This window comes from Acanthochromis polyacanthus, chromosome 14 (genome assembly GCF_021347895.1).
Source record: "Acanthochromis polyacanthus isolate Apoly-LR-REF ecotype Palm Island chromosome 14, KAUST_Apoly_ChrSc, whole genome shotgun sequence".
NCBI lineage: Eukaryota > Metazoa > Chordata > Actinopteri > Pomacentridae > Acanthochromis > Acanthochromis polyacanthus.
In genome coordinates this window covers 33864986-33934655 of record NC_067126.1, presented here as the reverse complement: position 1 = coordinate 33934655, position 69670 = coordinate 33864986, and the positions used below count along the sequence as shown (strand labels likewise).

The 69670-nt window shown below is 39.6% G+C and overlaps 4 protein-coding genes across 4 annotated transcripts in view; 1 reads left to right on the top strand and 3 right to left on the bottom strand.

The window, feature by feature from the left end:
* Positions 1-296: 296 nt before the first annotated feature.
* chaf1b (chromatin assembly factor 1, subunit B) lies at positions 297-11945 on the bottom strand. The gene is made up of 14 exons (XM_022201940.2): positions 11873-11945; positions 11355-11514; positions 9667-9799; positions 9442-9562; positions 8852-8955; positions 8660-8756; positions 8436-8520; positions 6706-6799; positions 6514-6583; positions 6342-6433; positions 6095-6254; positions 3993-4568; positions 2394-2482; positions 297-988 (listed from the first exon to the last, which is right to left on the bottom strand). The coding sequence occupies exons 2-14, from the start codon at positions 11478-11480 to the stop codon at positions 891-893; spliced, it is 1845 nt and encodes a 614-aa protein (XP_022057632.1). The 5' UTR covers positions 11481-11514; positions 11873-11945; the 3' UTR covers positions 297-890.
* A 1156-nt stretch (positions 11946-13101) lies between these two features.
* morc3a (MORC family CW-type zinc finger 3a) lies at positions 13102-26187 on the bottom strand. Its single transcript, XM_022201941.2, has 19 exons — positions 26126-26187; positions 23907-23979; positions 22160-22292; positions 21731-21957; positions 21266-21422; positions 20685-20832; positions 19566-19694; positions 19341-19460; positions 19152-19249; positions 18916-19023; positions 18713-18841; positions 17806-17880; positions 17614-17656; positions 17393-17467; positions 17114-17222; positions 16963-17032; positions 15762-16857; positions 14872-15059; positions 13102-14746 (listed from the first exon to the last, which is right to left on the bottom strand). Exons 1-19 carry the CDS (start codon positions 26162-26164, stop codon positions 14572-14574), a joined length of 3192 nt encoding a protein of 1063 aa, XP_022057633.1. The 5' UTR covers positions 26165-26187; the 3' UTR covers positions 13102-14571.
* Positions 26188-33761: 7574 nt separating this feature from the next.
* Positions 33762-58931, bottom strand: dop1b (DOP1 leucine zipper like protein B). Its single transcript, XM_022201942.2, has 38 exons — positions 58688-58931; positions 53300-53477; positions 52088-52269; positions 51825-51995; positions 50317-50506; positions 50132-50230; positions 49453-49576; positions 49231-49340; positions 48123-48234; positions 47907-48027; positions 47662-47781; positions 47383-47491; positions 46879-47115; positions 46482-46789; positions 46005-46399; positions 45644-45915; positions 45395-45547; positions 45151-45251; positions 43769-43959; positions 42089-43682; positions 41796-41895; positions 41516-41707; positions 41232-41354; positions 41000-41134; positions 40857-40912; positions 40663-40767; positions 40350-40416; positions 40078-40237; positions 39245-39327; positions 39034-39143; positions 38793-38942; positions 37562-37623; positions 37118-37246; positions 36897-37033; positions 36748-36803; positions 36511-36654; positions 36255-36387; positions 33762-34899 (listed from the first exon to the last, which is right to left on the bottom strand). Exons 2-38 carry the CDS (start codon positions 53435-53437, stop codon positions 34642-34644), a joined length of 6927 nt encoding a protein of 2308 aa, XP_022057634.2. The 5' UTR covers positions 53438-53477; positions 58688-58931; the 3' UTR covers positions 33762-34641.
* A 10640-nt stretch (positions 58932-69571) lies between these two features.
* The window catches only part of slc5a3b (solute carrier family 5 member 3b), an 8667-nt gene continuing 8568 nt past the window's right edge, over positions 69572-69670 (top strand). Inside the window, exon 1 of the mRNA XM_022201943.2 lies at positions 69572-69670. This exon is cut by the window's right edge and continues 375 nt beyond it. The gene's annotated coding sequence lies outside the window, so the exon portion shown is untranslated.

The window sequence follows — 69670 nt, the reverse complement described above, 5'->3', positions numbered from 1 at the left end:
CAATGATTCCAGTATTTTTGAGCATGTTTGACTACTTTTGGATCAGTCGAATAAATGGAGAATTCATCGTTTCTAAAGTAGCTTATTTGCAGTTGTGCTTATAATGCACAATTCAGACCTTTAGAATTTAGAACCTAACAGTTGACTGTATAATTAAACATGACATCTTTCACTTTTTGGGCCAAAAGAAGAACTCTGATGTCAGTATTTAGAAGATTGAGGAAAAAGATTCACACAAAAACATGCACAGCTGCTCAGGGAAACTTGCAGCATTAGTTTGACTTCAGAGACACCTGTAAATCAGTTTGGTTTTAATATAAAGAGTTAATTTTCCTAACTTTTTACATAAGTATCACCTGCTTGTCATTAAAACAGATGTGACAAACCACTTGTACTCTACATGACACAGACTTTTTAATTTTATAACAAAATGACTCCAAAAGTTTGACTTTTAAACAAGCTGCTGGCGTAGTCTTCAGCAATTAAGACCCAACTTATAGTCAAAGCTAACACAAGGAACAAACCCTTGAAGTGCTTCTATTTTGTCTTCTTCACACACTGATAGGAAGTCAGACCATTTTCCTCTTTACAACTGCACTTTTAAATGTCACACAATTCAAATATAATATAATTGCCTCATTGCCTGTTACTGTAGGATGTAAAACACGCACAACTATAAAAAACAAAAGAGACTTCAAAAACACTGTTCTATAACCGAGCACATTAAGTGAAGATCAGACTGAATACCAGAGCAAACATGATGCTACTGCACTATGATGTTTCATCCATGGGGAGATTCAGCGGCTTTATTCTGAAGCTTCTTGACCCTCCGTTCTCTGCTGCGTGCACTCAAGTCCGATATCGCAGCACCACACTGTTCCCAGTAAACACTAATCCTGGGTGGCACTGCTCTTTGCTGGGGGGTCACTGGTTTTGGTCCGTTTGGACTCTGGAGGCTGGCACACGGGATCAGTGGGAGAAGGACGCTCTGGTGGAAAACAAATGAGATCAGAGGCAGAAGGGAACACTTCATTCTCTCTCTGTAATATTCTGCTGAGATTAAAGAGCATGTGGACTCTGTGTGACATGAAGACGTCTAAGATTTATGCAGCAGAACAAAAAAGAAATGTGAACAGTGAAATAAATAGGTCAGTATGTAATTGTGGGACTTTTGTATCATCGTTGACATTTTTGCTGTTTTCAGGCCTAAAATCAACATGGCCGCCTATAACCAAACACCACATGGTATTTTTACAGCAAGAATCTTCTAAATATTAGATATACAACTGAGTAAAATTGAAAGTTATTTATAAAGATACTGTAGGAAACTTGTTGATATGCCATAAATCCACACAGGACTCACACACTACTTTATATTAAATAACTCAGAAAGCCTTGGAGTCTTGCCAGTCTTTCCTTCAGGAGGAAATGACATCATGTGGAGCAGGTCATGTGATCTGGAATTAACACACTTCCTGGAGAGGTGTTTTTGTAACGGGGAACTTAGTGGAAAGTGATACAATTTAATATTTTCCATCAAAAATGTGATATATTGCCAAAAAACAAATATCTGTCATGATTATCTCAACTTAATAAAAAACACAATCAAAATAGTTCTTGAATAAGCTCATTTTATTATTGTTTAGCTAATTAGAAGGTGGTTGTTATTAAATTCAGACAGTTATTTAGTTGACATTTTAGTGATATCCAGTCATTTTTTATTAATAAGTGATTGTTTCCATAATAAATAATGATGGAATTTGTAAAGACATGATCATAACACTAAAATAATAATGAACATACAAACAGTTTTTGTTTTACTTTCAACAAAAATGTATGCAAGATATATCCCATGGACTTCAAAAGTCCTTCAATTATATATTGACCGAACCTTCTCCATCAGGACCTCGACTTTGGAACGATGTGCACTTCTTAAAACCCACTTTTACAGACTTGCTTTTATGTGAGGTTTACTTTTAGCTCTACTTAGTTTTATTGTTCTATTTGGTATTATGTCCTGTTTATTTTAGATATGTTCTCTTGTTTTATTTTACTTTTAGCTGCCTGGTTCTTTTGTTTGTTATGACTGCTAATCTAGCTAATTATTCATTTAATTTATTATCATTTTTACTATTTATTTTAATTGACTGTTCTGACTTGCCTTCTATAGCTTGTTTGATTGTCTGTGTTTGCATATTTTAGCTGTCAAAGCACTTTGTTGTTCTTAAGGGTGCTATATAAATAAAGTTATTATAATTTTAAAAAATGCATTGCTGTTTGTGACACAAACCAGGTTGTTATTCAGGCTGAGAAAGAATCACATTCTCAATCATAAAAGTTGCTTATTGTGATATCTGCAGAACAAAAGGACAGCAGTCAGAGCTCTCACTAACCGCGTTTGGCCTTCTCGGTGGAAGAGGGAGTGCCAAAAAGTGAACTAACAGCAGGGGATCGGGATGCAACGGGAGTCAGAGACACTCTCCTGTAAACAAACAGAAGAAGTAAAGAGGCTTTAAGCAAGAGATCAACTTAACACAGAAGCAGAAAACATGAAAATCAAACACTCCTGAGGACAGAGTTAATTACATTTCCACCGTATTTATCGTTCGTTAATGCGGTTTAGGTAAAATGAGTCACACATTCCAAGTTAAAGATGCAAAAAAAGGAACTTAAACAAAAGCATGTGCAGGCTGCCATTGTCTCAGAGCAGTCTGTCAGAGTGATTATTATTTTATAGTCAGTGGGGGGTCCAACGAATCCTTCATACCAGACAGGGCTTTGTTCGCACTGCCAGCGCTGAGGACATGCAAGCCGACTAAAACATCACAACCCCAGTCAGGCTGTTTATATTTCTCCAACATTTTTTTTTAAAGAATATTCAAAAGTATAGTAAAAGAAAAAGGGACATTTTGCTTTGTTGCTCTCTGTAAACTGCATCAGCTTAGCTCCTTTAAGCATTACAGGGGAAGGGGAGGTGGATGCATGTAAAACCCGTCAGTTTGGCTCCAGTCAAAAACACATTTGAATAGTTCCAGTATTTCCATAAATTACCATATGTGGTCTTGCAATAGGGAACACTGGTCTCTTCTCACTACCTACAGTACACTGGATCTAATAGTTAAATGGTAAACTTATAGGCTGGTTTTTGCTGACAGAAATAAAAGTTGCCATATTTCTACAGTACATGATTAATAAGTTAAACATGACCAACACTTTTGAACTGGTGTCACCAACTTTCAGTCTGACTGCTTTTTCTTGTAGGCATCACACAATTTGCCTTCTCCATGGATCAGTGGGTGTTCTGCCCAAAGTGTAAGTCTTGTGGTGTCTAAGCTTTTTCTGTCCTGCTCCTAGATTATGGAGCAGTCTCCCGCAGGGGTCAAATCAGAAAACTGACTGTTTTGATTCTCATCACAAAATCTTTTTGGTCTCAAAGGGCTTTCAGTGATGCTTCTTGTTCTTTTACAATTCCTTTTCTGTTTCCGCATGTTTTCGATTTAAAAAATTATTCCCAAGCCTTTTACTGTCTTTTTATGTAAGTGTGAAGCGTACTGGAAGCCTGGTTTTGAAAAAAAAAAAAAAGCTACATGAATGTAATTTACTTACTTAAAAACATCCACATAACTCCACAAAATCAATGAAAAAAAAGATCACAAAAAAGAAGGCATGCATACTTTTTTAACCTCTAGTATGTAACGCTTATCACTACATTAATGTCAACTTTTCTCTGATTTTTTTTCTTTACATAATTCATTTAATCTCTGAAATAAATATCTTGGGTTTTGAAAAAGAAAAACTGAACTTTTAGCCTTGATAGATACTTTCTTACCCTCACATTCCTAGAAGAACCAAAAAGCAGTGAATTAATATTTCACTCAGCACTGGAATACTTTGATTTTTTAAGTACACCAGTGCCCAGTAAAATATTAATTCCCTGTTTTACTTTCTGTGACCCTGACAGGCTCACACTAGACAGCTCTGCTTGTATTTACCTCGGGGTGGGAGGCTTCGGGGTGGTCTTATCTTTAGGGGTGGTGGACCCAGCAGCACTGTTGACGACTTTTGGTGTGGAGGCAGTGAGAGGAGTGATGCGACGCTGGGTGGTGGAGGAGCTGGTGGGGGTTAAAGGAGCGATGCGTGGTTGGGGAGTCGATGGTGCACTCCTGCTCCCAGATGCTGGGGTCAGAGGAGCTGAAGGAGCTGTGGCTTTAGGGGTAGTGGGCTTCCCCCAACCCTCCAAGGTGTTGAGAGTGATCCTGCGGGGCTGAAGTTTAGCTTTGGGAGTAGGGGTGCTCTTCTTCTCCTGTGTGGGGGTGACAGAGGCGGCGTCTTTGCCATGAGCCGCTTGGTTCATGGGAGTCGAGGCTGAGCTGGCTGGCTGGGACATGGGGGGAGAATTCTTGGCCGCCGATGCCTTCTTGCCCTTTTTATCGACGCCACTGTTTGGGACAAAGACCTCCAGGGCGGGCGGCTCCTTCAGTGGAGTTCCCAGCTCCCCAGGAGAGAAGGACAGGAAGGAGCAGTAGCCGTCTGTGGAGGACACGGCCAGGAAGGAACCATCCCGAGACCTAAACAGGACACGGTAAAATTATGGCAGTGGATGGGTACATGTATGACACATTCAGTTTACATTACGTACAAAAAGGACATCTATCGCTGGCTCTGTTAATTAGTTTTTTCCATGTAGGGCTGCTTCCTGGTGTCATTTAACCCTCGTGTCATCCTGTGGGTCAAACTGACCTGTTTTAAAGTTTCAAAATGTGGGAAAAAATATATTTTCACAGTGAAACTTCTGATGTCCACATTGTCAACATTTTTGGGAAATTCTTCAACATTTTTTGGTGGAAAAAAAGAAATGTTAAAACAAGAGAACATTCACAAAAAAAAATTCAACAAAAAATCCAGCGAATTTCACTGGATTTTGGTTGATGTCTTTGAGAATGTTCTTAAAGATCTTACAAGTTTTACTGATGTACATGTAATCACTTTACATATTTTTAGGATTTTTTGGGAAGATTTTTACTCATTTTTTAGAAATATTTACAAGATTTTTTTGCCAAATTTGGAGGATTTTTTTTAAAAATAAAACTTCAAAGGAAAACTTTTAAGGAATTATTGGAATTTTATTCCTGAAGATTTTGCAAATTTTCAGAAATTTGGAGGGACTTTTTTTCACACAAGGAAACAATATTTTCTGGTGTCCGTAAATGAAGACAACAGGAGGGTTAAAAGAGCGTCAAAATCTAAAGTCCTCAGTCTACCTGAAGCTCAAATGAAGATTCCGCAGTGCTGGTTACTCAAAATAAAGAGGTATCGTCCAAAGGTACATTTTATGGAAGCAACAAAATCAAACTGTTCTCCTGTGTGCTGAGGTCTTATTATGACTTCCATGAGACAGAAGCGTTACCTTCCTCGACATGACACAAACAGAATAATGAGAGGTTTTATGTGGATCGATGCTGGCTGCTCAAAGCAAATGTGATACGGCCTGTAGCAGCGAATGTGATACAGAGGTACCTGGTTTCTGTTTTGTCTTTAACTGCTTTCTGTGATGGTTTATGATGACATGACACCAGCTCTGGGTGCGTAATGAATTTCCGTGTTTATTCTTTGCTATGGATTCTACTTGTACCATTACCATGCTTCCTGATTTGGTAATCAGTGCTTTCTGGATTCTTGTATTTTCTCTTTTTTCATTTTCATCAATTCCTGGTAAAAACACACACATTTGTTGACAACCATCTTTCATTGTTTGCAAGAAACTTAAATACATCACAGCTTTAATCAGTGAAATGACAGAAATTGACCTACATCTTTCATCAAAATGCGAAACATGATCCAAACCTTCCATGTCAACTGAAAAAGACGTCTCCTTGATTATAAATTATTGTATTTCATTTAAAATATTACTGTCTTTTTCTTTTTTATAGATGCAATTACTGCTGAGTAAAACACTTTATAGCTCGTTCTTTTGTACAAATAAACTTATCACTTTTAATGTCAACACAGTGGACACTCAGCACATTTTAGTCCCACAGAAAGGTGCAAGTTTACTCTTAAATAGCTTCAAAAGATGAAGAAAGTGTTGGTTTACCATGTGAGATCACTGAGTGTGTGATAGTGGATGTTGGACACGAGGCCAAACGGAAGGGTCTGCTGCGTATCGTAGAGGAAGATGGAGTCCTCAGAGGCCACTGCAAACACCATACGGTACGGCAGCTGGAATACATTAGGAAGAGGCTGGACGGAACCATCTGTAGGGGACAAAGAGTGTAAAATTAAGAGAAAATAGAAGAGCGACAAACAAATCAGAAAGAATGACGTTCATAATATGTCCCTGCCTTCTCCCTTTTTGGTCCTCAGTTCAAAGTAAACAGGGCAGCAGCGCACAGCCAGAGTAGCTTTAGTTGGACACGGCAAATGGGCGATTGGCCTAAAAGATGCAGAGATATAAACCTCACTTAAAAGTGTTGAGAAGATGAAGTAAATGCAATAACATGCCACAAAAGCTACCTCTTCAGACCCTTCCTGGAAAAGATGTAGGTGGTATTTATGATGTTTTCTCCAATCTCCACACATCCAGCTGAGGATAAAAAAAAAAAAAGATGACAGCAGAAGAAGAAATGCATAAACACGTTTGACTGGGTATTACAACACTAGATTTCAGCAGATAAAAGCCACATTTTGAGCATGTTTTGTGCATACCTGGGGCGAGAAGGAATGACCCATCAGGCGTAAATGAAAGACGGCGAAAGAACGACCTCATACTGTCGTCATGGAACATTCTGTACTGCTTGACCTGCAAAGTTACATATAATAGAAGCAATATGAGCATTTATGAGACATGTCTCTCTCACTGGACAGCTCAGTGGAGCATCTCAGCGTATTAGAAAGGTCTGCTTCATATTTTCAAGACCACATAGACGAAATTAAGCGTGCTTTATTGACCAAGTGGCGAGGGAGAAGCAAGCATGAGAATATACAGTGGTGGACATAAGGTTTATGGACACCCTATGCATTTGTGAAATACTGCATTAAAAAAAAAATCACTTTTAGGTCTTCAAGTGCAATTTCTTTTAGTGCAGTCACAGCCAAAATAATAAACTAATTCTAAAAAAAAGCCATTAAAAACTTAAAATTGATTAGTTTCATAAAAATACATCAGAAATTTTAAGTATTGGGTCATTTTGGTACCAGTGATCCACCAATGAAGGTCGTGCTTTTTGTGTTTCGTGTCTATATAAAGCAGCACATTTTGAGTTTTTCAGAGATAAAATTGGCTAAAACAAGGGACCTAACACAGGAAACATGCCTGAAAATACAGATTCTCAGCCAGGAAGGGTTTAGCTGCCACCAGGTAGTCAGGAAGTGCAGGTGCAGACCTTCCACAGTTGGATCCACTCTGCAGAAATACAGACAAACCAGCAGCTCGGAAGACAAACCAAGAGCTGGACGTCCAAAGGTGTCTTTAGCAAGAAATGACTGCATCCTGAACTGCATGTGCAGGAAAACGACCAAATGACATCACAGGAGCTTCAGCAGCAGTGGTCAATCCAAACTGCTGTCCAGTGTTCCACCAGCACTGAATGTGTCTGACTTTTAGATCATGGCTTAAGAAGTCAAGAAGCCTCTGATCAGTGAGAGAGAGGTTATCCTGGTGTCGTTGCGCCCAAGAACACAAGAACTGAACAGCCAGAAAGCGGAATAAGATTCTGTGGTCCGATGAGTTCAGTTCCTGCTTTATCTTCCTCCATGTGAGGGAACGCAGAAGGCCAGGAGAAGCATCATCTCCAGCAGTACCGACTATCAAGCATGGTGGAGGCAGTATCATGGTTTGGGGATGCATGAGTGCTGCTGGTGTTGGTCATCTCACATTGAACTCTGCTAAGTATTGTGCTATTCTCTAAACCCACATGCTCCCTTCTGCAGAGTTAAATATTAATTTGATGATGTGATGTTTACTTGTTTATTGTTCAGTTTTGAAAATGTTCTGTTATTTGTTGGCTTTTATATGACAATGTTGAGAACAGACATGTTGAAACTGTCCAGAATTTAGTATTTTTTGTTCACAATAAACAAAAAAAATATCATTTGTATTTGTTTCTGTCTGTCTAATGCAGCCACACCTTTTTAAACAGAAAAAAAGATGATTCCACAAATACTTCATGATATTTGAGATTGTGTCTTAAAACTTTTTTCCACCACTGCAGAGCCGGGTATAAGGACAAAACCATCAAAATGATCGATGTGAAGGGTAAAAATAAAGACAGTAGGGTTCAGTGTACTCAGCTGGCAAGGGGACTGCAGCTTTAGAATCTAAAAAATTCTGAAATTTACTCCAGAGAAAACCGGCAAACGCAGACAAACTTAATGATTTGGATTTTTATCACACCTAAAACAACAACAAGAGACTTTTTTGTCTTTAAACTACTGACCTCTCCTTCTGCATTTCCCCCAGAACTCATTTTACTGATACAGAAGGCCTTCTTCTTCGTGTGAGTGCTGTAAACACGCATCACCCTGAAGGACAGAAACATCTTCAGAATCAGGCTGCTGTAAACCCCACTGTCAGTGACTGTTTAACATCAAGTACAACCATTAAACAAACATTAGACCCAAAGATGGGTGATGCTGAAACTAAACATAGCTATTTTTTTACCTGTCACAGCTGAGAGTGGCAATGTACTGCCCCAGAGGATCCCAGGTCACCCCCTGTACGTAGCTTTTGTGGTCATTCAAAATACACAGTTTCTGTCCTAAACATAAAACAGTTGCAAGCAAAATAATGAACACAAAGACAACACATACATTCATGCAACAAACACACAAACATCTAAAACCACAAACAAACCTTTGTTGATGTCCCACATAATAGCAGTGTTGTCAACAGATCCAGACAGCATAAAGTTTCCATCTCGAGTCCAGCAGATGTCGTACACGTCCTCTATGTGCCCCCTGAAAAACAATCAAATGACAGCAGATCTCTTTGTGTAACTGCACTAAAGCGGCAAATTCAAATCAAACCCAGTAATGGCTTCATTTGACCTCTTTTTTACAAGTCAGGCATTTTAATGTTTGTACTAAGCGACACTGCAGAGATTAAGATTAATAAAATGACTTGTGGGCAGACATTTATGTAATAAGAACAACTAAATACCATTTTAAAATGCTGTAATGTCTCACTAGCCTGACTACAGTGAGTCGAAATAAGCAAAGATGACCAATGCAGACATCAGCGAGAAGACAAAATGAGATCCAAATAGCAGAGGCTGGGTTGTTGTGCAGTTGTTTATAAAATATATAAGGATACAGGATTTTATGACTTTTAGATTTTCCTGGTGGGAATCATTTCTGTCTCTGCAGTAGCAAGATGAGAAATAGAATTACACAACCCTCCTATATGTAACATAGGAGACGCGTGCATCTGCTGTTCCTGTTTACCTTAGTGTTTTGACCACAGACCAGCTCTCCTTGTTGAGCTGAAATTCATCATCCTCCTGGAACACAGGAGCCTGCTCAGGCTCCTTAGAGTCGTTGAGCTTCCACAGGAGAATGGCTGCATCTGTATCAAAATATAACAAAGAACAGCAGGATAGAAGGTATTTTAAATACGGATTTGTTTTAGGAACATGACACCAGAGCCTTTCTAACTAGCATTTGACATACCATCTCCTCCTGAAGCAAGCAGCTCTCCGTTGGGGCTGAAGCGTACTACGTTGACAGCCTTGGTATGCCGAGCCAGATTAGACAGAAACTCCACTACTGCCTTCCCATCTGGACCCATGTCCACTCGCCACAGCTGCATCAACATAGCAGGAGAAAAGGCAAATTAAACACACTCACGAAACAGGTCTGGCCACATAGGACACCTTACACCAGTTTGACTGTATGGGGGCTTCAGACATTTTCCATGCAGCAGTATTTCTACAGCACACAGAAAGGGACTTAAACTGGTAAAGAAGGCCAGCTCAGACTCAGTGGAACCAGTGGGAGACAGGAGGATGATGGCTCAGCTGTCGCACCCCCTGCAGGACGACAGTGCTGTTCAGCTCCTTCAGTAACGGGCTGCTTCACCAACAGCATGTGAAGAAGAGATACTGAACGTCCTTCCTTCCTTCCTTCCTGCTCTCAGTAAACTACACACTAAAAAACTGTCACATTTCATTACAAATCTGGATGTCATGAATATTCTATGCATAGAAAACTTTTCCATTTTTTTTACCAATCCATGCAAAATCAACATGTAGACCTATATATAGCCCTTTTCAAGAAAGCTTATCATCGGCCTGAGTTGTGCCGATTAAACGCTGTGTGCTGTTCTGGAGGAACATTAGTGTCAGACTATTTGTGATCATTATATATTTAAAATGCAACTCTGTCAAAGACGACATGTTTGGACATCTGAGAAAGGCCTCTGGTTTTTATTTTGGGTTATATGACTTCATGGCAAAACAAATAAGGGAGTAGAGAAAATGTGATTTAACATTAAAGGGCATCAGAGGGCTGCAGAAATAATGTTTTGTCAGCAGCTCACCTGTACTATAACCTACCTCTGATTTGCAGCAACAAAAAGTGCAAGACAAGATGTAATTCATAGCTCATTTATAGATTGACTCTTAAGGTTATATAATTTCCCAGAGGTTTCATGTTTTGTTGCATGTTTTTGTACTTGAAAATTCCTCTCTATTGCAAAGTTCACCAAATACTAAAGGACAAAGTACTGTAAAACAGTAAAATGTTCTGCCTGTAATTCATATCTTTGTTGGACCAAAAAAGATGATATTTTATTCATTATATACTTTTTAAATTAATTGGCTGATCGGCTAATCGGTTATGGGAATTTTTTTCTGCCGAATATGGGAATCAGCCTCAAAAAATCTATATTTTTCAGGCCCTGCTACTTATGCATGTTGCTTGTTTATTTTTCATTTTTAAACCGATTACCTGAAAAAAAATTGCATTAGCAACAGTGCTGTTGTAACACTGCAAGTTTCCCCACTGTGGGATTAATAAAGATTTATCTGAGAAGCTTAAGTAAGTTGCGTTTGTATGCAATAATGGTTTACAAAAAGATTTTTTTAAAAAAAGGTTTTAAGACTAATTAATACAGAAACAGTCCATTCAAACTTGCAGCAGTAAGAAACCATTATTGTTTCGATTCTTTTTTGTTTTGTTGATCATTTTTATAGTCATATTTTGGTCTAGTTGTTGTATACAGGTAAGGTAAGGTAGCATTTTTGCTTTGCCCTGTGTGTTACACGGTTTGCTACTTGACAAATGCACAGATTCCACAAGGTCATTAAAATGAAGTGCATTAGGAAAGCAGGTGTACTCATTAACTCCTCTCCACTCACTCTGACTGTGGTGTCCACTCCAGCTGTGGCCAGTCGATGGATACGTCCATCTGAATTGTGCTGAAAGTCCAAGCTGTAGACTGGCTCCTTGTTGTGCCATGCAATCTCACACGTTACCACCTTCATTTTTTTTAAAAAAAATTCTGTCCCAAACCAGCCTCTGGAGATAAGAAACACACACATTTTACATATATACTAGCTTTAAATGAACTGATATCAGCTCAGTGGTTATTACAAATTGCAAAAAACATGCTGTATTAAGACTTAATGATATGAACAATTCCATGAAACAGCTCATTTGGTCACACATCACTAGAACAGATTGCTACAGCTAGCTAACAGCGCTAGCAATGAACTTAGTCGGTTTGCTCGCATGCTTCGTGGCTAACGCTAAATCCCGAAACGCATGCATGGAAGTTACTATCAGCTAACAAGTGCTTTCGTTAACAAATACATAAGAGTTACGTCTGCTTTTTTGTCTAACTGAAGTAATGTGGAAGCAGGTTGTACTGTTTTACCTCCTCTGCTGTCCAGCTGGAAATGCCAAATTCCCGCGTACGACTCATTCAAAACTTCCGCTCGAGTTCGCTTCGGTGATTGGATGTAAACGCGAAAAAGGCGGAGACTAATGATGACGTCTCAGGATAATGTCACTATTTATTTCACAGGATAAATTCATGGGTTTGTATAAGCGCAAAACTGTCACTGTATAAAACTTATTATCATCATCATTATTATTATTATGGCAGTCAGTAGCTTCTTTTAAATCACTTCTAAAAACCCACTTTTATGTGAAGTTTACTTTTAGTTTTAATGATTTTTCTGCTTTATTTTGTATTACGTCCTGTTTATTTTATATATTCTCTATCATTTTATTTTAATTTTAGCCTCCTAGTTTCTTCTTCTGAAGTCATCTCTAATTCTTTAATTCTCAAATAGATGTAATTTTAAAATTTCTAATTGTTAACTCTCTGTCTGGTTCTTTAATTTTAATTTGCCTAGTTCCCTTGTTTGATATGTGTTCTAATCTAGCAAATTATTCATTTAACTTATTGTAATTTTTACAATTTATTTTGACTAAACTGTCATATCTCCTTATGTCTTGCTTGATTGTCTGTGTTGCATATTATAATTGTCTAAGCACCTTGTGAACTCCATTGTTAAGGGTGCAATATAGAAATAGCTATTATCATCAGAAAATAAATAATGCATATATTGTCAACATGTTTCAGTAAAATCCAGATTTTTCTCTCGGTTCAGCTGTGCCTTGTAACACGGATATATAGTAGTATACATAGTAGAATAACTCTAAAAAAAAAGTCCTGCATTTACCCTGATTTTAAATGAAACCACCTGAAGCAGAAGTATAAAATCACTTAAAAGTACAAAAAACAGCTTTTCCATTTCTGAAATGTATTGTTTTACTAAACTATAATTGTTGATTCATCCGGATGGAATTCATTTTGAAGCTGGTATTAACATCTGCACATCATAATGCATTTGATGATTATATTTTGCATCATTAATATGAATCTACATGGTAACTAAAGTACTAAATAACATATTGCAAAGGATCCCAAACCAATAGTTTTGCTCACTGGGTCACTATCTCCTGGTTTAATAAATAAAAATACATTGCACTGCAAACTGGTGAATATCTGCAGTAAAATAAAGAGAATAACATTCGCCTTTTAAAAAGAAAAGTACAAAGAAACAGGTAATGGAATTAGTCAAGCTGAGAAATGTATCGTATGAAACATTTTATTTGCAGCAAGCAATGGTTGCATTGTAGCAAACCACTTACTTTTCTTCAAGGAAAATATTCTATTCATATATTCCCAATGTAAAATAACAATTCTACTAATATAACATGTATATCAGCCTATGACATGTAAAACACGTTATGTAAAACTGAAAAATGCAAAAAAAAAATGTATTAATAAATAATCTGAACCTTTTGAGGTTACAGGAACTGTGTTTGAAAGTAAAAGGAATTTTGTTTAGAAATCGTCTGGACAAGAAAGTAGTTATTTTACAGAAAAATACAATGAAGCTGTTTGATTCAGTGACATTTTGAGATGCGTTTGTGCTGCTGACACTGTTGAAAGACACATTAAATCTGAAACAAACTGCCATGACCTGAGAGGAATTTAACTTCAGATACCTCAACCTTAGAAGCCCTAATTTCCATGTAATACATTTTTTAAATGAATGTTTAAATAAATGTCTACATATGTGGTGTGTGTCTGCTGTTGCCAAGTTGGAAAAAGAGACGTTAACAAAGCTTAACATATTATATACATTCAAAAAATCTCACAGCCAAATAACTTAAACAGCACAATTTAAAAACAGACAGAAATCTGCTACTGATCAGATACTGAAACTTGGCATTTAGGCATAGATCTTTCAGGAAGATCAATTTGCAGGAAGAATGTGCAGATTCAGTTACCTATTATTCAACGGGATCAAGCACAAACAGCTTTCGAGGAAATTTGTAGCAAGCTTTCCAGTTAAGATACAGTTTGCTTCACTTAAACTGTAAGGCTTGTCATTGAGCCCTACAGGAAATGTTCACCAGAACAAAGAACTGAATCACTGCACATGAACAGGAGGTATAAAAATATATCTATCAGAATGTGTACAAAACATGCTACACACAGATAGTAAAACAATCCGCTGATAATGTGAAACAATCACAATCAGATGCTGTTTGGTTGCTGCCAACAAATGCAGGGATGGGATCAGCAAGTTCTGATTCCAGCGGAAAGTCGTTGGGGGGGGGGGGGCTCGGTGGCGCAGCGACTTCCAATTGCTGGGCCGTTTACAATCGAACGACAGCTTGTTAACGTCGTTACCATCTCGCGGGAGTATCAGCGACAATAAAGTGTTCAAACTTGAAATGAAATCCGCGGAAAATTCCCATCCCTGCAAATGGATTACTTCCATGATTCTGCTTAAACTTCACTGGAAAAATGTACAACCTATAAAAAAAACTTATCATGCTGCAATTACATTGCTCATGGGGTTTTATTTCTGTATTTAAAGAAACAGCTCAAGGAAGCTAATAACCTTGAATTTTGCTGCAAATCTATATAAAAATTCTGTAAACATGAACACATCCTCAAATAAATAGAAATGAATGTATTTCCCCCATAAGAATACCCCTTCATTGCTATTTACAGGTGAAGTGCTACACCTACACCAGTGTAATGATTTTTTACTCATTTATTGCGTCGTCACTCAGCCCCTCACCTGTGACAGAATCCCTACTAGCGAGAACCTGTTCTAGGATTTCATCAATGACATTACACCTAAAATTCACTTGCTCCAGGTCCAGTGCAGGCACATAAGTGATGAGAAGACGGCCGACATTCTGCCGAAGCTCAAGCAAACTAAGAGAAAGAAAAAAACAGAGGAAAATTCAGATTTACATTACTGTTCTGAGGAACTGAGTTGCTGAATGGCTTTGTAAGAGTGATACATCAACATGAGGGAATCGATTTCACAGCAGCCAAACCTTCTGAATGCATCTGAGCTCGAATGTGCGTCAGAGTCGGTCAATTCTCCTGCTTCCTCTGGACGTGTCTGATCAGAAGAGTCGCTGTTTCTTGCTGGTGGTGCGTTTTCCCTCTCCTGCTGCAAACTCGACTTGAGCTCTTCACATTGGGCCGCCAGGTTTGCTTTTTCCTCCTCCAGCCTGTTCAACTGGTGCCAACAGTGAACCCCAGGAGAATAATTAATGGAAGGAGCGTAAGCATTTCAGCATGAATAATATTCAAAAATCCACATCAGCTTCTAACTAAATTACACACAAAACTGCTGATACATGAACACAGAAACTAATCTCCTCCCTGACAGATTCTTGTTTGAAAGGCTTGTTAATGTAAAGTCTAATGCGGTGTGGGATAAAAATTTGTTCACATTTAAACCTGACTTGGAAATGTGTCAGAAAGTAATCCCATTTCAAAAGTCTGTTTTGTTTTGTAGCTTTTCAGTGCTACTAAACTGCACTGCACAGAATTCAAATCTCTAAATTCCACATTTAAGTGACATGATAACATCTGAGCCACCTCCGTTTGTTGACGACAGCTGGAAGACGTGGCCAAAAAAATACACAAATTTGTTACACATGTTGTTTCTAAATGCCAAAAGGAAAGACCAGTTCAAGGGATTTCCCTCATTTTGACAGTTGAAGCTTCGTGTTGACATCGGCTGAATATCAGTAAACATTTTGTCATCACTCTCAATGAAATCACTTTGGGAAGAATATCTATGTAGTCAGTGAGGATTAGAGGAACAATTGCAGCCAGTATGAGTCCCTTTGAATGTGCATGCTAGCATGTATTACATCAAAATAGACTCTTACGTGTAATCACATTAAAGTCAAATCAAAGCTGGGACACTGACCTGTGAGCGCAGATCATTATTCTCCTTGTTGCTTTGATCCAGCCTTCGGATCAAAGAGTCAACTTGCAGAGCGATCTCATCAACGTCACCTTCTTCACCTTGGCCAGTGCTGTGATTGGGCTTTGTCTCTGTCGCTGCGATCAAAGCCTCTTTGTCCTTGATCAATTCATTGACTTTCTGTTTGGCCTTCTCAAATAGACTTTTGTAGTCCTTCTCCCGCTCTGTTACTTCTGTCTGACTGGCTTGGTGAGAACACTCCTTCTTAATATTGCTGTGAGATGCCTCCTGCAGTCTGCTCTGCACAGCTTCCAACTCGGAGGTAAGTCTCTGGACCTTCTCTTTCAAAGAGTCTCTCTCCTGAGCTGCATCCTGCATGAGCTCCATGAGTTGGTCCTGTTGCTTCTGCACCTCGGTAACACTGAGGCCGTTAGCTGGGAGGCTTCTCTTGTCATAGGCACTAACACAGGAAGGTCCAGCATCTTCATCACTGTGCAGGTGGTGGGTGTCACCATTCTGCTTTCTCTGAGAGTCTTCACTGCTCTCTTGCTTAAAAACTCTTTGCTCAACACTAGAAGCATCCAAATTTGAACTGTGTGCTTCACCACTCTTATTACAAACACTCTGTGTGGCTCCATTCTCCCCGTTAGTCTGACTTGGTGTCTCCACTTCCTGCTTTATGCTGGGTACATCTGTCTGGGTGGTAGCACTTGACACTAGTACAGGGGGCACAGAGGAAGAACTGGTTCCTGCAGCTGCAGACCCTGCAGGACCAGTTCCTGCAGCATTTGTCTCTGAGCCAACATCCATTGCTGCATCATTGCAAATCTCTAGCATGCTGACACTATCATTACTTTCGTCTTCCTCTTTCTTCACTTTACTAATATCCAAAACAGGCGGGTTTGGCTTTGGGGTGCTATCTTCCTCCAAGATAACGATGTCATCATCAGTCTCATCACCACTATCAACAGGCGCAGAGGGGGATCTCAAGGGGATCACATCTACTGACGAGAGTATATCTGAGGTGCTCCCATGGTTGAGATCTATTCTCCGCATTTTAGGCGTGCTTTGTGGAGTAACAGATCCTGGCCTTTTCCCCCTGCAGATTTCACAAAATCCAAGTTAATACACATCGTTACTAAAGTGATACATCATGTCATATATGAATGATATATCTAAGGTCACAAACAACACAAAATCCTACCCCAGGATCTGTGACAGTGAGCACACACTAGTAATAACAGGAAGACCACTGGTGCTGGAGGGGCTGCAGGCTACAGAGAAATAATACAAAATATGTTTAATTTTAATAAATTAAAAAAAAAAAATCACACACAAATAGCAATTGTCCCTACCAGCTTGTGAAATGGTGGAGGAGCTCAGCATGGAGGATTCAGCCCTTGCAGCGCCTCCTTGGAGCGTCCTACTCCTCGGGGTTGTGGGAGCAGAAGGGGAATGGACAGTCTGTCAACAAGAAAACAACAACAGAGAACACTTTTTAAATATAAATATTCCTAAACAATATCTACCTTGTATAATGTAATCATCATAACAATGATGAGAATGAAAAACACATTCATTATCTTAGGTCTAATCACTCACAGCCTCCTTATTTTTATTAACAAGAAACCTACTCTGGAATGTATCTGTCGCTGCTTGGCGAGGTTAGCTGCACGCTGCTCTTCCTGACGCCTTTGATCCTCCTCAGCCTTGAGAAAAACATACCCAAAAGCCCAAAAAGGTCAATATCATCAGTAGTTTAACAATGTATACAAAATCACAAGGTGTTACATGTACCTTGTTAAGACGTATCAATGACAGAAAGAAAAAAGGCACAGCACATGATGATTCGTACCTTTTGTCTCATAATTTCTTGTTTCCTTTTGTCCTCCCTCTCTCTGTAACAAATAAATCTCAGAGGTTAAGACTCAGACCTTCAAGCGGTCACTTTATTTATGCCCAGTTAAAGTGATTTTACGAAGCTTAATATCATTCATACTAAGTGCAAATGTTTAATTACACCTCCCAAGACTTTTTAATGACTCACTGTTGTTTATAGGTCTTGAAGTATGAAGGCTGGTCATCATCACTGTCCTCAGGCTCCTCCTCTACCAGGCAGCTCCTGTACACCCAAATTGGATTGTTTCAGTTCGACTAGTATTGATATCTATGATGTGCCTGTGCTTTGGGGGTGACTACTGGTGCGTTTACGATCAGTACACAACAAGACGACATGGTCATCAATATCCCCCGCCACATGTGATGTCTATGAGTCTATATCCAAAATAGTGATCAAGGGCCATAACTGTGTTAAATATTATCGCACAGGTCTCATTTTCGAACTTGATCAAGGTGTCCATGGTGTGAAGCTACACACTAAATTTCGTAATCCTAGCTGTAATAGTTTCCGAGAAAAGCTGTCTCCTTCATCTCGGACGGGCGGACGGACGGACGGAAGCACAGACGGACGGAAGCACGGACGGACGGACGGACGGAGGCCAAACCTATATCCCCCTTTCCACTTCATGGTGGCGGGGGATAATAAAATGTGACAAAGGTTGGGTGAGGACTCCTACTGGAGCCCAGTATTCATGGTGATCAGGTGTTTGAACTGATTTTTCAGCTCTGCAGCTCAAGTCCCCTGACAAGCAGCACCAATCTCTGACCCAGACGTAATTCATAATTAATCTTCCTTACAAGCCTTCTTTCACCCAAGCAATGAGCAGAAACCCAGCACCTTGAGTGGACCATATATCTAAAACATATCTGCTTAGAAAAAAACCACAGCAGCAGACCAAACTGGCCTAATGCGCAGCTTCATCTGAATGCCAAGGTCAGGTTATCAAATTCCACTCAACCCCTCTCGGAATATGAGTACCTTTATCCACATATATTTGGTATCTTCTCTCTGATTGTGATTATGGCATCAGGTCTATTGATAAAGGTCTCCTTACCTGAACTGAGGATCAGGATTCATACGGCAGAACCATTTTGGTGGCAGCTTGGTGCAGTCAATTCCATCAGGGAGTTTCCGCCAGCGCAAACAATCATCACACTGGACCCAGTTCTGATCTGGTCGCTTCCTGTGAAGGAGACAGCATGGTTAAACAGGTATACATGTAGAATACAGAATGTCTGGTGCTACTATTGTACTAACTTGGTATCCTCCACTGGTATGGTGGTGTTTGGATTTTCTTTGCTCCTGCGGAAGCGCATTTCTTTCCAGTACTCCTCCAGTTTGATCCCCAAATTGTTTATAGTTTTCCTGTACAAAGTAATCAGCATGTCAGACTTCTGTGACTCTGAACATGAATGAGACTATAAAAATATTTTTGTGTATCAAAGATGAGAACAGCTCATTAAATCTTTACGATCACAACTAAAGTACATTACCTGTATTTATCTGTTTCATTAAAGCTCTGTTTGTTGTGGGTAGGATCCAGAAAGTTACATTCTATGACCCCAATGACTCCGACTCCTTTGTTGTCAGCCTGCAGAACGCAAAGAATCACCAGATAATGACATTCAAAAACCACAAAAAAACATGGAATAAACAAATTCACCTTAACGGCAGAGACTCACCTTAAGCTGGCATCCCACACGTTCGTAGGCTTTGATGAGCCGATTCTTGTGATACATCATTATACCATACTGGTCCTTACTTTTGGTGTTGTACCCAAAAGTTATAGTGATGCGTTTGTTCTAATATAACGTATAAGGAAAATTCAAAAGCAACAATACAAACATAAAGAAACTGAAAAGGTTTGTCAAAGCTGCACATCAGGAGAACCTGTGACGAAAGGATACCAGAAAGTTGGGCTTGTAGTGGTCCTTGCGTATTAAGGCCAAACTCTTAGCGATGAGCTGAGTTTGCACCTTTTGACTGCGTACCACGACCTGCATCCGAGGCTTCAAGTACAGAATACTGCAGTACGCCTAAAAACATTAAAAACACAGATATTCATCCATATATACAATCAAGAGGAATGTAATAAAGACTCACAGGTTATGAGAGTCAATATATCTACACAGTTTGGACTTAGACCCATAGAAACAGAAAAAAAACAACACTACAAAACTGAAAGAAGTCTCTTATTACTGACCTCATCCAGACATGTAACCGTATGTGATGTTCTCACTCACTGCTATAATACATGAATATGCAATAGCTCACTTTCAAAAGCTTAAACAACAATAAAAACAAAAAAAATACAGTTGTCTAAGTTGCAGCCAAGTCAGTTACAATGTCATAAAATCATACTTGTATGTGATAGTGGAGAGCACTGACAAACTTTCCCCTTTCAGCAGATGAATGTGAAAACACTTCCTTCTACAATCAAGCTTTGCACTAGGGCTGCACCTAACGACGCGTCTGAGCACGATACGTCATCAAAAGCGGAAGTGAGCGTGCAATGCAACAGAAATTCCCTTCCGACCGGAGCGCGGAACACGGACGAACGTCGGCGCAGCATCGTGCATATATTATGTATGCACGCTGCAGCGCGGATGTCCGCGTTCTATCGTAAACATGGATGTCAGCGTTTACTATACAGCTTTATCTAAACGCGGACGTCCGCACTGCATCGTGCATACATAATACATGCACGATGCCGCGCCGACGTTCGTCCGTGTTCCGCGCTCCGGTCGGAAGGTGATTTCTGTTGCATTGCGCGCTCACTTCCGCTTTTGATGATGTATCGTGCTCAGACGACTCGTCGACACGTCGTTAGGTGCAGCCCTACTTTGCACATACATCAGTCCATAAACTGAAGGTCAAACATCGCATTGAAGGAACAATAACGAAAACACAATCTTGAGTTGAAGAGAATTTTTAAAAAGTATGGATCTTTGTGAGGAGAAATAATGCCTTCATAGAGTCATTCTGAATTATTAAATAAAAAAGAACGGCAGATCACTGCTTCTTACCCGCAGTGAGTACACAGTCTCAGGGATGTACGATGTGCTCCTGTCTGGAAGCTGAGAAGGATCGTTCATTGTCTCGTAGACCTCAGATGGAATTCGGATGTCGTACCTGTCTGTCTCAAAATCAAACTCTGTTGCTCCTGAAGATGTTCTGAGAAAATACAAACACAAACAGTTCAGATGATTCACCATTAAATAACAACTGTGGGTCCAGATGTAGTCAGGACACTAGAACTGAGAGAGTTTGTTAGGTGACTAGAAAACATGTATTTTATTTATGATATAAACATGTAGCTGCATGTTGTGGAAAATCTTTCAGGTACTGAAGTGATAATGCTTATGTTGTATAATGCTGAGCTGCAAGCAGGAAATTTCCTGTTGCTGGTCGAGCATTAACAAAGAGCTGACTGTCTATTGCAACTTTCAAATTTGAATTTTTTTTTTTTTTTACTAAATTTGTTTGTCTTATCACTCTACCCATCAGAGGTTCTCACTAGAGCTGTAGCACTACACGGTGAACAGCTTTAGCCCTTTGAAGCACAACAAATACTGCATATATCTGTGTATGTGGACTACAGACAGACCTGCGGAGATTCCAGATGATGATCCGTGTGCCGGTTTTCTCTTTGGACCAGACCGAAGCGATGACGTTAATCTCGGCCAGCAGTTCGTCTTGTGAGTTAAAAGGGGAATACAGCAGAATATCTTGCAGACTGGCTTTGTGTTCCTCTCTTACAGAGAGTAAAAAGAAGTTAAGGATGTTTGCATCGAAAAATGAGGTCAAACGGAAACAGGACAAAGGATTAAGAGAAAATGTGCCTCTAACACACAAAAAAACAACTAGATTTCCATCCAGCTCATATAACACATTTTTAAACAATTAGTAACACAGCAATAATAAGATTATTAAATCATGATAATATTAAGCTCCAAACATCACAGGCCAGGTTTCACAAAAATTCTCCTGTGCCCATTTTAGCTGAATACACATGATATTTCCATTAACAAATACATGTATGATGTGTATTCATGCATTCAACAAAGGATATTTTTGTTTTTTTCCCTCTCTTCAAAGCAAACAATAGGCACAATTATCTGCTGGGCATCAATCTCCTTCAGGTAGGTCTGAGAGAGCATCCCGACACAGGAGGTGCTCTTCGACTTGGAAAAGACGATGGCGTCTTTGCCAAGTCGCATGGATCCAGACTTGAAGCCGTTGCCATAGATTCCAATTGGCTCTTGACCATTTACAGCAATCTTGTCGCTGTAACCGAAGCTTTAGGAAGGGGATATTTTAAAATGAATCAGTGAATCATTTTAAGCATTGAAAAATGTGACTGTTTTTGTACTATAATACCAAATTTACAAATATCGAAATTACAAATGACATTTTTCTATTCCCAAAATGTATAACGTATTTTCAGCTATCAAAGTGATTTTCCTGTATTTTGAGAAATAACACGTGGTTAAATCCGTACCTGAGCATCTTGTGCATCGTTTCGTGGTCCAGTCCATTTCCATTATCCATAAAGCTGAGGCAGGCTTCCCCTTTCACCATGGTCTTATCGATCCAGAACTGCTTGGCGCTGACATCTGGATCGTAGGCATTGTCTGTCAAAGAAAAGAGTTTTAAAGAGTAAAAAATGTTATTCTTTTTTCCGTCCAACATTTTTAACCCTTTACGCTTCAGTGCGTCGTAGGTGTACCGCCGGCGGTACACCTACTAATTTGCATAGGAATTTCAAGAATGTCCGACGGCTGCAAACCCGATTATACAAACACTATACGCCGATGGAAAGCTTAGATTCTCATGAATCCGTTCTCCGTTCTCTATACACGGCTTCAACGCACACAGCGCGACTCACATTTCCGGGTTCATTATTACACACAGAAAAAAAGATTCCACAAAAAACGGCCATAATCCAACCTTTTACATCCAGACAACACAAGCCAGTAAACTATTTTGTCCAAAACATGTCCTGAAGTCGGTATAAAATCCACGAATCGGTCGTTTTCAAGGAAATGCAGCTCGCGATGTGCGTCCAATATTCCCTGTATTTTTCGTCATTTTTTTTTATTTAAAAATAGAATATTAGCGATTTTTTTGTACTGAAAACGGCTGGAATTGACTGAAGCTTAAAGGGTTAAAATGCTGTGAAATAGAGGTGTATAGGACATCTGCTTCACAAAGACAGTTTTTTTTTTTTATCCATTCTGCCCTGGATGAATGTAGTGTACAAATCAAATGTGCTTATTGAGGTAGTCCTGCAAAAATAATGAAATGAGGAAGTGAAAATCTGACTGGGATCACAAAGGTCACAAAATATTTAGCATAGATAGACGACAAAAAACACACATGAAATTGTTGCGTGATTAATTCTGATCATTTTCTTTGTTCTAATATGAAAAGTGTGTCAGTATCTTGATAGAAACTTAAATCTCTATTCCATTAGAACATGTACTCCATGACTAGATGATACATGAGACTTAAGTGGCTACATGTAGCTCTGTAAACTTTATCATGTCAATTTATCAGCCTCTCCTCGGTTGAAGAAGGTGGCATTCTTGTCTTTCTTGTCTTGTCGTTTCTCACATTTTCATTGTGGGATGTCAGAAGGTCATTCAGGATCCTGGAGGTTTCTGAACTCACGTCTGCCCCACAGGGATCTAGTCCCTAGAGAATTATCCAAACCCACCACTATCTCTCAGAGGGATTTAGATTAAGAAGGTTGTGCTGACGTCCTTATTGCACAGGCGTTCCACTGCACTCATTTGATTTAATATTTTACATCTGCTCTAGCATTCTAGAAAGGCATCAGCTCTATTTACTGTTCAGCTCAGCTCATCGCCGTTTCAAAAGCTTTCACGGGAGAGACAAGTGACTGAGCATGCAAACATAAGGAATGAGGTAACAACGGATACACAAATAAATAATGTCGAGGGAGGTATTTTTGGTTTTAATTTCGTCCTGCGGTACAATCTGTGACAACTGCAAATACAAGAAACTTCTCTAAAAATCAATGACTGAATCAGGCCCCATGTTGTAAATGTTCAAAGAAATCAGTATTGATTGGTTTTACTCATAACTAGATCAATTCACAGAAACCAGGATGTCATTCAAGAATCACTCATGCAGATCAACCACACACATCACTACTGTCAAGTAAAATAGAAACTATGACATCCAGTCTAACATGAAACTACATCAACGTGATGATGACTCACCGATGAGCTCAGCTATGGCGCTGAAGGGCCAGGTGTGGCTGGTGGAGTTGGTATGAAGAAACTTGGGTGAAAGCTACAAGTGGAACAAATCAAACAGCTAGGGTCATTTTTAACCAAATTACCTGTAAATAAAGCACATCTGTGATGTAAGGGCATTGTGAGAAAACTGACATAATATGTATTGCACTGGGTAAACTGTCTTCTAAACTCTATTATATCAAAATATTTCATGTGTAGTTCCTGTAAGTCTGTATCTCCATCTGATAGTGCTCACTGTTGTCATACGAATGGCACAAAATTACATATTAGTTATGTAACTCAAGCAGACAGAACCTGCCTGATCTCTCTGATCAGGTCTGGTTCATATAAGGTCACACAAAGTCAAATATTTATTCCGTTGGCACTGTTAAGACTTGTTCTCTACACATAAATTATTTAAGAGAAGTTCAGTAGTTTCATTACCCAGTTATGAGTCACTAACTGATGAGTGTGTTACACAGAGACGCGCCAATTCCCAACAACAAAACAGAGGCTTCTAGCAGACTACTAGTGTTTGTATGCAAATTAAATAGAAAAAAATGACACTCGTTTCTGTTTGAATGAGCTGTGTTGTTGCTCTCTCAAACGAACCAAAAATCTTGTGGATCAATGTTATGGCAACAAAAACTATTAATGCACAAACAACTATAGCTACTAATCTGTTTAATGATGGTGTTCACGCTGTCCTTTTATTTGGAGGCTGTTTTGTTTTTCTTTTTGCCCCTCACTTGATTATGAAGAGACACAAAGTGTGGGAAGAAAGAGAATGTGAGGGGGTGATGACATGCAACAGAGCTCCCAGTCAGACGTCTGAACCTAACTCTGCATGCCTGTGTACATACAGCACATGTTTAACGGAGGAAAACTGAAATGGATGTTAATCTGTGACAACAGCTGATACTGTGGATGTGATTTAATTTGAGCAGCAATTTTCAAAAATCAATCTTAACCCTCCTGTTGTCCTCATTTACGGGCAGCAAAAAATATTGTTTCCTTGTGTGGAAAAAATCCAAAAATTCAGCAAAAAAATTCCACAAATTTCTGAAAATTTGCAAAACCTTCAGAAAGAAAATTCCAATAATTCTTTAAAAAGTTTCCCTTTTAAAAGTTTTATTGAAAAAAAAATCCCTCAAATGTGGTAAGAAAATTCTTATAAATATTTTCAAAAAAATAGTAAAAAACTTCCATAAAATCCTAAAAATATCTAAAGTGATTACATATATATCAGTAAAATATCTAATATTTTCTTTAAGAACGTTTGTGAATGTTCTTAAAGAAACATTTTTTTAACATTTCTTTTTCTCCACAAAAAATGTTGAAAAATTTCACCAAAATGTTGAAAATGTGGACACCAGAAGTTTCACTATGATATATATATATATATTATATTTTCCACATTTTCCGACTAAAACGGGTCAATATTGACCCGCAGGACAACATGAGGGTTAAGCTTATTATTCACTGTGTAACAACGTGAAGGAGCATTACCACCTTGCATGTTTGGGGCTGCACAGGGTCTTGGTGGTTAGCAGTGTTGCCTGACAGCCTGAAATCTGTGTGCAGTCCAGCTACTCACAGGCCAAAGGGTGATTGTAAAATGTCCGTAGGTGTGAATATGAGTATGCTATAAGGGGTCTCCCTGGTGTCTGCTAGGATAGCACCCCCTACAGAGGATCATGCAGTGAAAAGATAAAAAACACCCTTTCCCCTTACTGAAAAATGGGAACTAGTGCTTCAGGGACATAGTCAAACTGGTGCAAGGCGCCTAATGTTTCTTGAATACAAATTTTAGTCAGGGAAAGTGTGATGTGATAGCGTGAGACTGGAGCCAGCCAGGATACTGCCGACAGCAGTACCAGAAAAACGAAAGGTAGCTTTGATTCACACCGCAGCCAGAGTCGTTTTTAAACAGTGGTGCAACTTACAAAGGCAGACATTACCTTGTTATTGATTGTGGGTAAATAACATCCCGAATGTCAGCTGACTAGCAAGCTAGCGTAATGTACACCATAGTTGAATGTAATCTGTAGTCAGCGTAGCATTGGACACAGTCCTGTACAGACATTTTAACACCTAATGCTCATATTAACCGACTTTAGAAGCTGTTTATCGTGCTCATGTGTTTTGTGCCTTAGTACAACGATATAAAACTCCATAAACAATGAATAAACTTCACTTACCGTACTCAGTGGGACACCACGGTCCGCTTGCACCGCCATCTTTCCGTAAATACGGATAGTGGGCGGAGCTAACCGGAAGAGTCAAATAACAGTGACGGAAGTGGTTAGATATATAATGTAAACATGTAAAATGGTTTCCATAGACAAATTCTGTTATATTGGAAAATGATATATGTGCATAATTTTTCACCCCACTCTGCTATGCTCTGAAATAATAGATATATACTGTACCGAAATAAGTCCTTATTTTATCCAGATTGGTATAAGGAAAATATATGGTCCATATTTGATTTAATGGATGCCAGTGGTAATTTATTGGATTATCAACAATTTTGTGCTAAATTTAAATTCAACCCCTCTAAATCAGATTTTATTAATTTACGCAAAGCACTCCCTCAAGAATTTATATTTTCGACAAAAAACATACTGACACACCATCCTATGACACCACAACTCGCCTCCCTATCAATACAAGGGATTTCAATCCTGGACAAAAACTGTAACAATAATTTTTTAAGAAACTGCCTTACTGACAAATTATTCCCCGGTAGACAAAACAAAAATGACATTCTATACAAATTTGATAAACACTCAATTGATAAACTAAGGACAACGTATCTAACATTTCCTATACCCCCCAAAGTAAAGGAAATACATTTTAAAATTATGAACAATATTTATCCCTCTAAAGAATTACTCAGAGTGCGTTTCAACATTGATGATAATATATGCACATTTTGTGAAAATGACATTGAAACTACAGACCATGTTTTTTTCTCATGTGGTATTGTTCAAACATTCAGGCTTAAAATTCACGACTGGATCAAACTGAAACTCCCACTTCTTCTTGGTTCTATTTCCAGAGATGATATAACCTTTGGCATAATTTTGACAAACAAAATCGATGAACTCTGTTGTAACGTGATTCTTTGTCTAGCAAAATTCTTTATCCATAAGAACAGGATATTGAAATCATCCCCCAAATTTATAGTTTTCCTGAATGAATTTAAATTATACATGAATTCGCTAAAACTTCTAAAAGGTACAAAAGCACAGAAACTATATAACATCTTAAAAAACGTCCCTACGGAATTGGATAGTTGAACTTTAATATATATTCTTCCCTTGCCCTTGCGATTTCAGTGTTGTGTTTTGGTTTTCTTATGTTCTACCTCAATCCAATCTGATTCCATTGATTTGAAATTTGATTTGTATGGGTTTTTTGTTTTTGTTTTTTCATTTTGTTCTTTTGTTGCTAGGATGTTGTTCCCTTGGCAATATTTTTTTATAATATTCCGATGTTTATTGAATTAATGTTGCCATATTTGTTTGCTTTTTGTCAATAAAGCATTTGAAGAGAAAAAAACATGTAAAATGGTTACTAGATGGGCGTGTTAGTCTGTTATGTCACTGTCAGAGCCTCTACAAAATACTAAAATTTTTATTTATAGTCTTTCAGGATCACTTCCAATCTGAGATTGTCCAGAAAAGAAGCCCAAAACAAGACACCAAGTCACTATAAATTGCAATAATAGGGAAGCAGAATGAAATTTAGCTGAATAATACAAGACATTATGCACAAGATAATATTACACATTTCTTTAAATGTTGTTCTGTGGTGACTACTGTTCTAACATAGCTGCTGATTGTCCCATCATTTTACCACAGATGGCAGCGTCCAGTATTTGGACTTCATTGAGTTGGTAATATTATCCCTCTAGAGGATTTCTAAATAATTTTTAAAATTTATATCTTACATAATAAAAATAGCTCTTGATTTTTGCTATTTTCTACAATATACAACAATACCGAACACATCACCGATATTAAATGCAATTATGTTGTGAGAATAAGGCATTAGCAAAGCAAAATAGCAAAAAATCATACAGGTTGATGAAAAAAAAAACGCCAACTGGTGCATGCAGCTGGTAGCTACATCTGAAGCATTGCTTTGCTTTGTTTAGATTTGCTTACTATGCAAAGCTAAGTGTTATTTGTTTGTGTAGGCCTGCTGAGGGAAATCATGACCAGGTGTCAATCATCTGCTGGCTTGCAGCTGATCAACCAATCACTGATTTGTGCTTACACACTCCAATTAGCATACAACACAGGTACACACACCTGACCCCCATAAATATTACACATCATATTGAAGAAAGAAAGCAGATTTATTACATATACGATGCAGCCACAGTTGTAAAGCCTTCTTCCCCAAGCATTAAATACCCCTTAAAGTGTTTAATTAACAAGAAATGTAGGCAGGTCTAGACACAGTATTAGCAGATATGCTAAGTGCTTCGACAGGTTGTGCTGTAGAAGTTTATGTTGGGTCAGTTTTCAGTGATCATAACCCTTTAGTGTTTCTTGTTCAGATAATGCTGTAATATCTGACCTGAGACATGTGTTACTTAATAAGTTAGTGGAATGGATTGCGTTTTGCCTGTTTTTGGTCAGTTGGAGGAACTCTGCTGTCTTTAGATAAGGGTCCCGATGTCCAGGATGTTGATTGATGGGGCTCTTTGTGAGCCACAAAGTCTAGGGGGTTCTTTGTTTTCTACCTTGGTCTTCTGACAGGAACCATGTGTCAGGACTTCATATTTCACCAAACCAATAAAAGTGATTTCAGGTCTTTGTTCTGGGAGATTCTTATTGGCTCTGAATCAGATGCTGCATTCTTTGTAATAAAGCTATTATTATTATTAAGCAAGTCAACAGACATTTTCTACAACATCTGCACATCCTCGATGTCAGAGAAACAACAATGCAAACTGAAGAGCCATAGAATCGCTGCTCCTTTTGCAGAATTTGAACCTGTACTATCATTATGGTACATCTAAGCACAACCTATGTCATTTGCACATGTAAGCACACACTCATTTTCATGTTCTGTATATTTGCACTTTTTTTGCATCACTCTTGTGTATTTTGTTCATTTTTTTCTTCTATATTAGATTTAGCATATTCTTATTTTATCTTATTTTATTTTATGTTACCATCACTTTATACCTGACCCTAATATTCTGTGCTGTCTGTTGTTTACCCCCTTATTAAATATCCAGCTGCTGTCACTGTGAATGCTACGTCAGCTGCCTACTGATGACTGCGATCCTACTTCAAATCCACCGCTGAGGACTTATCGGGACTTATCCATCTGAAATGATACAAGAAACAGTTGATTAAATTGTGGGGATGTTTCCGAGTCCCATCAATTCCTGCCGACCGCTACTTATTTAGGTCACACCATTCAATATCCCTACATAACTACACATGCATAACACACATCTGTGCTTAGAGCAAGTCATTGATTTCATCCTTTGGAAATGATACAAAGACTGAGAAGCCTTGTTGGAGCCTGTCCCCAACTCAGCCATACAACTGGAGCAGCTAACATGCTGCAGATCGGACAGGACACTCATAGACGGGGGTAAGACACAAGGTGGTGGGGTCTGTGTTTGCATCCGGAATGCCTGGTTCTGAGATGCTACTGTAGTGTGCAAACACTGTTCACCACTGGCAGAGTTTATTGTCGTAAAGTGCTGCCCGTTCTATCTGCCTAGGGAGATAACTGCGATATTGCTGGTCGCTGTTTATATACCCCCCACTAAAAACAACAGTAAGAGGAACGCAGCCCTGAACGAACTGTATCAAGCTATCAGTGAACAACAGACAGCACACCCAGATAGTTTCATCATCCTCGCTGGAGATTTCAACCATGCTGATCTCAAGACAGTCCTTCCGGAATTCCACCAACATGTGCATTTCCCAACAAGAGGAGATAGCATCCTGGACTTAGCTTGGAAAATCCAAACTGAATCTCCAATGTAATCTCCTTTCTCCATGTTAGGAGATACAGGACAATCAGTTTGGCATTGGGCGAATTGATTTGCGTTTCCCTACCGGGAAAGTTTGGTACGACCAATCATAGCACGGGAGGCGGGAGTTAATGCTGCGTCATCTTCAGCGCCTGGATTACCCATAAAGCGAATCTTTTTGTGGTCTCTTGGTGTTTTGGATGGCGTTAGTCGTTGCCTCTTTTCACTTGACGTTTCCGACAATGAGGAGGCAGTGGATGGCTCGTTACTTTTAGCTTCTTGCCATTGTTTGTACAGAGGAAAATCCCATTCCAAACGTGTGAGTAAATTTAAGCAACTTTTACACATACGCACCGACTTGGTTTGGCTCCGATTTAAAGTTATTCCTAACACCGCTAATCGTTCGGAAGGAGTCTTTTGTTGCGTAGCCTTTTCAAAAATAAGTGTTGTACTTGAGAGTACCCCATGTATTCGCAGATTTTTGTGACCAAAATGGCAGTAATCATTCACTGCGACGCTTTCTTGGCTGCATGCCATTGTTGTTTGGACTACATGGACTTCAAGGTCGATTTGTTTGTGCGTCACATCCGTGTTACGCTGATTGGTTCTTTCTCGTTCAAGCTGCATTCGTTAGCCCCTCCTTTTTGAAATCGTCTCCTGTCATCACAATGCCAGACTGCCTTTATTTGTATTTATATTAATACATAAATAAAGTCAGTCTGGATTTTCCAGTCAATCCTGGACTTTGTCTACACTCCCCTTAAGGGAGCATACAAAGCTACCCCCCTCTCCCGCATGGGCCTCTCTGACCACATCACTGTTATGCTAATGCCAGCATAGGCAGAGAGTGAAAGTCACCAAACCGGTTCTAAAGCAAATGAGAGTGTGGCCACAGGAAGCCACCTCTGTTCTACAGGACTGCTTTGGAACAACAGACTGGGGAATGTTCAAGCAGGCAGCAACCCACAACAATAACACTGACATTGAGGAGTACACAGATACTGTGACCTCCTACATCACAAAATGCATTGACAATGTCACCCATGTGAAAACCATCACCACTCGGGCTAACCAGAAGCCGTGACTGACAGGGGACGTCCACAGTTTACTGAGGCCTTCAGGGCTGGGGATGAACCTGGCCTGAGAACAGCGAGAGCCAACCTGTCCCGGGGCATCAGAAAGGCAAAACAGGACTACACAAACAAGATCACCTCCCACTTCAGTGACAGCAGAGATGCGCGGAGCCTATGGCAAGGCATCCAGGCCATCACAGACTACAAGCCCGCGCCTCAGACCTGCAGAAGCAACATCTCTCTGCTCAATAACCTGAATGCCTTCTTTGCACGTTTTGAAGCACAAAACAACACCCACCCACGGAAAACCCCACCCCCTCCGCATGACCAGATTCTATGCCTGTCTGCAGCCAGTGTGAAGAAGGCACTCTCCACCATTGACACTCGGAAAGCAGCAGGCCCAGACAACATCCCTGGCAGTGTGCTGAAAGACTGTGCAGAGGAGCTGAAGGATGTCTTCAACACTTCCCTGGAGCAAGCCATTTTTCCATCATGCTTCAAGATTGCCACCATCATTCCTGTACCAAAGAAATCATCCCCAACCTGCTTTAATGACTACCGCCCTGTAGCACTGACAGCAATCATTATGAAGTGCTTTGAATGACTAGTCATGCCACACATCAAATCCATCCTCCCCCCCATCAAGGACCCCTCCCAGTTTGCATGCAGACCCAAAAGATCTACAGAGGATGCAATCTGCTCTGCTCTCCACCCAGCCCTCACCCACCTGGACAATAAAGACTCATATGTGAGAATGCTGTTCATAGACTTCAGCTCAGCATTCAACACCATCATACCACAGCAACTAATCTGCAAACTGGACAAACTGGGACTCAGCACCTCACTCTGCAACTGGATCCTGGACTTCCTCAGCCAGAGGCCACAAGCAGTGCGAGTTGGTAATAACACCTCCAGCAGCATCACCCTGAGTACGGGGGCCCCACAAGGCTGCGTGCTCAGTCCATTGCTCTTCACCCTGCTGACACAAGACTGCACGCCAACCACAGCTCCAATCACAAGGTCAAATTTGCTGACGACACAACTCTGGTGGGCCTCATCACCAAGGACGATGAGTCACACTACAGGGAGGAGGTTGCACTCCTGTACACATGGTGTGGGAACAACAACCTCCAGCTGAACGTCAGCAAAACCAAAGAAATCATCATCGACTTCCGGAGAGGCCACAACCAACACCTGCCACTAACCATCAACGGTGCTGCTGTGGAAAGAGTGAGCAGCACCAAATTCCTGGGGGTGCACATCAGTGAGGACCTCTCCTGGACCACCAACACCACCTTCCTGGTCAAGAAAGCTCGGCAGCGCCTCCACTTCCTGCGGAGACTTAAGCGGGCAAGTGCTACACCATCTGTCATGACCACTTTCTACAGGGGGACAATTGAGAGCATCCTCACTAGCTGCATCAATGTGTGGGGTGGAAGCTGCACTGACTACAACAGGAGAACCCTGCAGCGCGTAGTGAATGCAGCTGGGAATATCATTGGAATAACTCTCCCCTCCATACAGGACATATACATCACCCGCCTCACCCGCAAAGCACTCACAATTGTGAATGACACACACCATCCGGCACACAACCTGCCCTCTGGCAGGAGATACAGAAGCTTCCGTTCTCGCACCACCAGACTCACCAACAGTTTTATCCACCAGGCTGTAAGACTGCTGAACTCCCTCCCCTTTACACCCCCAGACCCTGCCAGTAGAGCCAACCGATTGGCTGTAGTATACCCCCCCATATAAGAATTCACCCTGGACTCTGACACACTGATGCTGTGTGTAAAACTGTATATAGCCTCTGCTGCTATTATTGTCCATATTGTTGCTGCTAAATTACTACTGACTTTGCACTACCACTGCACCATAGCAAACTGGTCAACTGAGACTTGGCACCTTACTTGCACAACAAACTTACCTCTCAGTACACTACTAATCTTTATCTTATCTTGTGTCTTATAAGAACCACAGTGCCTTTATTAGCATTTTTTAAAATCATTTATTTCCTTTGTCTAATTTGTGTGTTCTGCTGGGACTGTGCAATTTATTGTTTATTGCTTGTCCTGTCTTTACACTTGTCCGTATGGGACAGCGGGGAACGCAATTTCGATTGCTTTGTATGTTTAATGCATTTGAAGTAATTGACAAATAAAACTGACTTGACTTGACTTGGAGTTCTGCATTGTCTGAGTGCTTTTCTTGTTTTGTTTGGCTTGATGTTCCACAAGCAGTTATTTGATATTATCTGAATAAATACTCAAGATGTATGACAAACTAATGAATATTTATTTTTCATTTTCAAAAATAATTTTAACTAAAAGGCATGAGTCTAAAGCTCAGGGAAGTTCAACTTTATCAGTTCTTAGTGAGTCTAGAAAAGTATTGTGTAAAATACCAAAGTTTAGTGGTGGTTGGTGTCTGAGGTGATTAGTTTTTTTTGTGAATTTATGAATGGATAAACTACAGCAATCACAGATATGATATCATAACAGAATGCAGACAGTCCTCTCTGTTCACTTCTCGGTCCTGAAATTGAAAATCAAGAAGAAAACACACTTAATAGTAATACGATAACATTGTGAAGGCATAGGGTAAACAAAGTCAGATTTGGTAATATATCTTGCAAAACTCTCCAGATTCACAGATAAGAATTTTTCCTAACACAGGTGTTATCACCTCTTTAGGTTTCCCAGTAAATCCACTGTATGACAAATGCAATAAATAGACACACAGCAAGTCTTAAGTTTATTATTTAATTTATTGAGTCTTACTTCTGCAAATTCAAATCTTGACATTGTCATTTAAACATCCAAAATAACTTACTGAAACATTCAGCATTGTGGGGAAAAAAAAGACAACGGGCAGCTTTAAAAACTACTCATGGACGACTACAAAGAAAAGGCTACTTTCCCTTAAACACCAAAGATGGCAAACATGTTTTATATCGAGGCACACCCATGTTATCTCAGAGGGGTTTCCTGGTGTACACAAAAACATTCAGTAACTTACAAATAAAACTCTTAACACAACTTAAATCTTTACCGAGGGTAAAGTTATGAAGCCTTGACATTCTTGGGGTCTGACAGATGCATGTTTGCTCGTACTACAGACTGCAGTTAACCAGAGTTATGGAAAAGAACAATGAAGATACTTAATAAGGTTCTTCACAGTGAATCTACATTTGGTGTCAAACTAAAAAAAAATTCACTGGAACTATCATTGTTATATATTGTAGGTTTACATAACCATTATTGATGGTAGTTTTTTCGTCTGTTACCGCATAAAGAAAACAGGGAAAGGTAGAATCTCAATGTGTGAAGAACTTCCCACTGAGATGATGCTCTCCCTCTTATATACCGTATTTTCCAAATACATAAATAAAATGCCGATTAGAAATAACTAAAGTCCCTTTGTTTTTCCAGTACAGATTCAGTGTGAGCACCTCAGAGGTACATGCTTTGATGTGAAGACCAGACAAGTTAAAACATTAAAAAGCACATTTCCTTTTTTGTCTAGTTCACTACACAACATTATCGATGGTTTGTGCCCGTTTCAGGTCTTCTACTCATATGGCTGCAGGTCAAAAAGCGAAGTTTATGATAGCTTCATGTTAGAGCTGTTAAGTCTCCATGGAGTCCAGGAACTCTTCTTCGGTGATGAGCTCCAGCCTCCTCAGGACTGTGTGTGAACTGGTGGGAGGGTAGTCTGCTACAGGGAGATGGGGCATCGCTTGGCTGTAAAGGGGAGGGCCCTGGAAGGAACAGCAAAGGGTGCATAGGAATGGCAACAGCTGGGTGATGGAGGACAGGGAGCGCTGAGTGACGAGGGGGAACTCCAGACGCTCCGTGGAAGATTCCTCACTCAGCCCATTCATGGTCTGCAATAACAGGACGGGACATCATAATCAGAGAGATATGGTCATTATGAAACAACTTAAATGCCTTTTCTTAAACTCATAAATCAAGACAATTTCTAGTATAATAATGAATAGAGATATAAATACACTAAACAGAGCTGTGAATTAGCAGGTGCCACTGGTTCTCGCAGTGTTTTTGGTGATATTAAGAGAGCTAAAAAAAACTGTCAAGTCATGACTTGTTTTCAATCTAATGTGTTTAAATGTGTGCTTTTTTCATCCTGCTACACTCCGTTTTATTTAGTTTTATGGCATCTTTCTGAACTGCTTTAATTCCTGGGACTGTACATTAGCATTTACTATTTAACCATGATAATTGTAGTGACTAATATTTCAAAGTTTATCCATGTATTGTACATATATTCCTATCTTATATACAAATCTTAACAGAAACACAGGACTCTCCAAGATCACGTTAAGGCCACCAAGTTTGTTTATTTGAACTTTGCTACTGATAAAATGCAGTTCAGTCTGAATTTTTGTCAAAGTACTGTTCATTGTGGCTGGTTTATTTAAACAGTTTATTTTTGTACAATGTTTAAATGACATCTGAAGAATAGAGATTTTGACAAAATATGATGCTTTAAAGCTAAGTTAAGCTCTCGACATGGTACGTAAAACACACTGAGTTCAAAGATCATTGGAAAGGTGAACATTCAAAATAATTTTTCTGTTTTTGTAGATTAGAAAGCTACAACACCTTGCATTGTGAAGCAGCTCTTACATGTTACCTGAGCATATTGAACTGTACATGTATAACAAAATTATTGCCAACTCTTGTGGTGTATAGCATCTATAATTAGTTTTGCACGTGGGTAAAACATGGTGGTGGATCTGGAGTTGCAGGCCTGGATGGATCTATATCTCTTTCCTGAGGGCAACAGTGAGAACAGGCTGTATCCTGGGTGTGGAGCGTCAGATAAGATGTTTCTGGCCCTGTGCAGACATCTGGTGTTACAGATGTCTGATAGAGAGGACAGTTGTGCTCCTATGATGCTCTGTACTGACTTCCTGACTCTTTCCAGAGCCTTCTTGTCGGCCTGAGAGCTGGTCCTGTACCACACTAAGATGTTGTTGGTGAGGGTGCTTTCTACAGAACAACTGCAGAAGGACAACAGCAGTTCCTCAGATAATTGACCTTCCTCTATGACCTTAAAAATACAGATGCTGCTGTGCCTTTTCCACAGGGGCACTGGTGTGTGTGTCCCATGTAAGATCCTGAGAAATGCAGTCACCAAACCTCTCTACAGTTTAACTTTAAGACACCTGAAATGTCTTTAAGTCTGCCATGTGATGTTTCAATCCCGGTATCTCACCCCAAAGCGTTGCTGTATCACTTCCAGTACTCTGACGACATGCGGTGTGCATTCCTGTTCACCCTCTATCAGCGCAGTGTCCGGACCACTGTAGCGACTCACATCCACCTCCGGGACAAACGCCCAGCGATACCTGCACGACAAACGCAAAATAAATCAAGAAAATTTCAGCCAGATGGAAACATTTATTACAACCTAGTCAAATGGTAAATGTAAGTATGCTTTTAAGCCCTTTTGCTCTTTAATGGACTCTTACATCTGAAAGAGTGGAATCCTCTCTGGGGGAAAAGCCAGTGAGGTGTCCAGAAACTTGCAGGCTGACAGGTACATGTCCAACTCTGCCTGGGAGAAATTTACTGGTCCATTTTTGTCAAGGGCGCCACGGACCACTTTAGCCAGTCTTGGTGGTTCAAAAAAATACAAGACAAGGCACAAAATATTAAGTGTGAGAGATTCAACGTAGTGTTAACAAAACAGTAAAGAATGTACTCACTTTGAGACGTCTTTATCTGTCTGCAGAGCTTTCTCGAGGCGTGCAAAAGTGCGAATCTGGAGAGCAAGTCCAGAAAAGTTTGCGTTACAATATTTAAAGCCCATATTATTGAGTTTATAAAACCTGACTCTTAGAATGTGGAATCTTACCAACTCTGTGACCATTATAGGCCAAAGAGACGTCAGGTGATGGGATGATATCCGTAACAAGAGAACACGAAACATCAGGAACATCTGGGCCGAAACAGCAGGGCTGGGGTTCATACGCAAAGTCTCTGTGAGGCGCTCTGAAAGGAAGAGCACAATAGTTAAATGTCAAACTACATAGAACATATTCTTATAAACATCAATACCCAGTAGCAGTACCCCACCTTGAATGAGGGGTAGGTAGAGATGATACTGGTCGAGTTCTCCGCTGAACATGGCAAATGCCTGCCGCTTCAGCAACATGGGTTTCTGGTCGACATTAGCGAACAGTTTCAGGGAGCTGCTCTGCATGCCTGGAGTACGAACAGATGCAGATTTGTAACAGCAAAGAATCAAAAACATACAAATGACATTGGAACTGCTCAAATTTTTTAATAGTTTCTTTCTATTTTTGTCTGAACTATATGTCACTTCAAAGTACTTAAGAAGGATAAACTTTTTTTTCTTGTTGAATATATTCATACATTAATTCTCTCCATTACTGTGCATTTCTTTTCCAGAATACTTTGGTCATACTAAGAAATAAAGCCTTTATCACAAAATAGCTCTCACATTTAGATTGCAATAATCTCTTGACAGAATTGGACATTTCTAGAGGCTGTACTCACTCATAAGGTCTTTAAACATGGTCTTCTCATGAGTCAACAGGTGGTCAACAATGGATTTCCAGCTGCAGAGAACACAGGGCAGTCAAGCAGCAAACATTAATCTTAATGATCGTAAAGTCATGTAAGTAATACAATTTATAACAGCTAACAGACCAAATACTTTGGAGATACAACAAAATATTGTTGGTCATGATTTTTTGACTGTCATGTTACTTTTTGTAACACCTAGTAAAATATCTGTGTGATTAACCTGGAAATCACATTAAGTGGAAACTTATTCTGCAGTGAGTCAAGTGTAAGCTAAGAGGCCTTCATGGGTCCATTAGCAGCTAAAACTCGAATTTGGATCCACATTTATACTTGCAGTGAGGTCTGGGTCCAGTCCTGCTCTATTAACTAAGAGTCTGGATGTGTTAAATATTCTGTGTAATGCCCAAGGGGGGACCAGTCCATGATCAGACAGCACTGATGAAGATCGAAGGTATCTTAATTATGTTAGATGCAACAAAACTACAGCTGATCCTAAATGAGACGTGTTTGCTGTGCTTCACTGTGACAGCGAGTGGACTTCTAAGTTGACATAAGGAGTGGAACAACAGAAAATCTGAATGTATTTTACCAATTTTCTTGGCAAGGAGTATAGATTATAAGTGTCATAGCCAAGCACTACATGAGTAAAGTCGCAGAGTTTTTTGACAATTTGTAAGTGAACGTCAACCCGTTAATAGCAATAAGCTGTGAAACTGGTGAACATTTGGTTTGACAGGTGGGTCTGCATGGATCCTGGCCCCAGATTCAAATAAAAGGTCCATCAGGTTTGGTAGTAAATTTTCATTTCTTTTCGGCTTTGGGCATTGGACAAATGAAAACCTTTGCTAAGCATTAAGTCTCAAAAAACCTGTTGGAAGTATTTGAATAACTGCATGTGTTGGTGTATGATATGCATATATGCCTGATTTTACATGACACGGTTTAAATCAGCTTTACTGATTTATTAATTTCTAGTAAGAAACTGACTTTCCAAGTAGTCAGCCCCAAGTATAGTATGTTGGGGCTTTATATGATGTCATCCTTTACCTTCCACTGGTGTAAATAACATCTACCTATTAGAGTACGCTAACTGGGAAGTCTAAGGTGTTCTGTGCATGTATGATATTCATGAAATTCCTAAGAGAAGTAATGAGCAACTGTCTGTACAAAAAGTTCCCACCAAACATACAAACGCTGCTACCTGTGTGCACAGGAGGCATCCATGGTGAAGAAGAGGGGGTCCATGAAAAGCTCAAAGACCTCTTTCCTCCAGGCCCTTTTGGTGTAGGCATACCCACTCAGACTGCTCAGCAGCTGAGCACCCGCTTCAAAGCTGGGCATATTGTAGGCACTACGGGAGGGAAAGACCAAGTCAGAGGAATTATTAACCCCCTAAGAGATCAAAGTTGTTAACATGAAGATAACGCTGCAACAGTAGCTACCTATGGTTCTTCAGGTAGGGGAAAACATAGTACATGAGACGTGAGATGAGAGGAACGGCCTTCTCCTTCTCATCACTGCGATACACCATGTCCAGAAGTGGTGCCAAGATCTGCACAGTGATAAAAAGTATAAATAGAAACTCTTTTACACATTCACAAAAAATACCCACTCATTAAGTTGCATAAAAATATTAAATGACTATAATTCTACCTCAGCCAGAAGTACCAGAGCCTGCACACTGTAAACTGAGGGAGCAGAGGAGGAGACCATGGTGCTGGCCTGAGCCATTGACTCTGACAAGGAGAAAAAGACCAGTAAATACATTTGTGCTACCAACCTTTTCACAACTCCAGTATATTCTGCATTCTAATGCACTAAAAGGTACACTGGAGCTTTGTGCACCATTCCAGTTTTTAACAATGCAGTTCAGAGGGAGCAACGCATGCAATATGTGACAATCCTGATAGAAAGGTTACATCATAAGATGAAGTCTTCACTCAGTATAAATGCTGTACTGACGTGAACTTCAAAATGATGGAGACAACTATCCACAAACAAAGGCAGAAAATAATGCCAAGATTATAACAGAGCTATCAGACCCTCTCATTGCAGCATTTAGGCAACAGATATGCATGCAGATGTCACTTGAGTAATAACTCTTTTTGAAATATCGCCAAATTGAGCATTCGTTTTGTCTTAAGCTCCTTCTGAGTCCTTATAACAAACTCACTTTTTGAAGTTGAATAGTGTTTTATCCTCTTGCTATCTTGATCCAAAATCTTGCTCAAAATTTGTATGTCACAGCATGATAAGATATTGTACATTTACAATTGCCCATTTTGGTCCACTCAGTTATTAAGTTTTTTTTTGTCAACAGTGCTTCTAGATGGGGAGCTTACATTCACATTTCAAAAGAAATTTAAAAGTTATGTCCATCCATAATATAAGCTTAGTTATTGCAAGAGCACTTTCTACGGCAACAGCAGTGGTTTTTAAGTGGACGGCAATGCATGGATACATTTATCAAAGGCATCTAAAATTACCACAATGCTCTCCGTCCACGTCTGCGTCGTCCGGTTCATCTGCTTCTGGGCAAACCTGTGGCTGATTTTTGACCTCAAGGCTGCGGCTGAGCCAACTGGTCTGCTCCAGAGATGAGCCTGCAATCCCACCTACTGCCTCCAGAATCCGCTGAGTCACCTCCTGCACAAAGACAAACACATTCATATCACCACTGTATCTTAGGTGCACATTATCTAAATCAACAAATTACTGTCTTGACATCTAAAAATAACGACACAGCGCTGCATCTCACCTGTAGATCTCTAGTGTCCTTCTTGCTGTCCAGGTTGGGGAGCCTATTGACAAAGTCATTCAGGATTCTGCAAGACAGAAAACAAATAAATACAAGGAAATATTTGTATGTTTATGTGTTTTATATGTTTAAATAGAAAAATAAACATCATGAAAATGCAGTGTGAAAGCTACAGTTGATTTTCAGAGCTAAAGAGAGCTCTGTATATGAGCACACACATAATTCTGTGAGTTTTCTGTGGTAAGACATCTTTCAAAGTGCGATTATTAAAGACATAGTATTATTTCTGATGGGAGTAAAGACAAGAGCTGACCCCAACAGTAAGAAGTGTCCAGGTGGGGCCAGGTTGAGCTGAACAGACTCCCGTAACAGACTGAGGAGAGGAGCAACGTTTTCCTGCAGAACCTGAGCTGAAACACTGCATAAAAACGCAGAGATTTTCATGAAAGTGACCACTTATAGAATGATCCGAGCAAATCTGAGCTGGTATTTGAATTGCATTGTTACCTCTGGATGTAGGCATAGCTGAACTGTAACATGGGGATATCGACCAGCGTCGACTTCTGATGGAGACAAGAGTAGAAAATTTGACGTAAGAAAACTCCACAATACAAGTTCTGAGCATCTCTATTGTATGTATATTGACGTACCTGTTCTCCTTTGATCTGATGGGGCTTTTTCACCACCTCTTTGACCAAGTGTAGGATAGTATCTGTGTGTAAGGTGTGCAACGATTTCACCAGCTCCACAATGGTGAGACGAGACTCACTGGCCACAGGTAAAACCTACAGAAGGTCAGAATGCGGAAATGTCAACAGAAGCCTTAAAGCAAATCAGTGAATTTAACATGGCCGTTGTTTCTAGACACACTGCATCTCCTACTTTGTTTTTATGCCTTCTTTTACTCTTCCTGTTGCTCCACACCGCTCCCAGAGAAGCCATCAGCTGGACGCCGAACTGTGCAGTTAGAGGGAGCAGGAACTCCAGTATCCGCTGCCGCAAGACCTGAATATGCACAAATTGTGAATAAAAAGACTCGCACCTTGCTTAATAGACTAAAATCTGACAGCATTACAGAATTAAGAATACCTCATTCATGACGCAGATACAATTTAAGATCGAAAAATGCTGAGAATATGCATGCACTCGGAGTAACTCACACATACCTTGGAGCTTTTGAAATAGACGGAGGTAGAAGTGTGTCTGCTGCTCTGGGCAGAGTCAGACGCCCGCCTCTGGTACTCTTCCTTCATGACTACACCCCATAACAACGCCATACTGCTGAGCATCTGCGGCAGCGCTTCGATGACAGCATTGCGTGCATTACGAATGTCTACAAGTTCACAGGCAATGAGGGACTGAAGGGAAGAAAGAGGGAAGAAACTGAGCGTGAAATTATTATGGTGGAAGTAAATATCTTGTGTGTAAATGTGCTCCATTTCTTACCCTTTTGTTGTCCAGCAGACAGTAATGTGTGATGGTGGTCAGGCCTTCTAGCAGAGTCAGAGGGTAATCGGGGGCGATATTCTCCCTCCTACCATTCAGGCTGATGAAAAGTCAAAAAAATTTATTTAAATTTTATGTAAAGTATGACAATATCTGCACTGTATCAGCAGGAATCGAATTCTATGATTCTATTTCCATACAGACATCCAACACATAACTAAAGACCTCATAAAACACCAACGAAAATAATTAGATATAATAATTTGTAGTAATAATTTGTGTATTCAGGCTACCTCTGGCTCGTCTTTCCCCCGTCGTGCTCGTACAGCTTGACTAGCTCGTCCAAGTTCCTGCAGATCTGGCTGATCAGCGGCGCCACAATGATGCCTAATGAGCGCCCCAGGTAGGGCAGGGAGGAGCACAGCAGTGACACCCAGTGGGGGTGCATGGCATAGCCGTACTGAGGCTGCAACGCCCGGGCGGCGGCAGAAACAAACATTCCTTGGGCTGTGATGGGGTGGCTCTGGACGTACTGGGCAGCCTTGATGGACTGCTGGAAAAGGACTGCGGTTTGCCACTCACGAGCAAGAGGCGTACTGGCAGTTGAGGATTCGCGAGGCTCTCCAGACTGGCCAGACGCTCCACCCGACCCAGCAGCTGAGGCAGCCCCGCCTGGCCACACGTGGTATTCAAGGACTATGAGAGCCTGAAGCAGTTTCAGTAACTCCATTTGTAAGGGGTATTGCTCCTGTCCTCCTCCTGCTCCAAGGTTCACCAGACTCTCCTCTGACAGCCCTCCCTGCTCCTCTAGGAGCTCCACACCTTTGGATGGTCCCTTGTCCGTTCCCTTTTGGCTGATGTACATCGATGCAGAGAGTGTAAGCAGGGCATACTGCTGCACTTTACAACCTGAGAGAAGTTTGCGGATAGGTTCCAGATTGGCCTTGCTGCCTTCCTGTCCTCGTGCTGTGCACACAAGCTGGTTCACCATCCGAGTCAGCACCTCCACACTCTTCACCTGAACCTCCCTGTTCCCCTGTAGGTCGACAGGACTCAAGCTCAGGTAGGAGGGGTAATGAGAGCGCAGGAATTGCAGACACAAGGACACCAGCAGTTCAATGAGCAGGGATGGGGGCACAGAGGGGGAGGAGGATGGGGAGAGCAGGCAGCCGTAGAAGCCCTTGCCATCCTGGGCCTGTTGATGGCGTTGCAGAAGGTTGGAAACCAGGTTTAAGTGTGCGGCAGAGCTCGTGTCCAGTGAGGTGGAGGACAGGGCGTCCACCAGAGGGCACTCAGCACTGCTCCTCAGCAGACTGTCCAGCAGTGCCAAGCCTTGGAGCAGATGGTGCCAGCCGCCTGCCACAGGGTACAGCAGCACATGACGAAAGAGGGAGTCGATGGCTTCCCTCTTTTCACGTTCCTGCTTTAACAGACGAGACCTGGCCATCGCCTCCTGCTCTAAATCATCCTCATCCTCGCTCGACAATGAATCGGATGCCTGTGTGTGCTCGGACTCTGCCCTCCGCAGGCCGTTGACCAGACCTCCTTCCTCAATGCTGCGCGATGGAGCAGAGCCTGAACTGGAGTTTTCTGTGGACACTTGAGCTCCACTGGTGTCAGCTGACTCAGTGTGTTCGCTCTCAGCCTCTTCCTCCTCGTCCTGCCTGTCTTCCTCTTCTTCTGTCTCTTCACTCTCACTCCTTGATATCGCTAAAGTGTCCAGTAGTTTTGGCAGCTCTGGGCCGCTGTCTAACTCTGCCCACAGGGATTCCCTGTCAACAATGTTCAGGACATTTAAAGTGGTGACCTCTCGCGCCATGGTGTCCGTAGATGAGCCGAGGGTTTTGGAGGAGGTTCGACTTCTGTTGTTTAGAACTTTCAGGTTACCTTAAAAACAAGGATTATGTCAGCTTAACAAAACACACAATTCACTCAAACAACACAAGCAGCATCTAACTGACAGATACACTTACCAGCAGTAAGATTTTGTTTGACGCTCTGAATGGAGCAGCGCTGAGTCGAGGGGTGAAGCAGCAACAACAGAATTGGTTCCAGGATCCGAATCACATCATTCAGCGACAGAGTCCTGACCAGCCAGCAATGAGCTGCTGCACTTACCGAGCCATCGGTACAGCTCAGACTGTCCACCACAACACACAGAGACCTGAGAGAGACACACATTTCAAAAGTCAAATGCAAACATGTATTTTCAAATGTAAGCTGTCTTCTTCTGTACTTCTTTGAGTGTGTTTCTTCTTTATTCTCACAACATATGTCACACGCCAGCGTAGGAAGTCACAGTTACCTCCATTAAAAGGGTCTGTTATATGTACGATTAGCTTTTACAAGTTAGAATCAACAATAAACAATTTTTGCTTACTCTGAGTAGTCTGTATCACATGTACTTGATGCCAAACTGAGTACTAAGGTGTTAAGGTTACCACTGAGGGCACTTCAACACCAATCCTATTCTGAAGAAAGGTTATTTTAATCATTGATATCATGTAAGGCTGTGCTTATTTTGAGTGTCAGCATCCTTTTCCAGTTGCTCCCAAAGATTAGAGAGCATGTTCAGAGAAAAAGTGCTGCACACAGTGACCTTTTTCAGAATATCAGTCATTTTTGTGTCACCACTACGAGGGCTTCTACTTAAAAATCTCTGACCTTTCCAGAAAGAAGTTGGTGTCATCAATGTTTCCAAAGCCTAAAGATGTTAATAACGTGTCCGCTAAAATTTAGAATGTAATATTTAACAAATGAGCAAAAAAAAAAAAATCGTTAATTTACATTTTGTGTAGTGTATTTACACTGAAAAAATTTACATACTGTCACATCAACACACTTCAAATTACAGTTATTCTTCACGGTTTATTTTGAAAGGCATCCTGTTGCTAACTCTAGCGTTGGACAGTTTTATATAACCAAATGAAGGATTCTATATAACCAAATGAAGGATTCCAGACTGTAAAGCTTATCTATCTTTGGTTACAGATACAAAGAGGCAGGCCATGTATAAACTCTTGCTCTCGCATTCAGACTTGTTAGCTGCTGCATGTTTGTTTTCTGTGGGAATCAACAAAAGCCCGACTGTTTCAGTTCAAGTTTCACAGGAACAGTTACATAAAGTTAAAATTTTCTCAGCCTTGTTGCGGCAGTTCCCACAACTTTGTCATGAATGACACCATCACTTCAAGGGAAAGCAGGTTAATCAGCTTTCAGAGAAGCAGCGTAGCTTATTTTGAGCACCTAAACTAGATAAGTTAAGTGCTGAGACAAGGTGTGCATTACAGAAAGACTATTAATAGCGACCCTGACCATCATTTGTCTTAACTGCATACCACAACCATGTACTGACCGGTCAAAGGAACGACTGAGGGACATGGTCCTGTTGGTTTGGATCTCCCGGGTCAGGTGCCATAGCACTGTGAAACGGTGTAGTGCCTCCAGTCTTACAGCCTGAAGGGGGCAAACATACAAACATTCAGCTTGTTTGCTCAATTTGTCACAGCACCTATTAGGTCTTTTTGTGTGTCCTAGTTAAACTGACTGAAAAAAATGAAATGTGTGAACAGGCTGCGTGGTTCAGCAGACATACACACCTTGTCTTTGTGCTGCAGCGCCTGGCAGATGATGTCTTCACAGATGGATGCTGATGGAGCCAAACAGTGCAGCCTGTAAAACAGTTCAACGCAGGAAATGTGCTGCTCTCTCCGCTCTGTCTCCAGTTGACTCCACAGTACCTGGGACACCCTCTGGATTACAGGAAAAAACAAACAAAATCTTTAATATCTACTGTATCGACACTCTAGTCTTCACTTGCACAAACATTTTCCCTTTGAGAATCTGACCTGATAGAAATCGGTGCCGTCCTCTATGGCACGAAGCAGGGCAGGATAGATGGGCGGCACAGTGACCATCTGCAGCCGCCCACTCAGAGGGTTGGAGTCAGAGCTCTGGTAGCGTCTGTGCTTGTCCTGAATGACCAGCGCTAAGGACTGGGAATGGTTGATGAGCTCCAACAAGGAAGCCACTGCAGTGTGCTGGATGTTGTAGTCCCTGGACAGGCAGCACAGCGTCATCAAGGCCCTCAGCCACACAGGCAGGCTGTCCCCGTCACTACCTGTGGCAAATAAAAACATTTTAAGCATTTTGTTGTGGGACGAAGCATGTAACTGACAGTAGTATGAACGCATCCATCCGTGTGCTAACCTGTGTGGCCAAACATTTCTGTGTGAAGAGCCAGAGTCTCCTCTTCAGTTAAGTAGATGGGAAAAGTGGTGCACTCCAGCAGCAGGTGGCAGGTGGCGATGAAGGCCTGTCGACAGGACTCAGAGATCTCCGCCTTTCCCCGGGGCATGAAACCAGCTGCCCAGTCCAGACACCCTGATTGCCCCCGTTCCTTTTTCTTCTCGGTAGGGGCTGCTGAGAGCTGGGCCTCAGAAGAACGGCGAGCTTTGAGTTTATTTGGAGTGAACAGTTCGGTTAGTTTGTCTTTAATTTCACGCCCACCCAACAAACTCTTCTGATCCCCAGAGGGAGCAGTCTGGTTCGGCTGCTGCTCTTCATCCGGCCCCCTGACATCCTCCACTTGCACCAGAAGATATCTGAAATGCAACAGGAGTGAAGATATTTGAACTTATAGTTGATATGAAGACCATTTAGAATAAAACCAGCTCAGGAGTATACCTTGTTGTTATGAAGGCCAGGATCTCCTGCAGACACTGGGTCATGCTGTCTACGCTGCCTCCCTTTCGCCACGCTCCTTCACCTTCTTTGCTAATTCCCTCAGCACCTATACTCATCCTCGGCGGCAGATGCTGCTCTGACGGTGAGGCGCTGATTCCCAAGCCGCTGTCTTCAGACCTGAGCGCTGGGTAAACACCATTTGCAGGCTCATTTGCGTCACCACCCCTATCTTGGTTCAGTTCTTCATCCTCATGATGCCCATTAACCTGACCGACACTGCCGTCTTTCTCTCCTTCATTCTCCAAATCCTGGATAAAACATAATTGACACAATGAGCACAGAAAACATCAATATCCAAAAAGTAACCCACATTGTCACAGATTGTAAAATGCCTAACCCGAGTCTTTGTGCTTTCCTCCTCTGGTGACTGTATTTCCGTCTCCTCCGAGTGCGTCGATGCATCGACGTCCATGTAAGCCACAGGCATCTGGATCTTACTCAAAACCTTGAAACATGCGCGCAGACCCTGTGTGACGTCTTCTAAGCAAACAGAGTCCATGTGGCTGCGTAGGGTCCGCAGCATGGCGCCCAGCATTTCAGGCAGAAAATGTGACTGGATGTCAGCATGCAGCTCCTGTGGAAATATGGCGAACACACAGTTTGTGAGGATTGTGTGTGTGTGTGTGTGTGTGTGTGTGTGTGTGTGTGTGTGTGTGAGTCAGACATGGGCATTAGTCCACATTTGTAACCGTAACTAAGAACCACTAAGAACACATTCTGTTTTTGAGTAAATGTAAAGTATCTGTTGGATTTTCCTCCTTGTTTTCATGTTTTCTGAGGAATTTAGCAATCGGCTCTGTAATACATGCCCCTGTGTAACTGATTTATGAGTGCCTGTTACCAGTGGGAGAACATCAAGCAGGAAAATGATGAGGTTGGACATCTCGGCGACAGAGGGAGCAGGATGGCTGTGGTCCTGCTCAGGAGGCCTTGGTGGGTCGTCTTTGTCACTAGATTCGAGGGCAAACAAGCAAAGTTCACGCACACATTGCAAAATTTCCCGTAAATTTTAACCAATTTGATTTAGCCATTGTTTTTTTTTGTCAACATAACTGCTGTATTATCATAGTCTTTCTCAGTTGACACCGCATAAATGCAGGATTATGTGTCATCGACATACCCGAGAGAAGCACAGAAGCGTCGGGTCATATACTCCCACAGGTATTCGCTGTTCATGGAGCTGACGAGCATATTCATCGTCTTTATGATCTCCGATGCGTTCTTCTTCTCTTTTATCTTACTGTTCACGAAAAACAAAAGAAAACCAACATTCGTTTCTGGAAACATCTTGTCAGTTGCCATTTTGTTCAATTAAATGCAACAGCGAACATGCAGTTCATCTGTTCCACCATTTATCGCTCTCACCTCGCTAGCTGGTTGCCTGAGAGTCCTGAGCTGGAGATGGTTTCCTCCCCCAGCATCTGCCGACAGTAGCTGTAGAAAGCTCGGACCACTTCTAGCAGCACGCTGCTCAAGACAGCTGGACCTGCGGGGAAACATTGTGATTATAAACAAAAAGCGGTGAACCTAGCCATTTTGCATTTTAGCCGTCTGTGTGCTCTTTTGCTTAGTGCTGCCCACCTATCTCCGGTTTATCGAGCAGACTGATAATAATGCGAAACGGCCTGAGGTAAACGATCACATTTTCAGGGTCGCTATCCACATCCTTCTGTTTGAGGATGCTAATCACAGCCTGGAGTCAGATAGACGAACAGAAGAGAAAAACAGAAACAGGTGACAAACGTTAATATGTTCTTCAAACACACACAACCACATGTTTCGTCTCTTTTGCATTTTGGAAAGTATGTGTTCTTGCCTATAATGCAATTATTTAGACAGACGTTTCCAGAAGACTTTGCTGTTTGCTCTATAACCACATAATGACTGCAGGCCCAGCTACTCAAAAAGAAGAACTTCCCACAAAGCCCTAGGAGACCACTTATTGTTTTCACACAGCTTTTGTCTGGATTAAATATATACAAGCAATAACACATGAACTAATAAGCATCAGAGGTGTGTGTAGATTGGTTTTAGTACCTTAAGCCAGTTGTTTCCTTTTGTTTTCCCACAGTCCTTTTGCTAAGAAAACTAGCTACTGCCTTTGTGTCAACATATAACTGAGGTACTTTTGAAGTCCATGTAAATATCTTGCATATATTTTTATTAAAAGTAAAAAAAAACTGACATTTTTATGTTCATTAGGATCATGTCTTTACAAATATCATAATTATTTATTATGGAAACAATCTCTTATTAATAAAAAATGACTGGATATCATTAAAATGTCAACTGAACAACCGTCCAAATTTAATAACAACCATCTTTTAATGAGCTAAACAATAATAAAATGAGCTTATTCAAATATTGTTTTGTGTTCTTTTTATTACGTTGAGATAATCATGACGGGTATTTCTTTCAACAAATAAAGTGTATCTGTGTCCGAGAACTCACTTTCGACTAAGTTACCCATTACAAAAACACCTCTCAAGGAAGTGTGTTAATTCCAGATCACATGACCTGCTCATGAAGTCCGACAATTATACACTGATCCTTTTAGCTTTATATTTAATATACGAACACGGAAAAGCTACTGATCTTCTTGCGGATGTACACTAGAAGTCTACTTCCAAAATTAAGGTATTTTTTAGGTGTTAATGTGTGTCTGTGTGCTAATAAATGTGGGAGATACCTTCACAAGGAAATCTCTGGAATAGGTGTTGAAGTAGAAGGTCGTATGCTCCTCCGTGGTGGTGGACAGGGTGGGGTGTGGTGACACCATTTCTCCTTTTATGTCTGTACCTGAAAATACAATCACATGAAAACAAACGTAAGAGAACAGAGAGAACCAGTTAACTGGGCACTGATGTGATGTACATGTTTAATTAGCAAATTATATTCTAATGATCAGAACCTAGGATCCAGGCGTAGAGGCGTCTGTTTAGAGACATGTCCCTTCGGAGTAGAGTGAGCGACGCTGCAGACACCACTGTGGTCATGTCTTCAACACTCAAAGCTATGCTGGGATTCGCTGGGTTCTAAACCAACAACACAGACGACAGAGGAATAAGGAAGACTGGGACATACAAGATAGAACAATGCTCAATGGAAATGCAATATAAGACAAAGGATCCTATAAGTAACACACAATATCAGCATTGAAAATATGTTTTGCTCTTGCCTATGCCAGGTATAAATGACACAAAAGTGATCAAACTGAGACGATGTTACACTTGCTCAGGTGTAAAACAGATTTTCTGCTTCCAACAGCAGAAAAGTTTTAACCTGAAGAAAAATGACATATTTGATAGCTGACAATAGCAACAATAAACACCACAGGGTTGAAAATATTAAAGGGAAATCCCTCCCTTTATGTGTTTTACTTTAAATAACCCAAAATCTAATATTTATACCTTAATCTTGATGACACTTCATTTAATTATTTGCTGTGGTGCCCATCATCTGGTGCTATTGCTAAATCATGTGGGTGAGCGATATCACGCTGTACAGATTAAACCAAGGCACCAGAAATGTTAGATTTGCCTTCCAGCAAACACTTTATGAATGCAGATGTTCATTTGCTGTGCACCTACCAGACATGTGGCAAAGGGGAAAAAGTAGAGCAGGATTTCCAGGGTGTTCCTCTGAACCAAGACGTTTGAATCTTGCAGAGAAAGACAGACTGACTTCACCTGGAGAGAGACACAAATTCAGACCTAAACATCACCAAAAAGGGGAAAATCAAAAGCAAACTTCACAGCTTAAAACAGGCACTCACCACTACGCGGTGGTCGTAGCCGAGCATGTGCGTTTGTTGGCTCAGTGACGTCATGCGGTCAAAATGTGTGACTATAAAGACAGAAGCAGGCAGTCGCACCATGGGGGTGACCAGCATGCTGCCCCACAGGGCGCCATAGAAGACCTGCTGCCCCACCAGCAGGGACAACTTGACCAGCAGAGCGTCGGTCCTGGACAGCGAGAGAGGACAGTGGAAAGAAATTATTGACCTGCAGCCAGCAACACATCCACTGATAAATCTATATTTGTGTCAAGTGGTGACACACTAATCAGTTCTAACCAAAGATATTCAGTGTTTCAGTACAGAAGGACTGTTTAGGCAGGCTCAACGGCTCAGCATGTAGTCTAGATGATACCTTGGTCACAAGTTTTCTGATCACGTTTTGCCTTCAGCCTACACGCACTTCTGTGTAAATTTGTCTAAAATAAACACTGAAAGTTGACAGATCATGGATAAAGTATTATATTGGCTGTTTGCAGTGCATATTTGAGTAAGCAAAGTGAACAAGGTTAGGCGAGGCAAATAGGTTATAATAGGAATATATTTCAAGTGTTATTATAATACCCATACAGTGTAATTTTGCTTTAACTTCATTTGCTTTAGGGGCAGCGCAGTGCATCTTAAAAAGAGCAAAGTGCATAAAATACTCAGTTTTGCTGTTGTGTTATTGGTAAAAGATTATGAAGAAAATGGAAGATAACAATCTATATTTTTAGCATGGTAAAGTCCCAGATATTTCATTTCAGCCTCCCTGTCTTGCTCTGTTTCCTCTCCAACATGTGTTTTAGGTATACAGTCATTTAAAAAAATAGCTAGGAACTGTAGCTTTTAGAAGATGATATTTAAACAGGAGCAAAGAGAACTTTTATTGCATTTCTGCTTTCAGCTGTGGATGTGGGGAGCTAGACTGTACTGCCCCGCTAAGGTCGCAAAACCCATCGTTTGGAAGGCATGTTTCATTTAAAAATACCCAAAATAACATTTACTTCTGATGGTCCTAGAACGTATCAGGTGAGATGTGCGGTTCCATCAGAAAAAACAAAAATTGTGATTTGCATCAAAAATCACTTTATTCTACATATCTGGATTTTTTTGATTCTCCAAAATTAAACTGCTACTATCAGTTTCTGTAAGAAAAAAACAAAAAACTCTGCACAGCTGAGAAGCCTTTACAAGGCTAAGAGCAATAGTCATATGACAAAAATTTCTGACTTTTCAGGTGAGTATCAACATCATGTGGAGCCTACATTTTGTCACAGTATTGGTAACACTGGTAACTCTACACATTTAGCCATGGTTGTGTTGTTTCCATTTAGGTGAAGGGCTTTATATTACAGTGAAATATGAGCACACAGTGAGATAAGAGAAAGCAGAAATTCCCCTGAAACTGCTTGGTGTTCAGAGGGTGGACGGCTATAGCACATGTGAATAAACTAAAGGTTTGAGATTCTTTCTCTCTCCTGGTATAAACAGTGGAAGTTGTGTACCTGTCATACACCTCCAGACCTTCCTCCAGGCCTGGCAGGAGTCCTGTTATGAAGGCCTGAAGACTGGGCAGCAAAGCTCTCTGCAGCGGGAGATAGTAGCGCTCGTACAGCGTCAGCAGCGCAGGCTTCACTGCCATAGCTGCGTGGCCCAACAGGGGAAACAATCCTGAGCTAAAAAATAGACACACACATTTAGTCGTGTTACTCATATTAAGGTCAGCGCTCTCCCTGAAGCAGGAGAAGATCTAGGCCAGTTTCTTTACCTGTAAATGAACAGATCCTTGGCTAGCCATTTTGTTCCGATGATTTTGAAGATGACCTCGTAGGTCTCCAGAGCCTTGAGGTGCACTCCGCTGGGCAGGGCCGGGTGAAGGCACTGAGCCAGGCGCTTCCCTATGATCAGCCTCTTGGGCAGGAGCGAGTAGCGAAGGTTGCTCTGCAGGGCCTGACAGAAAGAGAGGGAAAATAAAAAGAAAGCGTTAACCCTCATGTTGTCCTGCGGGTCAAAATTGACCCGTTTTAAAGTTTGAAAATGTGGGAAAAAAAATTTCACAGTGAAACTTCTGATGTTCACATTTTCAACATTTTGGGGAAATCTTTGAACATTTTTTGGTGGAAAAAAGAAATGTTAAAAATGCTTCTGAAGAACATTCACAAAAAAATCAACCAAAATCCAACAAATTTCGCTGGATTTTGTTTGATTTTTTTGTGTGAATGTTCTTAAAGAAAATATTAGAAGTTTTATTGATATATATGTAATCATTTTAGATATTTTTAAGAATTTTTTGGGAAGATTTTTGCTCATTTTTAAAAAAATATTTACAAGAGTTTTCTTGCCAAATTTGGGGAATGTTTTGAAATAAAACTTTAAAGGAAAAACTTTTAAGGAATTATTGGAATTTTCTTCCTGAAGGTTTTGCAAATTTTCAGACATTTGGAGAATTTTTTCTGAATTTTTGGATTATTTTCAGACAAGGAAACAGTACTTTTTGGTGCCCATAAATGAGGACAACAGGAGGGTAAACACAGTTTGTGAGAATTTGGCAGAACAAGAAAAATGGTTTTATGGATGCTGCTACGGTACAGTCATGCTTTTCAGATTTCATCTCCCCCTCACACTCTTAGTGCACTTCCAGGACCAAAGTTTATGCATCAGCACACAGAGACACTCCAAAGTCAACATCTGTGCTACAAGTAAGGCAAACAGTGGCACATTTAGGGCCCATAATAAATGGTCAGAAGACTTCAGCGATAGGATTGGATAACACAGACAGAGAAACAAGCACTTCCCCATAAGAGAACTGAAAGTTGACACCCTGATAATATCAACACCAAAAAAGAATAGCATAAAAATAGAAATGTGGATGTGAATTTAGGTTAAATACCACAGCACTGATCTCCATAAGCAAAGACAGATATACAGAGAAGGTCATTGATAGCTACAGCATTTCTTTAGCATCAGACCACCTCCGTACCTTATTGAGTTTGCCCAATGAAGAGATGAGATCCGCCCACTCGCTTGAAGACTCAAAGTTTCGCAACGCTTTCTCAATGACCGCCGCATAGCTACGGTAACGGTAGTCGTTCTGCAATTCTAACTCCTCAGGATCCATGATGCGTTAGTCTGATCCCAGCATGTTCAGCACAAAATATCTGCAAAAAAAAGAGCAAGACAAATGGGAGACTTTGTAAGTAGGTGATAGTACACAGCTGCATGAAAACTCCCGGTTGTCTCTCGTCCTCTGAAGCTTGTCTATTGAAAATACAATTATCCAGTTAGCTCTGTTCAGTGACAGACAAACTCTGAGGCGATGGACACAAACGTCCTTATTCATGACCGACCTGTCTGTCTGGAAGTGCGTGCAGGGCCAGAGATAAACAAGTTAAGACTGAGCACAAACACACACATGGACACACCGTGTTTCAAAATTTAAAACAGCATAAATCATGTTTTTGGCCTTTTGGAGGGGGGAAATGAAGCAACATTGATGCAGTGTCTCCTTCTACTGTTGTCATAGCGAAATGTTTACACATCTAGCCAACAGGGCAATATTAGCATTTATTAGGAGTGGTATTGGGATCAAAATGGGCTGAACGTGTCAAAAATTAGTTCGACACCTCTGATCTAGAAAAAACAGCTTTCTTGTCTTTCTCCAGACAGTATTTTTGTTTATGTGTCTGCGTATGAGGCATCTGAATGAAGCGAAACAAAGAGACGGGAGGGTGAGTGGGAAGGCAGGATTAGTGGAGCACTGACATCTGGACTCCCTGTGGCTGAGCTGAGAGGGCTTTACCACTGAGAACAACACGTGCTCAGGATGACGCCATGTTACCGCTGAAACGATCTGCCGATTGACAAAGAAAGTCGAATCATGGTCTTGCAGCTGCATCCAGTAAAGTTACAGCAAATATCCGCGTCTGTCCAAAGGAACATAATATATGACTGAAGTTTGTGAAGCAATCTGAACGATTTGCAAAAAACTAAAAACTGTCTCTTTTTGTAGTAAGCTAGATCACGCGTTTGATCAACAAAATCAAATAACTTCATCTTTGAATCTGAGTGTGTGTTTGTGCCAAATTTGAAGAAATTCCCTCAAGGCGTTCCTGATATATCACAGTCACAGGAACATTACAGACACGTAACCCAAAAACATAAAGCCTCCGGACTTGGCCGTCTCGGGCTCGGAGACGTAATATAAAAATTTAAAAAACAGCAACAGCAACTGATTAATCCCTTGAGCCATTTATACACCCTAAATTCCCAAGATGTGCAAGTTAAGTCTTTGAAAATGTTTTGAATTTGCTCTCTTACTCCATCTCCTAACTTAATAATCTGAATAAAACGGGTTCTTGTTGCTCAGTCAAAACAGGAAGTTTGAAGACACAATTTTAGGGCCTGATAACACATAATGGGCATTTTTTTTATTACCTTTCACAAATTAAAAAACATACATATGAATGTATAATAAATGGTATTCATAACAGTACACGACACACAGTAGACCAGGGGTGTCAAACATGCGGCCCGTGGGCCAAAACCAGCAAGTCAGAGGGTCCAATCCGACCCATGGGACGACTTTGTAAAGGGTAAAAATTACAGAGAACGGCAATCTGCAAATTTGCAAAACTAAAATAACAAAATTTAAGATAATTCCCAGACCTAGATAAGTTGTTTTGATCATAAAGTAAAATATTAGATTGTTCATTCTTCTTTTGTCATTTTGTATCTCATTTTTATAATATTTTGTTTAGTGTTTGTTGTTTTTTTGTCTGACTTTTACCATTTGTCTCATATTTTTGTTGTTTTGTTTTTCGTTTTTGTCATTTTGTGTTTCCTTTTTGTCTCTTGTGTGTTTTGTCTCATTTTTCTCATTTTGTGTTTTGCTTTATTCATTGTTTTGGGTATCGTTTTTGTCAGATTGTTTCATGCTTTTTGTCATTTTTTTGTCTTGTTTGGTCCTTTTTGTAACTTTTTTGTCACTTTTTTGTTTTATTTCGTGTCGTTTGTCTTATTTTTGTCATTTTTTATTTATTTCTGTAATATTTTGCTGTTTTGCTGTCTTTTTTAAAAGTTAAATACTATATTGTTCACTTCCAGACACCTGTGACTAAATGTTCTGTGCCTTTCTAGATAAATTGTGATCTGGAAGTTTGAAGTTTTAATGTACTTTTTTGCACTAAAACAAAGGAAAAATTTGGAGTTGTCGTTATTTATCGGTTTTCATGTTATGATTTAACTGCTCCGGCCCACTAAAGATCAAATTGGGTTGAATGTGGAACCTGAACTAAAATGAGTTAGACACCCCTGCAGTAGACGGTTAATCCTGTATTAGACCCATCGTATGATTGTTGAGTTTATCTCTTGTTAAGAAACGACAGTAGAGTGATGAGTCAGTAAATGGGAAAAACCTGGAGATAACTTGGAAAACATGAGGTGACCTTTCATCTCCTGACTGGGCCACTATCAGTATCAGTTAAGTAAACCTAGTCAGTATTTTTAAACGTCTCCCATGAACTAATTACACTGGAGTATCTTATCGAAGAAGCAAGTATTCAAACATGACAACTGACCTGCCTGAACCTTAATCCTAAGGATCGGTTTTTCATGAGTAAATAAGAAGAGTTTTGGTGAGAATCCTGTAGATAATTTTGGGAAAGAGCTGCTTCCAAACTATGAATCAATCAATCAAAATTAACTTACATACCACCCATCACATAGATTTATAAGGAAAATAAATAGAACCTACTTCAGTACAACTTACAAAAAAGTTCTACAAATGGCAGAAGAATGGTTAACGACAATAAAGCTAAAACATTATCAGAACACTTTAGAAACTACATGACTTTACATAAAAGCCAGTGAACTCCACTTAAATGCTGTTTGAGCAGCTTGGATCATTACAGCCTAAAAACAGCATCACTTAAGGCTTCCATTTTGGCTTTTGGAACGGCTACAAGAGAAGAACGGGAAGATCTAATGGGGCTTCCTGGTATATAAACTAAAGGAAGGATTATATTCTGACAAGTAGTCTAATGTAACATCAAGAAGCGCCTTGTAAACAAATAAAAGCTCAAAGACAATCAGATATGTGCTCTCCTTGAGGTCTTAGTCGGTGCTTGTGCCGCAGAATTCTGGATTAATTGTGGCTAGTTTATTGAAAAAGAGCATCATAATAGCATTGTAATAATAAAAATGTGTGCGTAGTTTCTTTATGCTGCTCAGAGAGAAAAATGGCTTTACTTCAGAAGCGTTCTTTCTGAACACATCAGTACATCTGCTTTTTTCTTGAGCTGTTAAAACTTCTATGACATCTATGCATTTATACATAAAATCCAGTTATAAAGTGTCTCTTTCCTGGTGTAAAGGCAGCACAGCAGAAGACTTATGGGAGTCAAGATTTGCTCTAATGTCAAGGAGAATGTAGCGCACAGTTTGTGATGTAAAGGTGTCCGGCAACGATACTGGGATTTCAAAATGACCTCAAATATACAAAATACTGTAAGGCAATTTCTTATTACTTAATGTACACCTCAGTATCGATGTGTATGTTGCTTTTTGTTCTTGCAAAATGTCAACGTGGTTTTAATTTCAAAGAAAATCAGTTTTGAAAAACAGCTATAAAATTAGAATTTTTTGGAGGAGCTGGTGCCATATTTAATTAACAATGAATTACTAACATGAATGAAAACAGTTATCTTTCCTGACAAACACCCACTTCATAACATTTATGTTAAATTTAAAGCTCTTTCATCACTTATCATTCGTATAAAAATGCCTCTAAAGATGATTAAACTGCCGAACGATAACTTCCTACGACCAGTCTGCCCACATGTGCCTTTTTTTTTTGCACAGAAGACACATGCTCAACTTGTGACCTCAGTATTTCTGAAATCCTGCCAACAATCCCTGTCACTCGTGGATTATATGTTACAACGTGCTTCTCTCCCCTCGGACATCATTCACATTAATATTAAACAGCTTAGAGTAAAAACACTGAGTAAAAGTTAGAGGAGTATAAATTGTAGCTATTGTTTCCTTAATCCTAGGAACCCAAAAATCTGCAGCTGGGTTTGAAAGGCATAAATTGTCAAAACACCATTTATGGAAGCCAGAAGCTTCATTGGATTTTTACTTTTTCAATGGTCCTTGACTGCATCATGTGTGATCTATAGTTCCACTACATTGTCAAATTACATTCTGCAATTTCTCATTTAAAAATGCGACAAAAATAAACCACCTGCCGTAACAAGATTGGGTGAAAAGCAAGAATTTTTTGGCTTTCAGAGGAACTGAAAAGCATTTAGACATTTAGCTCTGACGAATGGTCACCTGACAAAAAATCTATGAATTTTCAAATGAACCGCAGGCTGGAGGGAAGTGTGGAAATTAATTAAAAATGCAAGAAATAAAATATCTATAGTATGTAGATTCACCAATTTTCCTCCAGTATTGGTAAACCATGTGGGCACAAGGAAAAATGTTGTACAAGATGAATCCAGTTTTTTTTTATAAACAATATCAAAGGAATTAAACTTAAACTTCCAAATTTAAGTACCAACTTAAAATTTCCTCTTTCTTTATAACTTATGGCAATTCATCTTTGTCATGCTGTTTCGAGCGGCTCTCTTTTTCTAAGCATGATTGTTCTGTTTCCATAGAAATGCAGGACTTTACACTGCAGCACAAAAATACCCAGAAACTGCTTGGGGATCTACAGATGTTGTTTCTAGTCATAATTCCTCCTGCAGCTGTTGCAGAGAAATTGAGGATCTAAAAACTCCGCTTAACCACAGGTGACAGCTTGATAATCAAATTGTGTTGGACAGGGAGAACTAAATGTGCACTCTCATTTCCTCATTGAGTGTGTCGATGCGATAAAAAAGCATGCATTTCTACAGAAGTGTGTGCTTTGAGGGTGGACACACTCAGTCACCTGACCGACAGGCTTCAATGTGCAGCAGCCTGATGAGGAGGGGGGAGTGGATGCAGCATTAACTGTGGCCAAATAAGTGTTGGCTGCAGCAGCTTCTGGCCTGTGAGTGTACTGTAGCATCTCTACTGTGAGCCTATTATGTAACAGCACGACCTCAGACCAGACTGGATGATAGCATCAGTGCCTTCACACTCGGAAATGAATAAGGTGTTTTTACAGTGTTGTGTGCAGCTAGCTTGTGCTTATATTTTCTCACTTATGCAATATTTAGAAATACAGCTGGTTTGAAATATGAACAAATATTTAAAATTTAATTTTTTGAAGGTTAAAAAATGTAAATAAAGTTGTCTGGTTTGAAGAATTTAGCCAAAACCAAGCACAAAGACGTAAACAATTTTTAGCTAGCAATCAGGTGCATCAATGACTCACCAAGGGAGAAACAAGCACAAGATGTGCCGGAGCTCGTTCGCCTCAAAGCAGCCGCACTCGAAGAGGAAACAGACCCTGTCCTGACGGTACATCATAGCAGGAAGTCCCTCAGTGAAAACGAGGACTCATTTTGTCCCGTGTTTGTGTGTATGAGTGAAGACAGCCATCCTCGGAGTGCCAGCGCTGACAGTCATAACGGGGCGGAGATCCTCAAACTCAGCTGATCCGGAGCTCAGCGCGGCCGCCCGGTTCAACCTCTCAGACGGAGTAGAGTAGAGGGGTGGGGCGGTGGGTATTTAAACACGACGCGCAGAATGTTTGTCTTTTAACGGTGATAAAAAGTCAATACACTAAAAAAAACTCTCAAAATATACTCCTGCCCTGGGCGAAAGTGAACTAATTTTTGTCCATGCAGCTTTTAAAATAGAAATGTAGATATCACCACCCCCCGGCGTTGGTACATTCCAGGATATTCAGTGTTTACAATCCTCTCACCTCACTGTCAGATATTTGAGCGTATATTTCACAGCGATGTCACCAATAAAGGCTGTGATGTAAATTTTAAACCCAACATAAGCCCTTGTTTTTATCAAGCTAATGCTAAAACAAATGTTAAGCTATCATGTAGTTCATTTTTGTGGTGAAATATGCATATGTGAGTGTGTGTTTTTTTAACAAATGACAACAATAACAATGATTTTTACACCTAATCAATACAAGTAAAACTAGCAAATCAGTGCAGATCTTTTTCTCAGCATTCATCACATTTTTTTTTTTTTTTTAATGGAGCTGAAAGCAAATGTGGATCTTTCAGGCTAATACTGGTTTTAAAAAAATGTGGTGGAAGAATCCTTTATTTAACTAAAAATAGGGAAAAAGACAATAACTTACAAATAAAAGTACAGCATTAAAATTACCAAACGTATGCAATCAAGTATTAATCAAGCAGAAGATAATTTGATACCCTAAGCGCACAATATGACACACTACAAAATAAAATGTTGTTATATACTGTAATATTAAAGTATTATTATTGATTAAAAACTGTGTTAGCAGCCTTTTCTTTTTCTTGTTGGCTTGTAGAGATAGATTGCATACTATTAGAAGTAATATATTGCATTTTAGAAGCTAAACAAATGTTTTGTGAAATGTTTTCTGAAATGCAAGTCTTAAGTATTAAATATATTCAAATACCTAGGGAAAATATAAGAATAAAATACCCCGAATTTGTGCTTTGCTGCAGAGTTTGAGTCAGTACACATATTTTCTATTGTATCATTGTTATTTTGCAGCTGAATAATTAACATGTAATTATTTTTTGGTGAGCAAACTTTGCACTGAATGCAACCACTTTATCACTTAGGCTCTAATTAATCAGTAAATGGTAAAAAAAAGACTGACAGCCAAGTTCCTGTTAGCTGCCTTGGTTTCAGTGCATGCTGGCTTACTTTTACACACTTACTTTTACATTGTCGTTTCAGCACTGAAAATACAGAATGTGATGTTACGTTACAACAATTTTTGCATTTTTGTCATTAAACTAAAAATAATATAAGGGACAGTCAATATTTTTGGCCACTAGGTGGAGCTGTAGCAAAATAAAACAGAAAGTATTTGGTTGGTCAGGTTACTGTGGCCTAAACAGCTTTTTTTTTCTTTGCTAGACTGGCTTGGGGCTGCACAGCGGAGTAGTGGTCAGCACTTTCGCCTTGCAGCAAGAAGGTCCCGGTTCAAATCCTGGGGTGGGACTGGGATCTTTCTGCATGGAGTTTACATGTTCTCCCTGTGCATGCGTGGGTTTTCTCCAGGTACTCTGGCTTCCTCCCACAGTCCAAAAATATGCTGAGGTTAACGGATTACTCTAAATTGCCTATAGGTGTGAGTGTGATTGTTTGCCTGTATATGTCGCCCTGTGACAGACTGGCGACCTGTCCAGGGTGTCCCCTGCTTTTGCCCGAGTCAGCTGAGATAGACTCCAGCCCCCCACCCAGGATAAAGCTGTGTATAGAGAATGGATGGATGGATAGACTGGCTTGTCCATGGTTAGTCATGGCCAGTTTAAACATAGAATTAAACCTGTTTCTGTCTCTACTACATAATAGTAAAGGAATAGAATTTTGTGTACTTGCACATTTCACATTTCTGACAAAAAAGCACACTTTAAAAAATAAATTATTACCGGTATATGGTCTGTCAAAATTACTGCACCAATAGTTTTATAAAGAGAAAGACACAGTTTACTTTGGTTGTTGCCAACATGAAGGAACTAGAGACAACTCCTGCGGTAGTTTTGAATATAAGTATGTCTTTTGTTTATTACTTCATGGAAAGATTAAACTACAAAATGTGTCAGAACATCTCAGTTACATTTTTATCTCCAACTCTCCTTAAAGAACGCAAATTGTATTTTTGTACATTATCTTTGAAAGTGTGATTTTAGGATATTTTTGCATAGAAGAATATTTAAAGATTTAATAAAACATACATATTTTATACAAATTGTAATTAATTAAATGCACTTATAGTGGTGTGATCTTTTTATTAAAATAAATAATATTTACTAGTTTGGTGAAGCTTCTATTACTGGGGCTGTCGATTAGGCAGAGAGGCTACTTGACCCAAAGGTTGCTGATTTAGAAGGAGTAAGCAGTTGTTGACTACATGTAATAGTTTCAGGAATAAATATTATGTATGATCAGAATTAGATGTATCACAGAGAACATACACTACCGTTTAAAAGTTTGGGGTCACTCAGGCAATTTCATGTTCTCCATGGACACTCACACTTTCATGTGCTAACATAACTGCACAAGGGTTTTCTAATCATCAATTAGTTTTTCAGCACCATTAGCTAACACAATGTAGCATTAGAACACAGGAGTGATGGTTGCTGGAAATGTTCATCTGCACCCTTACGTAGATATTCCATTAAAAAGTTCCAGCTAGAATACTCATTTACCACATTAACAATGTCTGGATTGTATTTTTGATTTATCTAATGTCATCTTCATTGAAAAAAAAAATGCTTTTCATTCAAAAATAAAGACATTTCTAAAATTTCCCAAACTTTTGAGTGGTAGTGTAAGTACAGAAAGGTAGTCTATAAATAATAAAAATGTCTCTGTTATTGGTAATAGTGGATACTTTGTCATTTTCAAATGTCGAATCAAACCATCAGCGGCCGTCGCTCTATAATTATTGGTCATTCTTGTAATAGTTTAACATTTAACCCACATATTCCACCAGCCTTTCCGAGGTATTTAATCTATTACATTTAATATAATGAACAAAGGAGGTTAATACAGGGCTTCTGGCACAATTAGGCAGCTAATGACCATATTATCAATAATAACCGAGGGATTGGCTTAGTTTGGCCTTTTGCCCCTGTGCAGCACCACAGTGCATGAGCCCACTGTTATAATAGACTTTTTATAGTCTCAATGTGACAATGCAGTATTTACCAGTGGAAAGTATGTCTAATAATAGAAAAGCTTTATATAGGCCGAGTGAGAAAACCCAGAATTGGAAAGTACATGCTCACTGTGCTTTCAAAAGTAGAGCACAGTGGGCCTGTTACTTCTCCATTAACACCATCTGAAGTTATACACAAAGCTTCAGAACCTCAGAGCAAATCACATATTTTGTTGATGCCAGAAGTGGAAAAAAGACAAATCTATGCCGCTTACACACTCCAGAAATTAAGTTATTTTTATTGCATTATTTTTAATGAAACAGTTGCTTGTACACTAGTGTTAGCACCCTACTTCTGCGTGACTCACATCAAGTCTTGGGATACTTCTAAGCCATTTGTACCTGCAGATTTTCAATGATGCTCACATCAAGCATCCTAAAGACTCATTCCTAAAACTTCTGCTAGTGTCTTCAAGAACTTCATGCTGAATTTTGAGGCCTGTATCCAAAGTATATTTCCACCCCCATGCTTGACAGTTGGCAAGATGCTCTTTGCAACAAATGCTGGTCCTTTATTTCTCCAAGCACGCCTTTAGTTACAGCTCAGTTTGAACTTCATCTGTCCACAGCACTTGTTGCCAAAACGACTCTGGCTTATTGATGCTTTGCGGACTTCAGGCTTTTGTGATGAGGTTGCTGTTATCCATGCTGACTCTGTGCACCAGTGCTTCACTTGTGTCTCCTGTGTTGAGAGTTTATCTGAAAGTTTTCTTGGTTTTCTGGCTCTTGTCTTTACATTCACACTTCCCCTTTTATTGACATTTTACTAATGAAATAATAAAACCTTCTGCTGTTTGGTAGCTTCATTTTACTAGGTTGATTAGAGGATGGTTGTTGACTGTAACTACAAGGTTGGAAGTGTCCAAGAATTTATAAAACGTCATCACCTGACTCCAAATGACAGTCATTGACCTGATCCTTAACTGCTACGAGCCGATGAAAGCCAAACAAAATAGTGACATTGTCAGTGTTTTACAAGCAGAAGGCCGAAATCCTAGCACAGGTTGTAGTTTACTTACAAAAATATATATATATTTTTAAACAATTATTACCATTTGAAGAAGGTTTCACTTCACACTTGTTTGCTGCAGGGTTTGCATTTACTAAATTTACTTCACAAACCAAATGTTTGCAAGCAGACGTTTAACTAATTCCACTAACAAACCTTTGTTGTTGTTGTTGTTGTTTTTTACTTTTCAGTGTTCTTCTTTTCACGATTTGTCATACTTAAGTTGTTTCATTCATTTATCCTGCATCCACATTTATGTTTCCAGTCCTCCTCTTGCAAAATATCACAAAAAGTACATTAGTATGGAGGGAAAGGCCACTTAATTTTCTCCAGAAGATTTTCTGTTAGCAAGGATATGCACACAGATGCATAAAAAACTTTCTTAATATCTGTTGGACCTTTACTCTGTTTATGAGGCTGTATTTTACAAATGCCACCTCTTAAAAATAAAAATAAAAATCCAGAGTCACATGCAACATGAAGACATCATAACAGTCCTTGGGAGACCTTTTATTCTATTAAGGCCTATTGCTGTGCATGTGTATATTCTGTAAACACAAAAAGAGTGCCCTGGTGTTTCTGATCAACCACATCTAAGTTGGACAAGAGGGGAAACAATAAGTTTATTGTTAATCTCTGTGAAGGACTGTTTTTCCCTCCCTCCCTAGTTAAAGAAATATTTCATAAATTTCTAAACGCACAATAATAATAAAAAAAAAAACGTTTTAAAAAAGTAAGATTTTGGAAGTTGAGGCATCACTGAAATGAGTTTTTTCACCTTAATTTTGACATTGTTTACATTTTTTGGATTTACTTGTAAAAATAAAACAAAAAAAATCCATTAGATAGATAGATAGATAATTTTGTATCTAATTTTAGAAAGAATTTTTTCAATTAACTATAAACTATTAACCAGAATGTAATGTTTTTTGAAAAGACCATAAATTTGCCAACGTATTTTAACAGTCCTTTTATGTTAAAAAATCTTTTAAAAAATGAAATTTTGTGGTTGTTCATATTTGCAGATTTTTAATGTCATATTCCGTTTGCTATATAAATTTGCAGGATCTCTGTGCAATGAACTGTAATTTAATGATTTGGGGGGAAAAAATCTGTGCAAAAAATGAAGGAAATTGGGTAAGATTAGTCATGCTTACTGCCATTTACAGCAGTTATTGTAACTTCAAGCACAGTACGATGAGGTGTAAGTGAGTACCAGCTTTTCATAACAAATTCTGTCTCTTGCACATGCCATGTTGGTACTAACAACAAAGCTGTGTGACCTAGATCATTACAGGACACAGAGGTGTTTCCTGCAGGCCACTATTATCCTGAAATTTGTCCGTAAATCATTTTGTGCATGATAGTCACAACCATACCTCCCCTATGTATCATCCAACAGCAGTTCTTAGTAAATGGTTGTTAATGATGAGAATTAAGCCCCCTGCTTTAACTGACATAAAAAAGGTAATAATAAATATGATCTCAGTTAGGCTGCTCTCCATTTGTCTCTTCACTAATGTCCTCTTTTCCCTGATGCTTTAATGTGAGGAGATTTGCATCAACTACAATGTTGCAGCAGTACGACATGACTGCAAAAACTGTTTACACGCAACTAGAAAATATGCTTTCCAGTAAATTATATCAAAGCAGCAAGACAGGTTAGTTTTGGAAAAGGGATGCAAAACCTGCAACGACGTATATTCTTTATGCAAACCCATCGAGCAAAAAAATCTGGTATATAAAAAGTGTGTGGCAGTTCAACCAAAATCATTACGTTGTCAAACCCCACAAAGGTTCAATATTGTCACATAAACCTGGTTTTAGTTTGCACAAAAGTCATTCAAAATACCACAAGGTAAATCTCCACCACAACAAATAAGAAAAAGAACAAAACCTTGCAGTAATCAACACAATCCATTCATTACCACAAAGAGAAAGGAAGTCCAGTCTGGGTTTTGCTATACCTTTTGTATGCCACTCAGACTCAGCCTCGAGTGAAAAAGCACACACAAAGCCAATAAATATATGAGGAGGAAGGTAAAGAAGGTTTGTTTTACTTAGTAAGTCTTGTGATGGAAACACAATCAGGTATTATTTACTACTTGGTCAAATAAAGAACTTGTCTCTGTCGTCAGCTTATGGAAGTCTGCTAGCAGGCAGGGTAAGTCCAGTTATTCAGCTACAAGCCCTAGAGAAGCAGACTGGTTTACACTCCTTCCAGTTTAAAACATTTTGCCTTTTACTAGAAAAGAATCATTAATAGTAAACAGGTCTAACATTTGGTATGTTACTTCAAGGTTCTTCTAGTGTTTTAACAGCTGGACAGTCCCAAGCGCACATTTTTCTGCCACAGTTGTACCAACATGAATCACAGTGTTTATCATCTATCTTGGATCATCGAACAGAAGTACTGAATGGCCTTTTCAAAATCATGTAAGCCCTGTGGAAAAATAACATGACTGCACAGGTGAATAAGATGCAAAGCTGCACTAAACTATTCTCAAACAAAGCTTAAGCCTCTTACCATAGCTAATACTGTAGATTGAATTTCAGTTTGTTTTTTCATGAGATCAGGGTTGTAATGGCACAAATGAAAAACACGCTATGCTCGTTGCCTATTTGTAGTTGATTCTGCTTTAACAGAGATTAAAAACTCCAAATGAACTTTGTATTTTGCAGTGATTGGAATACATTTGAATAAAAATCCACTCCTCTGACAAAAGCTCATGTGATGTTACTACTAGAGCCAACTCCTGTTCCACCTGAAAGCTCAGACGCTGTGACTTTCCACCCCATGAACTTAGATGGAAGGCACACAGCTGCAGTAACGCTGTAAACATTAACACTGATATAGAAACTCTTACTAAGCACAAAGGGAGCACCAAGAATATATTAAATGAGCTGAAAATTGTTTTTTGACCTCATAATACATGAATATAAAAGACTATATGGAATCATGTGCAATATAGTGAGACAAACATTTACTTCAGTATGTAATACAGAGCACTGATGAGACCTGGTAACTTGACGTAGTTCAGTTTAGCAATTTATTTACAAACTGCATGTTTAAAAAAATCACCAAGAGTGGATAGTTTTGTTACATTTGTTGCCAATTTTACAATAAAGTTGCTTTTAAAATGGAATCCACATAGATTACGTACATTTATAACAGCCTACATCTTCACAAGTTGTATTTTGCTGCTTAGAAATCAGAAACAACACGGGTCATTTGCCATTTAATTGTAACTCACCACAAACCTTGTGACTGGAATAGTCAGGCAAAGCACAGCCAAAGTAAACAAGGAACTCAAACAGCATTTTTTTCAGATCATTAGGCAGGACAGGTCTGCACAAGATCAATCACTTGTTGCATAATGTATGACATTCGGGTGTATTATAATCAATAAATAATAATTATAACTTGATAAAGCACTTTTCTGAAGCACCAGTACAAAGTGTGTTACAAAACGAAATCAGCTCAGTGAAAGGAGAGAAGTGGGCAACAAGAATATTATAATCATAATCAAACTGACAATAGTTTGTAGAGGTTGCAGTTGTTCTTCACTATGAAAATGCATGATGGGAAATCATTGGCACACCCAGATATGTTTGAGAAATTTGTTAAAAATAGTATGATGCAAGAACTATATAGATATGAGTCAGTTTGTGCTACAATTTTCATATTAACAGAATTACCCCTGTATAATCGCTACAAACTTTCATCAACATAGAGATGCTGAACACACTTATTCTAAATATTACTGATACTTATGTGGTGTTATTAGGTATTATTATTATATTTGGTTATTGCTGTGCTATGGACAGGACAAAAACAGTCCAAAGAATTGTATGTACATTTTGTTTGTTTTTCTTGTATCTACAGATTGTGACTATAAATATACACACTTTCTTTTTAAAAACAGTTTTATGCTAATGCATTATGACAACTATATGGTATGTAAGTGTTTTCAGGATTGTTTTGATTTCCACATAAGAATAAATTCATGACAAATTGAGGCAACCCTGAGTATTTTCAAGGAATCTTAAAGAACAAATGCTGTTGTGATTTTCAAAACATACAGTTAAACTTTTAATACATTTAAACATCATTTAAACTATTATTTTTATTGATTTTGTCAGCTTAAGTCACTATTCAAAACACACTATGGTAATCACTCCATTTATAAAGTTAAGTTGGGGAAATATAAGATTTTGGACAAAAGACAAACCATATAAAAAAATTATGAATCAAAATTACAATTAACTGACATGAATTCGTGCATATATATATATATATATATATATATATATATATATATATAGCATGTATACTTGGAGTATATGTGTATGTAGGTTATAATTTTATTTTATTGTTTAAATTTGAAAATACTTCTTTGTAAAATGTAGGTGGTTTAACAGAAAGGAGGTTTTGGTTTGTTATTGATTTTGCGCTATCATTTTTCTATTTTTTTCCACACACAGCACAACAGGTTAAAGCAATTTAGCTTCCTACCTCATCTCAAAGCCAGATAATAACAACACTGACTGTGTGCACATAACCCGTCGTGAACAAACGACTGATTTACTAAGTGAAACCACAATTAGCGAATGAACAACAATGTCTCAACTGTGCAGAATAAATCAGAAACGACTTCCTGGTAACCGCGTTTTAAGGCTCCATGTTGTCGCTGTGCGAAATTAAAGCTACGTGAGCTGTCCAGGTGAAATAAACAATTAGTCCAAAGTGTTACGGTTAAAAATAAACACGCAAACAAATTAAAAAAGCGGAATAATTCCCACTTTGAGCTTCACTCTACCCCGGTCGCCGCCATCACTCGTCGCGCTAGAAATACGTAACTCTGACCCGCAGGGATTGCCGGGAAATGACGTTTATCGCCAAATGGAAATTTCCAAGCTGTGTGTGTAGAGGAGTGAGTGGAAATTTACTCTGTTTCCCTCCCCCTGTAAAATGCAGAGCTGTGTCTGTCTTGCAGGATGTTTTGTTGGAAGTCAGCCAATTCAACCATATTCTCATCTGTCTGCTAAGGACGCTCACATTTATTATTATGATTATTACAATATGACAATTATGTTTAGTGCTGCTCCGTCATTTTTATGTTTCTGTGTGCCATATTGTGTTGTATTAATATTAATAAGAGTAATATGCAATTGCAGTATGTAGTAGTCATTTATAGTGTTGTTTATAGTCATTGCAGTCTACCTGACACACAATCAGATGAAATGCAAAATAATATCCAATCTGTTGCAATATATTAAACAATAATGTGTGTAATTTGAGTACACCATGCATATACTAAGTTCATCCACATGCATATTGCATTTTAGGATCCACTCTGCAGGATCCTAATGATATGATTAGTATTTTTATAGAAATACTGTATTGTGCTGCAAAACAACAATGGCACAGTTATGTTTTGGTAGGCTTTGAGTGGTGGGTTTGCTCTCTTTTGCTCTAAAATGACAACTATTTCCTCTTGATAGCTTGCCTGATGGTTTGCAATGAATAGTTCCATCTGTGCCAGATCATTTATAAAACAGAAAAATGTGCAAAAGCTAAGTATGCATAACTTTATATCTCTTATGGGCATTAATATTACTATTGGCATACAGGATGAAATTCCTTTTTAGGGAGGCTTCTGGAAAAAAAATAAGTCTGAATAAGTAGGCAGTTTCTAGATGTTTCCAGATTAAAAACGTCATTCTAAATCTGATTAGTAGTTACACTTCTATAATCAGTCAGAGTGGTGATTTCTAGAAGCTTCTCTGATCCACAACAGCTCAGGTTTCAGGTTAATCAGCCACTTTAGTATCCAATTGCGCTTGCATCAGGTGTCAGTCAGCACATTGGATCAATACAGATATATAGAAAACATGTAGATGCATGCACACACGCATTAATGCTCTCATGCCTGACATACCACACAGACAGACATACAACTGCAGTTCTTGCATAATCTCCACTACACTTCAGTTTCACAATCTCTACTTCACTTTTTGTTAATTGCTTGTTTTCATAAAATGTTTCTTGAATATTTGTTATTAATGTTATTGTACAGATTTGTCTTGTCGTCACTTTGCATTTCATTGCACATGCTGTATGAGGATGCAACAAATAGAAACTCCTAAATCTTGAATATTACAAGTGTTTTTGCATTGTTAGAAAAACAATAATGTGGAACGTTGGACGACTCTGTGAAGCTGACAAAAGATGCAAATATCTATATAGGAATGTCATCTTCCTTTCCAATAAAATTTTATATTGTTTAGTAGAGTTGTAGTAGAGCATATAATGTTGGTATTTGGAGTCAAAAGAGCCTAAATGCTCTTCCGCAGTTTCACAGAAACTGTGAAAGGTGGGCGTGCCGTGTTCGGCTTCCTCTTTTGAATTCTTCAAAACACACACCTGTCCTTCTCGTTCTCCCCCCACCAGCTAATAAAGACACGCAGGTCACCTCAAGACGTCCAGGGGATAATTAATT

Bases quoted from the DNA above. Each gene is read 5' to 3' on its own strand.
- chaf1b (XM_022201940.2), bottom strand. From the start codon at position 11,480: ATGAAGGTGGTAACGTGTGAGATTGCATGGCACAACAAGGAGCCAGTC. The intron at 6,434-6,513 runs GTAGCTTTTGTG...TGCATCTTTTAG, and splicing joins TCCAGGAAGGGTCTGAAGAG to GCCAATCGCCCATTTGCCGT. The intron at 4,569-6,094 runs GTAAACCAACAC...TGTCCTGTTTAG, and splicing joins ACACTCAGTGATCTCACATG to GTCTCGGGATGGTTCCTTCC.
- dop1b (XM_022201942.2), bottom strand. From the start codon at position 53,437: ATGGATCCTGAGGAGTTAGAATTGCAGAACGACTACCGTTACCGTAGC. The intron at 48,028-48,122 runs GTGGGCAGCACT...GTTTCCCCGCAG, and splicing joins GCTCGATAAACCGGAGATAG to GTCCAGCTGTCTTGAGCAGC. The intron at 41,896-42,088 runs GTAGCCTGAATA...ACTTTTCATCAG, and splicing joins GGGGGAAAGACGAGCCAGAG to CCTGAATGGTAGGAGGGAGA.
- morc3a (XM_022201941.2), bottom strand. From the start codon at position 26,164: ATGGCGGTGCAAGCGGACCGTGGTGTCCCACTGAGTACG. The intron at 23,980-26,125 runs GTAAGTGAAGTT...TTCCACTTGTAG, and splicing joins GTGGTGTCCCACTGAGTACG to CTTTCACCCAAGTTTCTTCA. The intron at 15,060-15,761 runs GTCAGTGTCCCA...TGTTGGCACCAG, and splicing joins ATAATGATCTGCGCTCACAG to TTGAACAGGCTGGAGGAGGA.